We start from the raw sequence: 72,089 nt of genomic DNA, 5'->3' as shown, positions 1-72,089 counted from the left end.
CGTTGTTACTTTTAAGTCAAAAACAATTTTTTTGCTCCTGGGTGGCTTTTTTTCTGACCCCGGCATCACGCATTTTCCTCCTCAGGCAGCAAAAACACTCGATTTTTAAAAACAGCTAATAATAACATTTTTAAGCATGGAATTCCACCCCGAATCACATTCTAGCATCCGTTGTTACATTTAAGTCAAAAAAAAATTTTTTGCTCCTGGGCAGCTTTTTTTCTGACCCCGGCATCACGCGTTTTCTTCCTCTGGGAGCAATAACACTCGATTTTTAAAAACAGCTAATAATAACATTTTTAAGCATGGAATTCCACCCCGAATCACATTCTAGCATCCGTTGTTACTTTTAAGTCAAAAACAATTTTTTTGCTCCTGTGCGGCTTTTTTTCTGACCCCGGCATCACGCGTTTTCTTCCTCGGGCAGCAAAAATACTCGATTTTTAAAAACAGCTAATAATAACATTTTTAAGCATGGAATTCCACCCCGAATCACATTCTAGCATCCGTTGTTACATTTGAGTCCAAAAAATTTTTTTTGCTCCTGGGCAGTTTTTTTTCTGACCCCGGCATCACGCGTTTTCCTCCTCAGGCAGTAAAAACACTCGATTTTAAAAAACAGCTAATAATAACATTTTTAAGCTTGGAATTCCACCCCGAATCACATTCTAGCATCCGTTGTTACATTTGAGTCAAAAAAAATTTTTTTGGTCCTGGGCAGTTTTTTTTCTGACCCCGGCATCACGCGTTTTCTTCCTCTGGGAGCAAAAACACTCGATTTTTAAAAACAGCTAATAATAACATTTTTAAGCATGGAATTCCACCCCGAATCACATTCTACCATCCGTTGTTACATTTGAGTCAAAAAAATTTTTTTTGCTGCTGTGCATTTTTTTTTCTGACCCCGGCATCACGCGTTTTCTTCCTCGGGCAGCAAAAACACTCGATTTTTAAAAACAGTTAATAATAACATTTTTAAGCATGGAATTCCACCCCGAATCACATTCTAGCATCCGTTGTTACCTTTGAGTCAAAAAATTTTTTTTTGCTCCTGGGCAGTTTTTTTTCTGACCCCGGCATCACGCGTTTTCTTCCTCGGGCAGCAAAAACACTCGATTTTTAAAAACAGCTAATAATAACATTTTTAAGCATGGAATTCCACCCCGAATCACATTCTAGCATCCGTTGTTACATTTGAGTCAAAAAAATTTTTTTTGCTCCTGGGCAGTTTTTTTTCTGACCCCGGCATCACGCGTTTTCTTCCTCTTGGAGCAAAAACACTCGATTTTTAAAAACAGCTAATAATAACATTTTTAAGCATGGAATTCCACCCCGAATCACATTCTACAATCCGTTGTTACTTTTAAGTCAAAAATAATTTTTTTGCTCCTGGGTGGCTTTTTTTCTGACCCCGGCATCACGCGTTTTCTTCCTCGGGCAGCAAAAATACTCGATTTTTAAAAACAGCTAATAATAACATTTTTAAGCATGGAATTCCACCCCGAATCACATTCTAGCATCCGTTGTTACATTTGAGTCAAAAAAATTTTTTTGCTCCTGGGCAGTTTTTTTTCTGACACCGGCATCACGCGTTTTCCTCCTCAGGCAGCAAAAACACTCGATTTTTAAAAACAGCTAATAATAACATTTTTAAGCATGGAATTCCACCCCGAATCACATTCTACAATCCGTTGTTACATTTGAGTCAAAAAAAAATTTTTTGCTCCTGGGCAGTTTTTTTTCTGACCCCGGCATCACGCGTTTTCTTCCTCTGGGAGCAAAAACACTCGATTTTTAAAAACAGCTAATAATAACATTTTTAAGCATGGAATTCCACCCCGAATCACATTCTAGCATCCGTTGTTACATCTGAGTCAAAAAAATTTTTTTTGCTCCTGGGCAGTTTTTTTTCTGACCCCGGCATCACGCGTTTTCTTCCTCTGGGAGCAAAAACACTCGATTTTTAAAAACAGCTAATAATAATATTTTTAAGCATGGAATTCCACCCCGAATCACATTCTAGCATCCGTTGTTACATTTGAGCCAAAAAAAATTTTTTTGCTCCTGGGCGGCTTTTTTTCTGACCCCGGCATCACGCGTTTTCTTCCTCTGGGAGCAAAAACACTCGATTTTTAAAAACAGCTAATAATAACATTTTTAAGCATGGAATTCCACCCCGAATCACATTCTACCATCCGTTGTTACATTTGAGTCAAAAAAATTTTTTTTGCTCCTGGGCATTTTTTTTTCTGACCCCGGCATCACGCGTTTTCTTCCTCGGGCAGCAAAAACACTCGATTTTTAAAAACAGCTAATAATAACATTTTTAAGCATGGAATTCCACCCCGAATCACATTCTAGCATCCGTTGTTACCTTTGAGTCAAAAAAATTTTTTTTGCTTCTGGGCAGTTTTTTTTCTGACCCCGGCATCTCGCGTTTTCTTCCTCTTGGAGCAAAAACACTCGATTTTTAAAAACAGCTAATAATAACATTTTTAAGCATGGAATTCCACCCCGAATCACATTCTACAATCCGTTGTTACTTTTAAGTCAAAAGCAATTTTTTTGCTCCTGGGTGGCTTTTTTTCTGACCCCGGCATCACGCGTTTTCTTCCTCGGGCAGCAAAAATACTCGATTTTTAAAAACAGCTAATAATAACATTTTTAAGCATGGAATTCCACCCCGAATCACATTCTAGCATCCGTTGTTACATTTGAGTCAAAAAAAATTTTTTTGGTCCTGGGCAGTTTTTTTTCTGACCCCGGCATCACGCGTTTTCTTCCTCTGGGAGCAAAAACACTCGATTTTTAAAAACAGCTAATAATAACATTTTTAAGCATGGAATTCCACCCCGAATCACATTCTAGCATCCGTTGTTACATTTGAGCCAAAAAAAATTTTTTTGCTCCTGGGCGGCTTTTTTTCTGACCCCGGCATCACGCGTTTTCTTCCTCTGGGAGCAAAAACACTTGATTTTTAAAAACAGCTAATAATAACATTTTTAAGCATGGAATTCCACCCCGAATCACATTCTAGCATCCGTTGTTACTTTTAAGTCAAAAACATTTTTTTTGCTCCTGGGCAGTTTTTTTTCTGACCCCGGCATCACGCGTTTTCTTCCTCTGGGAGCAAAAACACTCGATTTTAAAAAACAGCTAATAATAACATTTTTAAGCTTGGAATTCCACCCCGAATCACATTCTAGCATCCGTTGTTACATTTGAGTCAAAAAAAATTTTTTTGGTCCTGGGCAGTTTTTTTTCTGACCCCGGCATCACGCGTTTTCTTCCTCTGGGAGCAAAAACACTCGATTTTGAAAAACAGCTAATAATAACATTTTTAAGCATGGAATTCCACCCCGAATCACATTCTAGCATCCGTTGTTACATTTGAGCCAAAAAAAATTTTTTTGCTCCTGGGCGGCTTTTTTTCTGACCCCGGCATCACGCGTTTTCTTCCTCTGGGAGCAAAAACACTCGATTTTTAAAAACAGCTAATAATAACATTTTTAAGCATGGAATTCCACCCCGAATCACATTCTAGCATCCGTTGTTACTTTTAAGTCAAAAACACAATTTTTGCTCCTGTGCGGCTTTTTTTCTGACCCCGGCATCACGCGTTTTCTTCCTCGGGCAGCAAAAATACTCGATTTTTAAAAACAGCTAATAATAACATTTTTAAGCATGGAATTCCACCCCGAATCACATTCTAGCATCCGTTGTTACATTTGAGTCCAAAAATTTTTTTTCGCTCCTGGGCAGTTTTTTTTCTGACCCCGGCATCACGCGTTTTCCTCCTCAGGCAGCAAAAACACTCGATTTTTAAAAACAGCTAATAATAAAATTTTTAAGCTTGGAATTCCACCCCGAATCACATTCTAGCATCCGTTGTTACATTTGAGTCAAAAAAATTTTTTTTGCTCCTGGGCGGCTTTTTTTCTGACCCCGGCATCACGCGTTTTCTTCCTCGGGCAGCAAAAATACTCGATTTTTAAAAACAGCTAATAATAACATTTTTAAGCATGGAATTACACCCCGAATCACATTCTAGCATCCGTTGTTACATTTGAGTCAAAAAAAAAATTTTTGCTCCTGGGCAGTTTTTTTTCTGACCCCGGCATCACGCGTTTTCCTCCTCAGACAGCAAAAACACTCGATTTTTAAAAACAGCTAATAATAACATTTTTAAGCATGGAATTCCACCCCGAATCACATTCTAGCATCCGTTGTTACATTTGAGTCAAAAAAAAATTTTTTGCTCCTGGGCAGCTTTTTTTCTGACCCCGGCATTATGCGTTTTCTTCCTCTGGGAGCAAAAACACTCGATTTTTAAAAACAGCTAATAATAACATTTTTAAGCATGGAATTCCACCCCGAATCACATTCTAGCATCCGTTGTTACTTTTAAGTCAAAAAAATTTTTTTTGCTCCTGGGCGGCTTTTTTTCTGACCCCGGCATCACGCGTTTTCTTCCTCGGGCAGCAAAAATACTCGATTTTTAAAAACAGCTAATAATAACATTTTTAAGCATGGAATTCCACCCCGAATCACATTCTAGCATCCGTTGTTACATTTGAGTCAAAAAAAAATTTTTTGCTCCTGGGCAGCTTTTTTTCTGACCCCGGCATTATGCGTTTTCTTCCTCTGGGAGCAAAAACACTCGATTTTTAAAAACAGCTAATAATAACATTTTTAAGCATGGAATTCCACCCCGAATCACATTCTAGCATCCGTTGTTACTTTTAAGTCAAAAAAATTTTTTTTGCTCCTGGGCGGCTTTTTTTCTGACCCCGGCATTATGCGTTTTCTTCCTCTGGGAGCAAAAACACTCGATTTTTAAAAACAGCTAATAATAACATTTTTAAGCATGGAATTCCACCCCGAATCACATTCTAGCATCCGTTGTTACTTTTAAGTCAAAAAAATTTTTTTTGCTCCTGGGCGGCTTTTTTTCTGACCCCGGCATCACGCGTTTTCTTCCTCGGGCAGCAAAAATACTCGATTTTTAAAAACAGCTAATAATAACATTTTTAAGCATGGAATTCCACCCCGAATCACATTCTAGCATCCGTTGTTACATTTGAGTCAAAAAAAATTTTTTTGCTCCTGGGCAGTTTTTTTTCTGACCCCGGCATCACGCGTTTTCTTCCTCTGGGAGCAAAAACACTCGATTTTTAAAAACAGATAATAATAACATTTTTAAGCATGGAATTCCACCCCGAATCACATTCTAGCATCCGTTGTTACATTTGAGTCAAAAAAAAATTTTTTTTGCTCCTGGGCAGTTTTTTTTCTGACCCCGGCATCACGCGTTTTCTTCCTCGGGCAGCAAAAACACTCGATTTTTAAAAACAGCTAATAATAACATTTTTAAGCATGGAATTCCACCCCGAATCACATTCTAGCATCCGTTGTTACTTTTAAGTCAAAAACACAATTTTTGCTCCTGTGCGGCTTTTTTTCTGACCCCGGCATCACGCGTTTTCTTCCTCGGGCAGCAAAAATACTCGATTTTTAAAAACAGCTAATAATAACATTTTTAAGCATGGAATTCCACCCCGAATCACATTCTAGCATCCGTTGTTACATTTGAGTGCAAAAATTTTTTTTCGCTCCTGGGCAGTTTTTTTTCTGACCCCGGCATCACGCGTTTTCCTCCTCAGGCAGCAAAAACACTCGATTTCTAAAAACAGCTAATAATAAAATTTTTAAGCTTGGAATTCCACCCCGAATCACATTCTAGCATCCGTTGTTACATTTGAGTCAAAAAAATTTTTTTTGCTCCTGGGCGGCTTTTTTTCTGACCCCGGCATCACCCGTTTTCTTCCTCGGGCAGCAAAAATACTCGATTTTTAAAAACAGCTAATAATAACATTTTTAAGCATAGAATTCCACCCCGAATCACATTCTAGCATCCGTTGTTACATTTGAGTCAAAAAAAAAATTTTTGCTCCTGGGCAGTTTTTTTTCTGACACCGGCATCACGCGTTTTCCTCCTCAGGCAGCAAAAACACTCGATTTTTAAAAACAGCTAATAATAACATTTTTAAGCATGGAATTCCACCCCGAATCACATTCTACCATCCGTTGTTACATTTGAGTCAAAAAAAATTTTTTTGCTCCTGGGCAGTTTTTTTTCTGACCCCGGCATCACGCGTTTTCTTCCTCTGGGAGCAAAAACACTCGATTTTTAAAAACAGCTAATAATAACATTTTTAAGCATGGAATTCCACCCCGAATCACATTCTAGCATCCGTTGTTACATTTGAGCCAAAAAAATTTTTTTTGCTCCTGGGCGGCTTTTTTTCTGACCCCGGCATCACGCGTTTTCTTCCTCGGGCAGCAAAAATACTTGATTTTTAAAAACAGCTAATAATAACATTTTTAAGCATGGAATTCCACCCCGAATCACATTCTAGCATCCGTTGTTACATTTGAGTCAAAAAAAAATTTTTTTTGCTCCTGGGCAGTTTTTTTTCTGACCCCGGCATCACGCGTTTTCTTCCTCGGGCAGCAAAAACACTCGATTTTTAAAAACAGCTAATAATAACATTTTTAAGCATGGAATTCCACCCCGAATCACATTCTAGCATCCGTTGTTACTTTTAAGTCAAAAACACAATTTTTGCTCCTGTGCGGCTTTTTTTCTGACCCCGGCATCACGCGTTTTCTTCCTCGGGCAGCAAAAATACTCGATTTTTAAAAACAGCTAATAATAACATTTTTAAGCATGGAATTCCACCCCGAATCACATTCTAGCATCCGTTGTTACATTTGAGTCCAAAAATTTTTTTTCGCTCCTGGGCAGTTTTTTTTCTGACCCCGGCATCACGCGTTTTCCTCCTCAGGCAGCAAAAACACTCGATTTTTAAAAACAGCTAATAATAAAATTTTTAAGCTTGGAATTCCACCCCGAATCACATTCTAGCATCCGTTGTTACATTTGAGTCAAAAAAATTTTTTTTGCTCCTGGGCGGCTTTTTTTCTGACCCCGGCATCACGCGTTTTCTTCCTCGGGCAGCAAAAATACTCGATTTTTAAAAACAGCTAATAATAACATTTTTAAGCATGGAATTACACCCCGAATCACATTCTAGCATCCGTTGTTACATTTGAGTCAAAAAAAAAATTTTTGCTCCTGGGCAGTTTTTTTTCTGACCCCGGCATCACGCGTTTTCCTCCTCAGACAGCAAAAACACTCGATTTTTAAAAACAGCTAATAATAACATTTTTAAGCATGGAATTCCACCCCGAATCACATTCTAGCATCCGTTGTTACATTTGAGTCAAAAAAAAATTTTTTGCTCCTGGGCAGCTTTTTTTCTGACCCCGGCATTATGCGTTTTCTTCCTCTGGGAGCAAAAACACTCGATTTTTAAAAACAGCTAATAATAACATTTTTAAGCATGGAATTCCACCCCGAATCACATTCTAGCATCCGTTGTTACTTTTAAGTCAAAAAAATTTTTTTTGCTCCTGGGCGGCTTTTTTTCTGACCCCGGCATCACGCGTTTTCTTCCTCGGGCAGCAAAAATACTCGATTTTTAAAAACAGCTAATAATAACATTTTTAAGCATGGAATTCCACCCCGAATCACATTCTAGCATCCGTTGTTACATTTGAGTCAAAAAAAAATTTTTTGCTCCTGGGCAGCTTTTTTTCTGACCCCGGCATTATGCGTTTTCTTCCTCTGGGAGCAAAAACACTCGATTTTTAAAAACAGCTAATAATAACATTTTTAAGCATGGAATTCCACCCCGAATCACATTCTAGCATCCGTTGTTACTTTTAAGTCAAAAAAATTTTTTTTGCTCCTGGGCGGCTTTTTTTCTGACCCCGGCATTATGCGTTTTCTTCCTCTGGGAGCAAAAACACTCGATTTTTAAAAACAGCTAATAATAACATTTTTAAGCATGGAATTCCACCCCGAATCACATTCTAGCATCCGTTGTTACTTTTAAGTCAAAAAAATTTTTTTTGCTCCTGGGCGGCTTTTTTTCTGACCCCGGCATCACGCGTTTTCTTCCTCGGGCAGCAAAAATACTCGATTTTTAAAAACAGCTAATAATAACATTTTTAAGCATGGAATTCCACCCCGAATCACATTCTAGCATCCGTTGTTACATTTGAGTCAAAAAAAATTTTTTTGCTCCTGGGCAGTTTTTTTTCTGACCCCGGCATCACGCGTTTTCTTCCTCTGGGAGCAAAAACACTCGATTTTTAAAAACAGCTAATAATAACATTTTTAAGCATGGAATTCCACCCCGAATCACATTCTAGCATCCGTTGTTACATTTGAGTCAAAAAAAAATTTTTTTTGCTCCTGGGCAGTTTTTTTTCTGACCCCGGCATCACGCGTTTTCTTCCTCGGGCAGCAAAAACACTCGATTTTTAAAAACAGCTAATAATAACATTTTTAAGCATGGAATTCCACCCCGAATCACATTCTAGCATCCGTTGTTACTTTTAAGTCAAAAACACAATTTTTGCTCCTGTGCGGCTTTTTTTCTGACCCCGGCATCACGCGTTTTCTTCCTCGGGCAGCAAAAATACTCGATTTTTAAAAACAGCTAATAATAACATTTTTAAGCATGGAATTCCACCCCGAATCACATTCTAGCATCCGTTGTTACATTTGAGTGCAAAAATTTTTTTTCGCTCCTGGGCAGTTTTTTTTCTGACCCCGGCATCACGCGTTTTCCTCCTCAGGCAGCAAAAACACTCGATTTCTAAAAACAGCTAATAATAAAATTTTTAAGCTTGGAATTCCACCCCGAATCACATTCTAGCATCCGTTGTTACATTTGAGTCAAAAAAATTTTTTTTGCTCCTCGGCGGCTTTTTTTCTGACCCCGGCATCACCCGTTTTCTTCCTCGGGCAGCAAAAATACTCGATTTTTAAAAACAGCTAATAATAACATTTTTAAGCATGGAATTCCACCCCGAATCACATTCTAGCATCCGTTGTTACATTTGAGTCAAAAAAAAAATTTTTGCTCCTGGGCAGTTTTTTTTCTGACACCGGCATCACGCGTTTTCCTCCTCAGGCAGCAAAAACACTCGATTTTTAAAAACAGCTAATAATAACATTTTTAAGCATGGAATTCCACCCCGAATCACATTCTACCATCCGTTGTTACATTTGAGTCAAAAAAAATTTTTTTGCTCCTGGGCAGTTTTTTTTCTGACCCCGGCATCACGCGTTTTCTTCCTCTGGGAGCAAAAACACTCGATTTTTAAAAACAGCTAATAATAACATTTTTAAGCATGGAATTCCACCCCGAATCACATTCTAGCATCCGTTGTTACATTTGAGCCAAAAAAATTTTTTTTGCTCCTGGGCGGCTTTTTTTCTGACCCCGGCATCACGCGTTTTCTTCCTCGGGCAGCAAAAATACTTGATTTTTAAAAACAGCTAATAATAACATTTTTAAGCATGGAATTCCACCCCGAATCACATTCTAGCATCCGTTGTTACATTTGAGTCAAAAAAAAATTTTTTTTGCTCCTGGGCAGTTTTTTTTCTGACCCCGGCATCACGCGTTTTCTTCCTCGGGCAGCAAAAACACTCGATTTTTAAAAACAGCTAATAATAACATTTTTAAGCATGGAATTCCACCCCGAATCACATTCTAGCATCCGTTGTTACTTTTAAGTCAAAAACACAATTTTTGCTCCTGTGCGGCTTTTTTTCTGACCCCGGCATCACGCGTTTTCTTCCTCGGGCAGCAAAAATACTCGATTTTTAAAAACAGCTAATAATAACATTTTTAAGCATGGAATTCCACCCCGAATCACATTCTAGCATCCGTTGTTACATTTGAGTGCAAAAATTTTTTTTCGCTCCTGGGCAGTTTTTTTTCTGACCCCGGCATCACGCGTTTTCCTCCTCAGGCAGCAAAAACACTCGATTTCTAAAAACAGCTAATAATAAAATTTTTAAGCTTGGAATTCCACCCCGAATCACATTCTAGCATCCGTTGTTACATTTGAGTCAAAAAAATTTTTTTTGCTCCTGGGCGGCTTTTTTTCTGACCCCGGCATCACCCGTTTTCTTCCTCGGGCAGCAAAAATACTCGATTTTTAAAAACAGCTAATAATAACATTTTTAAGCATGGAATTCCACCCCGAATCACATTCTAGCATCCGTTGTTACATTTGAGTCAAAAAAAAATTTTTTGCTCCTGGGCAGTTTTTTTTCTGACCCCGGCATCACGCGTTTTCCTCCTCAGACAGCAAAAACACTCGATTTTTAAAAACAGCTAATAATAACATTTTTAAGCATGGAATTCCACCCCGAATCACATTCTAGCATCCGTTGTTACATTTGAGCCAAAAAAAATTTTTTTGCTCCTGGGCGGCTTTTTTTCTGACCCCGGCATCACGCGTTTTCTTCCTCGGGCAGCAAAAATACTTGATTTTTAAAAACAGCTAATAATAACATTTTTAAGCATGGAATTCCACCCCGAATCACATTCTAGCATCCGTTGTTACATTTGAGTCAAAAAAAAATTTTTTTTGCTCCTGGGCAGTTTTTTTTCTGACCCCGGCATCACGCGTTTTCTTCCTCGGGCAGCAAAAACACTCGATTTTTAAAAACAGCTAATAATAACATTTTTAAGCATGGAATTCCACCCCGAATCACATTCTACAATCCGTTGTTACATTTGAGTCAAAAAAATTTTTTTTGCTCCTGGGCAGTTTTTTTTCTGACCCCGGCATCACGCGTTTTCTTCCTCTGGGAGCAAAAACACTCGGTTTTTAAAAACAGCTAATAATAACATTTTTAAGCATGGAATTCCACCCCGAATCACATTCTAGCATCCGTTGTTACTTTTAAGTCAAAAACAATTTTTTTGCTCCTGTGGGGGTTTTTTTCTGACCCCGGCATCACGCGTTTTCTTCCTCGGGCAGCAAAAATACTCGATTTTTAAAAACAGCTAATAATAACATTTTTAAGCATGGAATTCCACCCCGAATCACATTCTAGCATCCGTTGTTACATTTGAGTCCAAAAATTTTTTTTCGCTCCTGGGCAGTTTTTTTTCTGACCCCGGCATCACGCGTTTTCCTCCTCAGGCAGCAAAAACACTCGATTTTTAAAAACAGCTAATAATAAAATTTTTAAGCTTGGAATTCCACCCCGAATCACATTCTAGCATCCGTTGTTACATTTGAGTCAAAAAAAATTTTTTTGCTCCTGGGCGGCTTTTTTTCTGACCCCGGCATCACGTGTTTTCTTCCTCGGGCAGCAAAAATACTCGATTTTTAAAAACAGCTAATAATAACATTTTTAAGCATGGAATTCCACCCCGAATCACATTCTAGCATCCGTTGTTACATTTGAGTCAAAAAAAAAAATTTTGCTCCTGGGCAGTTTTTTTTCTGACCCCGGCATCACGCGTTTTCCTCCTCAGGCAGCAAAAACACTCGATTTTTAAAAACAGCTAATAATAACATTTTTAAGCATGGAATTCCACCCCGAATCACATTCTAGCATCCGTTGTTACTTTTAAGTCAAAAAAATTTTTTTTGCTCCTGGGCGGCTTTTTTTCTGACCCCGGCATCACGCGTTTTCTTCCTCGGGCAGCAAAAATACTCGATTTTTAAAAACAGCTAATAATAACATTTTTAAGCGTGGAATTCCACCCCGAATCACATTCTAGCATCCGTTGTTACATTTGAGTCAAAAAAAATTTTTTTGCTCCTGGGCAGTTTTTTTTCTGACCCCGGCATCACGCGTTTTCTTCCTCTGGGAGCAAAAACACTCGATTTTTAAAAACAGCTAATAATAACATTTTTAAGCATGGAATTCCACCCCGAATCACATTCTAGCATCCGTTGTTACATTTGAGTCAAAAAAAATTTTTTTGCTCCTGGGCAGTTTTTTTTCTGACCCCGGCATCACGCGTTTTCTTCCTCTGGGAGCAAAAACACTCGATTTTTAAAAACAGCTAATAATAACATTTTTAAGCATGGAATTCCACCCCGAATCACATTCTAGCATCCGTTGTTACATTTGAGCCAAAAAAATTTTTTTTGCTCCTGGGCGGCTTTTTTTCTGACCCCGGCATCACGCGTTTTCTTCCTCGGGCAGCAAAAATACTTGATTTTTAAAAACAGCTAATAATAACATTTTTAAGCATGGAATTCCACCCCGAATCACATTCTAGCATCCGTTGTTACATTTGAGTCAAAAAAAATTTTTTTTGCTCCTGGGCAGTTTTTTTTCTGACCCCGGCATCACGCGTTTTCTTCCTCGGGCAGCAAAAACACTCGATTTTTAAAAACAGCTAATAATAACATTTTTAAGCATGGAATTCCACCCCGAATCACATTCTAGCATCCGCTGTTACTTTTAAGTCAAAAACACAATTTTTGCTCCTGTGCGGCTTTTTTTCTGACCCCGGCATCACGCGTTTTCTTCCTCGGGCAGCAAAAATACTCGATTTTTAAAAACAGCTAATAATAACATTTTTAAGCATGGAATTCCACCCCGAATCACATTCTAGCATCCGTTGTTACATTTGAGTGCAAAAAAATTTTTTCGCTCCTGGGCAGTTTTTTTTCTGACCCCGGCATCACGCGTTTTCCTCCTCAGGCAGCAAAAACACTCGATTTCTAAAAACAGCTAATAATAAAATTTTTAAGCTTGGAATTCCACCCCGAATCACATTCTAGCATCCGTTGTTACATTTGAGTCAAAAAATTTTTTTTTGCTCCTGGGCGGCTTTTTTTCTGACCCCGGCATCACCCGTTTTCTTCCTCGGGCAGCAAAAATACTCGATTTTTAAAAACAGCTAATAATAACATTTTTAAGCATGGAATTCCACCCCGAATCACATTCTAGCATCCGTTGTTACATTTGAGTCAAAAAAAAATTTTTTGCTCCTGGGCAGTTTTTTTTCTGACCCCGGCATCACGCGTTTTCCTCCTCGGGCAGCAAAAATACTCGATTTTTAAAAACAGCTAATAATAACATTTTTAAGCATGGAATTCCACCCCGAATCACATTCTAGCATCCGTTGTTACATTTGAGTCAAAAAAAATTTTTTTGCTCCTGGGCAGTTTTTTTTCTGACCCCGGCATCACGCGTTTTCTTCCTCTGGGAGCAAAAACACTCGATTTTTAAAAACAGCTAATAATAACATTTTTAAGCATGGAATTCCACCCCGAATCACATTCTAGCATCCGTTGTTACATTTGAGTCAAAAAAAAATTTTTTGCTCCTGGGCAGTTTTTTTTCTGACCCCGGCATCACGCGTTTTCTTCCTCTGGGAGCAAAAACACTCGATTTTTAAAAACAGCTAATAATAACATTTTTAAGCATGGAATTCCACCCCGAATCACATTCTAGCATCCGTTGTTACATTTGAGCCAAAAAAAATTTTTTTGCTCCTGGGCGGCTTTTTTTCTGACCCCGGCATCACGCGTTTTCTTCCTCGGGCAGCAAAAATACTTGATTTTTAAAAACAGCTAATAATAACATTTTTAAGCATGGAATTCCACCCCGAATCACATTCTAGCATCCGTTGTTACATTTGAGTCAAAAAAAAATTTTTTTTGCTCCTGGGCAGTTTTTTTTCTGACCCCGGCATCACGCGTTTTCTTCCTCGGGCAGCAAAAACACTCGATTTTTAAAAACAGCTAATAATAACATTTTTAAGCATGGAATTCCACCCCGAATCACATTCTACAATCCGTTGTTACATTTGAGTCAAAAAAATTTTTTTTGCTCCTGGGCAGTTTTTTTTCTGACCCCGGCATCACGCGTTTTCTTCCTCTGGGAGCAAAAACACTCGGTTTTTAAAAACAGCTAATAATAACATTTTTAAGCATGGAATTCCACCCCGAATCACATTCTAGCATCCGTTGTTACTTTTAAGTCAAAAACAATTTTTTTGCTCCTGTGGGGGTTTTTTTCTGACCCCGGCATCACGCGTTTCCTTCCTCGGGCAGCAAAAATACTCGATTTTTAAAAACAGCTAATAATAACATTTTTAAGCATGGAATTCCACCCCGAATCACATTCTAGCATCCGTTGTTACATTTGAGTCCAAAAATTTTTTTTCGCTCCTGGGCAGTTTTTTTTCTGACCCCGGCATCACGCGTTTTCCTCCTCAGGCAGCAAAAACACTCGATTTTTAAAAACAGCTAATAATAAAATTTTTAAGCTTGGAATTCCACCCCGAATCACATTCTAGCATCCGTTGTTACATTTGAGTCAAAAAAATTTTTTTTGCTCCTGGGCGGCTTTTTTTCTGACCCCGGCATCACGTGTTTTCTTCCTCGGGCAGCAAAAATACTCGATTTTTAAAAACAGCTAATAATAACATTTTTAAGCATGGAATTCCACCCCGAATCACATTCTAGCATCCGTTGTTACATTTGAGTCAAAAAAAAAATTTTTGCTCCTGGGCAGTTTTTTTTCTGACCCCGGCATCACGCGTTTTCCTCCTCAGGCAGCAAAAACACTCGATTTTTAAAAACAGCTAATAATAACATTTTTAAGCATGGAATTCCACCCCGAATCACATTCTAGCATCCGTTGTTACATTTGAGTCAAAAAAAAATTTTTTGCTCCTGGGCAGCTTTTTTTCTGACCCCGGCATCATGCGTTTTCTTCCTCTGGGAGCAAAAACACTCGATTTTTAAAAACAGCTAATAATAACATTTTTAAGCATGGAATTCCACCCCGAATCACATTCTAGCATCCGTTGTTACTTTTAAGTCAAAAAAATTTTTTTTGCTCCTGGGCGGCTTTTTTTCTGACCCCGGCATCACGCGTTTTCTTCCTCAGGCAGCAAAAATACTCGATTTTTAAAAACAGCTAATAATAACATTTTTAAGCATGGAATTCCACCCCGAATCACATTCTAGCATCCGTTGTTACATTTGAGTCAAAAAAATTTTTTTTGCTCCTGGGCAGTTTTTTTTCTGACCCCGGCATCACGCGTTTTCTTCCTCTGGGAGCAAAAACACTCGATTTTTAAAAACAGCTAATAATAACATTTTTAAGCATGGAATTCCACCCCGAATCACATTCTAGCATCCGTTGTTACATTTGAGTCAAAAAAAATTTTTTTGCTCCTGGGCAGTTTTTTTTCTGACCCCGGCATCACGCGTTTTCTTCCTCTGGGAGCAAAAACACTCGATTTTTAAAAACAGCTAATAATAACATTTTTAAGCATGGAATTCCACCCCGAATCACATTCTACCATCCGTTGTTACATTTGAGTCAAAAAAAATTTTTTTGCTCCTGGGCATTTTTTTTTCTGACCCCGGCATCACGCGTTTTCCTCCTCAGGCAGCAAAAACACTCGATTTTTAAAAACAGCTAATAATAACATTTTTAAGTATGGAATTCCACCCCGAATCACATTCTAGCATCCGTTGTTACATTTGAGTCAAAAAAAAATTTTTTGCTCCTGGGCAGCTTTTTTTCTGACCCCGGCATCATGCGTTTTCTTCCTCTGGGAGCAAAAACACTCGATTTTTAAAAACAGCTAATAATAACATTTTTAAGCATGGAATTCCACCCCGAATCACATTCTAGCATCCGTTGTTACTTTTAAGTCAAAAAAATTTTTTTTGCTCCTGGGCGGCTTTTTTTCTGACCCCGGCATCATGCGTTTTCTTCCTCTGGGAGCAAAAACACTCGATTTTTAAAAACAGCTAATAATAACATTTTTAAGCATGGAATTCCACCCCGAATCACATTCTAGCATCCGTTGTTACTTTTAAGTCAAAAAAATTTTTTTTGCTCCTGGGCGGCTTTTTTTCTGACCCCGGCATCACGCGTTTTCTTCCTCGGGCAGCAAAAATACTCGATTTTTAAAAACAGCTAATAATAACATTTTTAAGCATGGAATTCCACCCCGAATCACATTCTAGCATCCGTTGTTACATTTGAGTCAAAAAAAATTTTTTTGCTCCTGGGCAGTTTTTTTTCTGACCCCGGCATCACGCGTTTTCTTCCTCTGGGAGCAAAAACACTCGATTTTTAAAAACAGCTAATAATAACATTTTTAAGCATGGAATTCCACCCCGAATCACATTCTACCATCCGTTGTTACATTTGAGTCAAAAAAAATTTTTTTGCTCCTGGGCAGTTTTTTTTCTGACCCCGGCATCACGCGTTTTCTTCCTCTGGGAGCAAAAACACTCGATTTTTAAAAACAGCTAATAATAACATTTTTAAGCATGGAATTCCACCCCGAATCACATTCTAGCATCCGTTGTTACATTTGAGCCAAAAAAAATTTTTTTGCTCCTGAGCGGCTTTTTTTCTGACCCCGGCATCACGCGTTTTCTTCCTCTGGGAGCAAAAACACTCGATTTTTAAAAACAGCTAATAATAACATTTTTAAGCATGGAATTCCACCCCGAATCACATTCTAGCATCCGTTGTTACATTTGAGCCAAAAAAAATTTTTTTGCTCCTGAGCGGCTTTTTTTCTGACCCCGGCATCACGCGTTTTCTTCCTCGGGCAGCAAAAACACTCGATTTTTAAAAACAGCTAATAATAACATTTTTAAGCATGGAATTCCACCCCGAATCACATTCTAGCATCCGTTGTTACCTTTGAGTCAAAAAAAATTTTTTTGCTCCTGGGCAGTTTTTTTTCTGACCCCGGCATCACGCGTTTTCTTCCTCGGGCAGCAAAAACACTCGATTTTTAAAAACAGCTAATAATAACATTTTTAAGCATGGAATTCCACCCCGAATCACATTCTAGCATCCGTTGTTACATTTGAGCCAAAAAAAATTTTTTTGCTCCTGAGCGGCTTTTTTTCTGACCCCGGCATCACACGTTTTCTTCCTCTGGGAGCAAAAACACTCGATTTCTAAAAACAGCTAATAATAACATTTTTAAGCATGGAATTCCACCCCGAATCACATTCTACCATCCGTTGTTACATTTGAGTCAAAAAAAATTTTTTTGCTCCTGGGCATTTTTTTTTCTGACCCCGGCATCACGCGTTTTCTTCCTCGGGCAGCAAAAACACTCGATTTTTAAAAACAGCTAATAATAACATTTTTAAGCATGGAATTCCACCCCGAATCACATTCTAGCATCCGTTGTTACCTTTGAGTCAAAAAAAATTTTTTTGCTCCTGGGCAGTTTTTTTTCTGACCCCGGCATCACGCGTTTTCTTCCTCGGGCAGCAAAAACACTCGATTTTTAAAAACAGCTAATAATAACATTTTTAAGCATGGAATTCCACCCCGAATCACATTCTAGCATCCGTTGTTACATTTGAGTCAAAAAATTTTTTTTTGCTCCTGGGCAGTTTTTTTTCTGACCCCGGCATCACGCGTTTTCTTCCTCTGGGAGCAAAAACACTCGATTTTTAAAAACAGCTAATAATAACATTTTTAAGCATGGAATTCCACCCCGAATCACATTCTACAATCCGTTGTTACTTTTAAGTCAAAAACAATTTTTTTGCTCCTGGGTGGCTTTTTTTCTGACCCCGGCATCACGCATTTTCCTCCTCAGGCAGCAAAAACACTCGATTTTTAAAAACAGCTAATAATAACATTTTTAAGCATGGAATTCCACCCCGAATCACATTCTAGCATCCGTTGTTACATTTAAGTCAAAAAAAAATTTTTTGCTCCTGGGCAGCTTTTTTTCTGACCCCGGCATCACGCGTTTTCTTCCTCTGGGAGCAATAACACTCGATTTTTAAAAACAGCTAATAATAACATTTTTAAGCATGGAATTCCACCCCGAATCACATTCTAGCATCCGTTGTTACTTTTAAGTCAAAAACAATTTTTTTGCTCCTGTGCGGCTTTTTTTCTGACCCCGGCATCACGCGTTTTCTTCCTCGGGCAGCAAAAATACTCGATTTTTAAAAACAGCTAATAATAACATTTTTAAGCATGGAATTCCACCCCGAATCACATTCTAGCATCCGTTGTTACATTTGAGTCCAAAAAATTTTTTTTGCTCCTGGGCAGTTTTTTTTCTGACCCCGGCATCACGCGTTTTCTTCCTCTGGGAGCAAAAACACTCGATTTTTAAAAACAGCTAATAATAACATTTTTAAGCATGGAATTCCACCCCGAATCACATTCTAGCATCCGTTGTTACATTTGAGTCAAAAAAAATTTTTTTGCTCCTGGGCAGTTTTTTTTCTGACCCCGGCATCACGCGTTTTCTTCCTCTGGGAGCAAAAACACTCGATTTTTAAAAACAGCTAATAATAACATTTTTAAGCATGGAATTCCACCCCGAATCACATTCTAGCATCCGTTGTTACATTTGAGCCAAAAAAATTTTTTTTGCTCCTGGGCGGCTTTTTTTCTGACCCCGGCATCACGCGTTTTCTTCCTCGGGCAGCAAAAATACTTGATTTTTAAAAACAGCTAATAATAACATTTTTAAGCATGGAATTCCACCCCGAATCACATTCTAGCATCCGTTGTTACATTTGAGTCAAAAAAAATTTTTTTTGCTCCTGGGCAGTTTTTTTTCTGACCCCGGCATCACGCGTTTTCTTCCTCGGGCAGCAAAAACACTCGATTTTTAAAAACAGCTAATAATAACATTTTTAAGCATGGAATTCCACCCCGAATCACATTCTAGCATCCGTTGTTACATTTGAGCCAAAAAAAATTTTTTTGCTCCTGAGCGGCTTTTTTTCTGACCCCGGCATCACGCGTTTTCTTCCTCTGGGAGCAAAAACACTCGATTTCTAAAAACAGCTAATAATAACATTTTTAAGCATGGAATTCCACCCCGAATCACATTCTACCATCCGTTGTTACATTTGAGTCAAAAAAAATTTTTTTGCTCCTGGGCATTTTTTTTTCTGACCCCGGCATCACGCGTTTTCTTCCTCGGGCAGCAAAAACACTCGATTTTTAAAAACAGCTAATAATAACATTTTTAAGCATGGAATTCCACCCCGAATCACATTCTAGCATCCGTTGTTACCTTTGAGTCAAAAAAAATTTTTTTGCTCCTGGGCAGTTTTTTTTCTGACCCCGGCATCACGCGTTTTCTTCCTCGGGCAGCAAAAACACTCGATTTTTAAAAACAGCTAATAATAACATTTTTAAGCATGGAATTCCACCCCGAATCACATTCTAGCATCCGTTGTTACATTTGAGTCAAAAAATTTTTTTTTGCTCCTGGGCAGTTTTTTTTCTGACCCCGGCATCACGCGTTTTCTTCCTCTGGGAGCAAAAACACTCGATTTTTAAAAACAGCTAATAATAACATTTTTAAGCATGGAATTCCACCCCGAATCACATTCTACAATCCGTTGTTACTTTTAAGTCAAAAACAATTTTTTTGCTCCTGGGTGGCTTTTTTTCTGACCCCGGCATCACGCATTTTCCTCCTCAGGCAGCAAAAACACTCGATTTTTAAAAACAGCTAATAATAACATTTTTAAGCATGGAATTCCACCCCGAATCACATTCTAGCATCCGTTGTTACATTTAAGTCAAAAAAAAATTTTTTGCTCCTGGGCAGCTTTTTTTCTGACCCCGGCATCACGCGTTTTCTTCCTCTGGGAGCAATAACACTCGATTTTTAAAAACAGCTAATAATAACATTTTTAAGCATGGAATTCCACCCCGAATCACATTCTAGCATCCGTTGTTACTTTTAAGTCAAAAACAATTTTTTTGCTCCTGTGCGGCTTTTTTTCTGACCCCGGCATCACGCGTTTTCTTCCTCGGGCAGCAAAAATACTCGATTTTTAAAAACAGCTAATAATAACATTTTTAAGCATGGAATTCCACCCCGAATCACATTCTAGCATCCGTTGTTACATTTGAGTCCAAAAAATTTTTTTTGCTCCTGGGCAGTTTTTTTTCTGACCCCGGCATCACGCGTTTTCTTCCTCTGGGAGCAAAAACACTCGATTTTTAAAAACAGCTAATAATAACATTTTTAAGCATGGAATTCCACCCCGAATCACATTCTAGCATCCGTTGTTACATTTGAGTCAAAAAAAATTTTTTTGCTCCTGGGCAGTTTTTTTTCTGACCCCGGCATCACGCGTTTTCTTCCTCTGGGAGCAAAAACACTCGATTTTTAAAAACAGCTAATAATAACATTTTTAAGCATGGAATTCCACCCCGAATCACATTCTAGCATCCGTTGTTACATTTGAGCCAAAAAAATTTTTTTTGCTCCTGGGCGGCTTTTTTTCTGACCCCGGCATCACGCGTTTTCTTCCTCGGGCAGCAAAAATACTTGATTTTTAAAAACAGCTAATAATAACATTTTTAAGCATGGAATTCCACCCCGAATCACATTCTAGCATCCGTTGTTACATTTGAGTCAAAAAAAATTTTTTTTGCTCCTGGGCAGTTTTTTTTCTGACCCCGGCATCACGCGTTTTCTTCCTCGGGCAGCAAAAACACTCGATTTTTAAAAACAGCTAATAATAACATTTTTAAGCATGGAATTCCACCCCGAATCACATTCTAGCATCCGTTGTTACTTTTAAGTCAAAAACACAATTTTTGCTCCTGTGCGGCTTTTTTTCTGACCCCGGCATCACGCGTTTTCTTCCTCGGGCAGCAAAAATACTCGATTTTTAAAAACAGCTAATAATAACATTTTTAAGCATGGAATTCCACCCCGAATCACATTCTAGCATCCGTTGTTACATTTGAGTGCAAAAAAATTTTTTCGCTCCTGGGCAGTTTTTTTTCTGACCCCGGCATCACGCGTTTTCCTCCTCAGGCAGCAAAAACACTCGATTTCTAAAAACAGCTAATAATAAAATTTTTAAGCTTGGAATTCCACCCCGAATCACATTCTAGCATCCGTTGTTACATTTGAGTCAAAAAATTTTTTTTTGCTCCTGGGCGGCTTTTTTTCTGACCCCGGCATCACCCGTTTTCTTCCTCGGGCAGCAAAAATACTCGATTTTTAAAAACAGCTAATAATAACATTTTTAAGCATGGAATTCCACCCCGAATCACATTCTAGCATCCGTTGTTACATTTGAGTCAAAAAAAAATTTTTTGCTCCTGGGCAGTTTTTTTTCTGACCCCGGCATCACGCGTTTTCCTCCTCGGGCAGCAAAAATACTCGATTTTTAAAAACAGCTAATAATAACATTTTTAAGCATGGAATTCCACCCCGAATCACATTCTAGCATCCGTTGTTACATTTGAGTCAAAAAAAATTTTTTTGCTCCTGGGCAGTTTTTTTTCTGACCCCGGCATCACGCGTTTTCTTCCTCTGGGAGCAAAAACACTCGATTTTTAAAAACAGCTAATAATAACATTTTTAAGCATGGAATTCCACCCCGAATCACATTCTAGCATCCGTTGTTACATTTGAGTCAAAAAAAAATTTTTTGCTCCTGGGCAGTTTTTTTTCTGACCCCGGCATCACGCGTTTTCTTCCTCTGGGAGCAAAAACACTCGATTTTTAAAAACAGCTAATAATAACATTTTTAAGCATGGAATTCCACCCCGAATCACATTCTAGCATCCGTTGTTACATTTGAGCCAAAAAAAATTTTTTTGCTCCTGGGCGGCTTTTTTTCTGACCCCGGCATCACGCGTTTTCTTCCTCGGGCAGCAAAAATACTTGATTTTTAAAAACAGCTAATAATAACATTTTTAAGCATGGAATTCCACCCCGAATCACATTCTAGCATCCGTTGTTACATTTGAGTCAAAAAAAAATTTTTTTTGCTCCTGGGCAGTTTTTTTTCTGACCCCGGCATCACGCGTTTTCTTCCTCGGGCAGCAAAAACACTCGATTTTTAAAAACAGCTAATAATAACATTTTTAAGCATGGAATTCCACCCCGAATCACATTCTACAATCCGTTGTTACATTTGAGTCAAAAAAATTTTTTTTGCTCCTGGGCAGTTTTTTTTCTGACCCCGGCATCACGCGTTTTCTTCCTCTGGGAGCAAAAACACTCGGTTTTTAAAAACAGCTAATAATAACATTTTTAAGCATGGAATTCCACCCCGAATCACATTCTAGCATCCGTTGTTACTTTTAAGTCAAAAACAATTTTTTTGCTCCTGTGGGGGTTTTTTTCTGACCCCGGCATCACGCGTTTCCTTCCTCGGGCAGCAAAAATACTCGATTTTTAAAAACAGCTAATAATAACATTTTTAAGCATGGAATTCCACCCCGAATCACATTCTAGCATCCGTTGTTACATTTGAGTCCAAAAATTTTTTTTCGCTCCTGGGCAGTTTTTTTTCTGACCCCGGCATCACGCGTTTTCCTCCTCAGGCAGCAAAAACACTCGATTTTTAAAAACAGCTAATAATAAAATTTTTAAGCTTGGAATTCCACCCCGAATCACATTCTAGCATCCGTTGTTACATTTGAGTCAAAAAAATTTTTTTTGCTCCTGGGCGGCTTTTTTTCTGACCCCGGCATCACGTGTTTTCTTCCTCGGGCAGCAAAAATACTCGATTTTTAAAAACAGCTAATAATAACATTTTTAAGCATGGAATTCCACCCCGAATCACATTCTAGCATCCGTTGTTACATTTGAGTCAAAAAAAAAATTTTTGCTCCTGGGCAGTTTTTTTTCTGACCCCGGCATCACGCGTTTTCCTCCTCAGGCAGCAAAAACACTCGATTTTTAAAAACAGCTAATAATAACATTTTTAAGCATGGAATTCCACCCCGAATCACATTCTAGCATCCGTTGTTACATTTGAGTCAAAAAAAAATTTTTTGCTCCTGGGCAGCTTTTTTTCTGACCCCGGCATCATGCGTTTTCTTCCTCTGGGAGCAAAAACACTCGATTTTTAAAAACAGCTAATAATAACATTTTTAAGCATGGAATTCCACCCCGAATCACATTCTAGCATCCGTTGTTACTTTTAAGTCAAAAAAATTTTTTTTGCTCCTGGGCGGCTTTTTTTCTGACCCCGGCATCACGCGTTTTCTTCCTCAGGCAGCAAAAATACTCGATTTTTAAAAACAGCTAATAATAACATTTTTAAGCATGGAATTCCACCCCGAATCACATTCTAGCATCCGTTGTTACATTTGAGTCAAAAAAATTTTTTTTGCTCCTGGGCAGTTTTTTTTCTGACCCCGGCATCACGCGTTTTCTTCCTCTGGGAGCAAAAACACTCGATTTTTAAAAACAGCTAATAATAACATTTTTAAGCATGGAATTCCACCCCGAATCACATTCTAGCATCCGTTGTTACATTTGAGTCAAAAAAAATTTTTTTGCTCCTGGGCAGTTTTTTTTCTGACCCCGGCATCACGCGTTTTCTTCCTCTGGGAGCAAAAACACTCGATTTTTAAAAACAGCTAATAATAACATTTTTAAGCATGGAATTCCACCCCGAATCACATTCTACCATCCGTTGTTACATTTGAGTCAAAAAAAATTTTTTTGCTCCTGGGCATTTTTTTTTCTGACCCCGGCATCACGCGTTTTCCTCCTCAGGCAGCAAAAACACTCGATTTTTAAAAACAGCTAATAATAACATTTTTAAGTATGGAATTCCACCCCGAATCACATTCTAGCATCCGTTGTTACATTTGAGTCAAAAAAAAATTTTTTGCTCCTGGGCAGCTTTTTTTCTGACCCCGGCATCATGCGTTTTCTTCCTCTGGGAGCAAAAACACTCGATTTTTAAAAACAGCTAATAATAACATTTTTAAGCATGGAATTCCACCCCGAATCACATTCTAGCATCCGTTGTTACTTTTAAGTCAAAAAAATTTTTTTTGCTCCTGGGCGGCTTTTTTTCTGACCCCGGCATCATGCGTTTTCTTCCTCTGGGAGCAAAAACACTCGATTTTTAAAAACAGCTAATAATAACATTTTTAAGCATGGAATTCCACCCCGAATCACATTCTAGCATCCGTTGTTACTTTTAAGTCAAAAAAATTTTTTTTGCTCCTGGGCGGCTTTTTTTCTGACCCCGGCATCACGCGTTTTCTTCCTCGGGCAGCAAAAATACTCGATTTTTAAAAACAGCTAATAATAACATTTTTAAGCATGGAATTCCACCCCGAATCACATTCTAGCATCCGTTGTTACATTTGAGTCAAAAAAAATTTTTTTGCTCCTGGGCAGTTTTTTTTCTGACCCCGGCATCACGCGTTTTCTTCCTCTGGGAGCAAAAACACTCGATTTTTAAAAACAGCTAATAATAACATTTTTAAGCATGGAATTCCACCCCGAATCACATTCTACCATCCGTTGTTACATTTGAGTCAAAAAAAATTTTTTTGCTCCTGGGCAGTTTTTTTTCTGACCCCGGCATCACGCGTTTTCTTCCTCTGGGAGCAAAAACACTCGATTTTTAAAAACAGCTAATAATAACATTTTTAAGCATGGAATTCCACCCCGAATCACATTCTAGCATCCGTTGTTACATTTGAGCCAAAAAAAATTTTTTTGCTCCTGAGCGGCTTTTTTTCTGACCCCGGCATCACGCGTTTTCTTCCTCTGGGAGCAAAAACACTCGATTTTTAAAAACAGCTAATAATAACATTTTTAAGCATGGAATTCCACCCCGAATCACATTCTAGCATCCGTTGTTACATTTGAGCCAAAAAAAATTTTTTTGCTCCTGAGCGGCTTTTTTTCTGACCCCGGCATCACGCGTTTTCTTCCTCGGGCAGCAAAAACACTCGATTTTTAAAAACAGCTAATAATAACATTTTTAAGCATGGAATTCCACCCCGAATCACATTCTAGCATCCGTTGTTACCTTTGAGTCAAAAAAAATTTTTTTGCTCCTGGGCAGTTTTTTTTCTGACCCCGGCATCACGCGTTTTCTTCCTCGGGCAGCAAAAACACTCGATTTTTAAAAACAGCTAATAATAACATTTTTAAGCATGGAATTCCACCCCGAATCACATTCTAGCATCCGTTGTTACATTTGAGCCAAAAAAAATTTTTTTGCTCCTGAGCGGCTTTTTTTCTGACCCCGGCATCACGCGTTTTCTTCCTCTGGGAGCAAAAACACTCGATTTCTAAAAACAGCTAATAATAACATTTTTAAGCATGGAATTCCACCCCGAATCACATTCTACCATCCGTTGTTACATTTGAGTCAAAAAAAATTTTTTTGCTCCTGGGCATTTTTTTTTCTGACCCCGGCATCACGCGTTTTCTTCCTCGGGCAGCAAAAACACTCGATTTTTAAAAACAGCTAATAATAACATTTTTAAGCATGGAATTCCACCCCGAATCACATTCTAGCATCCGTTGTTACCTTTGAGTCAAAAAAATTTTTTTTGCTCCTGGGCAGTTTTTTTTCTGACCCCGGCATCACGCGTTTTCTTCCTCGGGCAGCAAAAACACTCGATTTTTAAAAACAGCTAATAATAACATTTTTAAGCATGGAATTCCACCCCGAATCACATTCTAGCATCCGTTGTTACATTTGAGTCAAAAAATTTTTTTTTGCTCCTGGGCAGTTTTTTTTCTGACCCCGGCATCACGCGTTTTCTTCCTCTGGGAGCAAAAACACTCGATTTTTAAAAACAGCTAATAATAACATTTTTAAGCATGGAATTCCACCCCGAATCACATTCTACAATCCGTTGTTACTTTTAAGTCAAAAACAATTTTTTTGCTCCTGGGTGGCTTTTTTTCTGACCCCGGCATCACGCATTTTCCTCCTCAGGCAGCAAAAACACTCGATTTTTAAAAACAGCTAATAATAACATTTTTAAGCATGGAATTCCACCCCGAATCACATTCTAGCATCCGTTGTTACATTTAAGTCAAAAAAAAATTTTTTGCTCCTGGGCAGCTTTTTTTCTGACCCCGGCATCACGCGTTTTCTTCCTCTGGGAGCAATAACACTCGATTTTTAAAAACAGCTAATAATAACATTTTTAAGCATGGAATTCCACCCCGAATCACATTCTAGCATCCGTTGTTACTTTTAAGTCAAAAACAATTTTTTTGCTCCTGTGCGGCTTTTTTTCTGACCCCGGCATCACGCGTTTTCTTCCTCGGGCAGCAAAAATACTCGATTTTTAAAAACAGCTAATAATAACATTTTTAAGCATGGAATTCCACCCCGAATCACATTCTAGCATCCGTTGTTACATTTGAGTCCAAAAAATTTTTTTTGCTCCTGGGCAGTTTTTTTTCTGACCCCGGCATCACGCGTTTTCCTCCTCAGGCAGTAAAAACACTCGATTTTAAAAAACAGCTAATAATAACATTTTTAAGCTTGGAATTCCACCCCGAATCACATTCTAGCATCCGTTGTTACATTTGAGTCAAAAAAAATTTTTTTGGTCCTGGGCAGTTTTTTTTCTGACCCCGGCATCACGCGTTTTCTTCCTCTGGGAGCAAAAACACTCGATTTTTAAAAACAGCTAATAATAACATTTTTAAGCATGGAATTCCACCCCGAATCACATTCTACCATCCGTTGTTACATTTGAGTCAAAAAAATTTTTTTTGCTGCTGTGCATTTTTTTTTCTGACCCCGGCATCACGCGTTTTCTTCCTCGGGCAGCAAAAACACTCGATTTTTAAAAACAGTTAATAATAACATTTTTAAGCATGGAATTCCACCCCGAATCACATTCTAGCATCCGTTGTTACCTTTGAGTCAAAAAATTTTTTTTTGCTCCTGGGCAGTTTTTTTTCTGACCCCGGCATCACGCGTTTTCTTCCTCGGGCAGCAAAAACACTCGATTTTTAAAAACAGCTAATAATAACATTTTTAAGCATGGAATTCCACCCCGAATCACATTCTAGCATCCGTTGTTACATTTGAGTCAAAAAAATTTTTTTTGCTCCTGGGCAGTTTTTTTTCTGACCCCGGCATCACGCGTTTTCTTCCTCTTGGAGCAAAAACACTCGATTTTTAAAAACAGCTAATAATAACATTTTTAAGCATGGAATTCCACCCCGAATCACATTCTACAATCCGTTGTTACTTTTAAGTCAAAAATAATTTTTTTGCTCCTGGGTGGCTTTTTTTCTGACCCCGGCATCACGCGTTTTCTTCCTCGGGCAGCAAAAATACTCGATTTTTAAAAACAGCTAATAATAACATTTTTAAGCATGGAATTCCACCCCGAATCACATTCTAGCATCCGTTGTTACATTTGAGTCAAAAAAATTTTTTTGCTCCTGGGCAGTTTTTTTTCTGACACCGGCATCACGCGTTTTCCTCCTCAGGCAGCAAAAACACTCGATTTTTAAAAACAGCTAATAATAACATTTTTAAGCATGGAATTCCACCCCGAATCACATTCTACAATCCGTTGTTACATTTGAGTCAAAAAAAAATTTTTTGCTCCTGGGCAGTTTTTTTTCTGACCCCGGCATCACGCGTTTTCTTCCTCTGGGAGCAAAAACACTCGATTTTTAAAAACAGCTAATAATAACATTTTTAAGCATGGAATTCCACCCCGAATCACATTCTAGCATCCGTTGTTACATCTGAGTCAAAAAAATTTTTTTTGCTCCTGGGCAGTTTTTTTTCTGACCCCGGCATCACGCGTTTTCTTCCTCTGGGAGCAAAAACACTCGATTTTTAAAAACAGCTAATAATAATATTTTTAAGCATGGAATTCCACCCCGAATCACATTCTAGCATCCGTTGTTACATTTGAGCCAAAAAAAATTTTTTTGCTCCTGGGCGGCTTTTTTTCTGACCCCGGCATCACGCGTTTTCTTCCTCTGGGAGCAAAAACACTCGATTTTTAAAAACAGCTAATAATAACATTTTTAAGCATGGAATTCCACCCCGAATCACATTCTACCATCCGTTGTTACATTTGAGTCAAAAAAATTTTTTTTGCTCCTGGGCATTTTTTTTTCTGACCCCGGCATCACGCGTTTTCTTCCTCGGGCAGCAAAAACACTCGATTTTTAAAAACAGCTAATAATAACATTTTTAAGCATGGAATTCCACCCCGAATCACATTCTAGCATCCGTTGTTACCTTTGAGTCAAAAAAATTTTTTTTGCTTCTGGGCAGTTTTTTTTCTGACCCCGGCATCTCGCGTTTTCTTCCTCTTGGAGCAAAAACACTCGATTTTTAAAAACAGCTAATAATAACATTTTTAAGCATGGAATTCCACCCCGAATCACATTCTACAATCCGTTGTTACTTTTAAGTCAAAAGCAATTTTTTTGCTCCTGGGTGGCTTTTTTTCTGACCCCGGCATCACGCGTTTTCTTCCTCGGGCAGCAAAAATACTCGATTTTTAAAAACAGCTAATAATAACATTTTTAAGCATGGAATTCCACCCCGAATCACATTCTAGCATCCGTTGTTACATTTGAGTCCAAAAATTTTTTTTTGCTCCTGGGCAGTTTTTTTTCTGACCCCGGCATCACGCGTTTTCCTCCTCAGGCAGCAAAAACACTCGATTTTTAAAAACAGCTAATAATAAAATTTTTAAGCATGGAATTCAACCCCGAATCACATTCTAGCATCCGTTGTTACATTTAAGTCAAAAAAAATTTTTTTGCTCCTGGGCAGCTTTTTTTCTGACCCCGGCATCACGCGTTTTCTTCCTCTGGGAGCAAAAACACTCGATTTTTAAAAACAGCTAATAATAACATTTTTAAGCATGGAATTCCACCCCGAATCACATTCTACCATCCGTTGTTACATTTGAGTCAAAAAAAATTTTTTTGCTCCTGGGCATTTTTTTTTCTGACCCCGGCATCACGCGTTTTCTTCCTCGGGCAGCAAAAACACTCGATTTTTAAAAACAGCTAATAATAACATTTTTAAGCATTGAATTCCACCCCGAATCACATTCTAGCATCCGTTGTTACCTTTGAGTCAAAAAAATTTTTTTTGCTCCTGGGCAGTTTTTTTTCTGACCCCGGCATCACGCGTTTTCTTCCTCGGGCAGCAAAAACACTCGATTTTTAAAAACAGCTAATAATAACATTTTTAAGCATGGAATTCCACCCCGAATCACATTCTAGCATCCGTTGTTACATTTGAGTCAAAAACAATTTTTTTGCTCCTGGGTGGCTTTTTTTCTGACCCCGGCATCACGCGTTTTCTTCCTCGGGCAGCAAAAATACTCGATTTTTAAAAACAGCTAATAATAACATTTTTAAGCATGGAATTCCACCCCGAATCACATTCTAGCATCCGTTGTTACATTTGAGTCCAAAAAAATTTTTTTGCTCCTGGGCAGTTTTTTTTCTGACCCCGGCATCACGCGTTTTCCTCCTCAGGCAGCAAAAACACTCGATTTTTAAAAACAGCTAATAATAAAATTTTTAAGCATGGAATTCCACCCCGAATCACATTCTAGCATCCGTTGTTACATTTAAGTCAAAAAAAATTTTTTTGCTCCTGGGCAGCTTTTTTTCTGAACCCGGCATCACGCGTTTTCTTCCTCTGGGAGCAATAACACTCGATTTTTAAAAACAGCTAATAATAACATTTTTAAGCATGGAATTCCACCCCGAATCACATTCTAGCATCCGTTGTTACATTTGAGCCAAAAAAATTTTTTTTGCTCCTGAGCGGCTTTTTTTCTGACCCCGGTATCACGCGTTTTCTTCCTCTGGGAGCAAAAACACTCGATTTCTAAAAACAGCTAATAATAACATTTTTAAGCATGGAATTCCACCCCGAATCACATTCTACCATCCGTTGTTACATTTGAGTCAAAAAAAATTTTTTTGCTCCTGGGCATTTTTTTTTCTGACCCCGGCATCACGCGTTTTCTTCCTCGGGCAGCAAAAACACTCGATTTTTAATAACAGCTAATAATAACATTTTTAAGCATGGAATTCCACCCCGAATCACATTCTAGCATCCGTTGTTACCTTTGAGTCAAAAAAAATTTTTTTGCTCCTGGGCAGTTTTTTTTCTGACCCCGGCATCACGCGTTTTCTTCCTCGGGCAGCAAAAACACTCGATTTTTAAAAACAGCTAATAATAACATTTTTAAGCATGGAATTCCACCCCGAATCACATTCTAGCATCCGTTGTTACATTTGAGTCAAAAAATTTTTTTTTGCTCCTGGGCAGTTTTTTTTCTGACCCCGGCATCACGCGTTTTCTTCCTCTTGGAGCAAAAACACTCGATTTTTAAAAACAGCTAATAATAACATTTTTAAGCATGGAATTCCACCCCGAATCACATTCTACAATCCGTTGTTACTTTTAAGTCAAAAACAATTTTTTTGCTCCTGGGTGGCTTTTTTTCTGACCCCGGCATCACGCGTTTTCTTCCTCGGGCAGCAAAAATACTCGATTTTTAAAAACAGCTAATAATAACATTTTTAAGCATGGAATTCCACCCCGAATCACATTCTAGCATCCGTTGTTACATTTGAGTCCAAAAAAATTTTTTTGCTCCTGGGCAGTTTTTTTTCTGACCCCGGCATCACGCGTTTTCCTCCTCAGGCAGCAAAAACACTCGATTTTTAAAAACAGCTAATAATAACATTTTTAAGCATGGAATTCCACCCCGAATCACATTCTAGCATCCGTTGTTACATTTAAGTCAAAAAAAAATTTTTTGCTCCTGGGCGGCTTTTTTTCTGACCCCGGCATCACGCGTTTTCTTCCTCTGGGAGCAATAACACTCGATTTTTAAAAACAGCTAATAATAACATTTTTAAGCATGGAATTCCACCCCGAATCACATTCTAGCATCCGTTGTTACTTTTAAGTCAAAAACAATTTTTTTGCTCCTGTGCGGCTTTTTTTCTGACCCCGGCATCACGCGTTTTCTTCCTCGGGAAGCAAAAATACTCGATTTTTAAAAACAGCTAATAATAACATTTTTAAGCATGGAATTCCACCCCGAATCACATTCTAGCATCCGTTGTTACATTTGAGTCCAAAAAATTTTTTTTGCTCCTGGGCAGTTTTTTTTCTGACCCCGGCATCACGCGTTTTCCTCCTCAGGCAGTAAAAACACTCGATTTTAAAAAACAGCTAATAATAACATTTTTAAGCTTGGAATTCCACCCCGAATCACATTCTAGCATCCGTTGTTACATTTGAGTCAAAAAAAATTTTTTGGGTCCTGGGCAGTTTTTTTTCTGACCCCGGCATCACGCGTTTTCTTCCTCTGGGAGCAAAAACACTCGATTTTTAAAAACAGCTAATAATAACATTTTTAAGCATGGAATTCCACCCCGAATCACATTCTACCATCCGTTGTTACATTTGAGTCAAAAAAAATTTTTTTGCTGCTGGGCATTTTTTTTTCTGACCCCGGCATCACGCGTTTTCTTCCTCGGGCAGCAAAAACACTCGATTTTTAAAAACAGCTAATAATAACATTTTTAAGCATGGAATTCCACCCCAAATCACATTCTAGCATCCGTTGTTACCTTTGAGTCAAAAAAATTTTTTTTGCTCCTGGGCAGTTTTTTTTCTGATCCCGGCATCACGCGTTTTCTTCCTCGGGCAGCAAAAACACTCGATTTTTAAAAACAGCTAATAATAACATTTTTAAGCATGGAATTCCACCCCGAATCACATTCTAGCATCCGTTGTTACATTTGAGTCAAAAAAATTTTTTTTGCTCCTGGGCAGTTTTTTTTCTGACCCCGGCATCACGCGTTTTCTTCCTCTTGGAGCAAAAACACTCGATTTTTAAAAACAGCTAATAATAACATTTTTAAGCATGGAATTCCACCCCGAATCACATTCTAGCATCCGTTGTTACATTTGAGTCAAAAAAAATTTTTTTGCTCCTGGGCGGCTTTTTTTCTGACCCCGGCATCACGCGTTTTCTTCCTCGGGCAGCAAAAATACTCGATTTTTAAAAACAGCTAATAATAACATTTTTAAGCATGGAATTCCACCCCGAATCACATTCTAGCATCCGTTGTTACATTTGAGTCCAAAAATTTTTTTTTGCTCCTGGGCAGTTTTTTTTCTGACCCCGGCATCACGCGTTTTCCTCCTCAGGCAGCAAAAACACTCGATTTTTAAAAACAGCTAATAATAAAATTTTTAAGCTTGGAATTCCACCCCGAATCACATTCTAGCATCCGTTGTTACATTTGAGTCAAAAAAAATTTTTTTGCTCCTGGGCGGCTTTTTTTCTGACCCCGGCATCACGCGTTTTCTTCCTCGGGCAGCAAAAATACTCGATTTTTAAAAACAGCTAATAATAACATTTTTAAGCATGGAATTCCACCCCGAATCACATTCTAGCATCCGTTGTTACATTTGAGTCAAAAAAACAATTTTTGCTCCTGGGCAGCTTTTTTTCTGACCCCGGCATCACGCGTTTTCTTCCTCTGGGAGCAAAAACACTCGATTTTTAAAAACAGCTAATAATAACATTTTTAAGCATGGAATTCCACCCCGAATCACATTCTAGCATCCGTTGTTACATTTGAGTCAAAAAAAAATTTTTTGCTCCTGGGCAGCTTTTTTTCTGACCCCGGCATCACGCGTTTTCTTCCTCTGGGAGCAAAAACACTCGATTTTTAAAAACAGCTAATAATAACATTTTTAAGCATGGAATTCCACCCCGAATCACATTCTAGCATCCGTTGTTACTTTTAAGTCAAAAAAATTTTTTTTGCTCCTGGGCGGCTTTTTTTCTGACCCCGGCATCACGCGTTTTCTTCCTCGGGCAGCAAAAATACTCGATTTTTAAAAACAGCTAATAATAACATTTTTAAGCATGGAATTCCACCCCGAATCACATTCTAGCATCCGTTGTTACATTTGAGTCAAAAAATTTTTTTTGCTCCTGGGCAGTTTTTTTTCTGACACCGGCATCACGCGTTTTCCTCCTCAGGCAGCAAAAACACTCGATTTTTAAAAACAGCTAATAATAACATTTTTAAGCATGGAATTCCACCCCGAATCACATTCTACAATCCGTTGTTACATTTGAGTCAAAAAAAATTTTTTTGCTCCTGGGCAGTTTTTTTTCTGACCCCGGCATCACGCGTTTTCTTCCTCTGGGAGCAAAAACACTCGATTTTTAAAAACAGCTAATAATAACATTTTTAAGCATGGAATTCCACCCCGAATCACATTCTAGCATCCGTTGTTACATTTGAGTCAAAAAAATTTTTTTTGCTCCTGGGCAGTTTTTTTTCTGACCCCGGCATCACGCGTTTTCTTCCTCTGGGAGCAAAAACACTCGATTTTTAAAAACAGCTAATAATAACATTTTTAAGCATGGAATTCCACCCCGAATCACATTCTAGCATCCGTTGTTACATTTGAGCCAAAAAAAATTTTTTTGCTCCTGGGCGGCTTTTTTTCTGACCCCGGCATCACGCGTTTTCTTCCTCTGGGAGCAAAAACACTCGATTTATAAAAACAGCTAATAATAACATTTTTAAGCATGGAATTCCACCCCGAATCACATTCTACCATCCGTTGTTACATTTGAGTCAAAAAAAATTTTTTTGCTCCTGGGCATTTTTTTTTCTGACCCCGGCATCACGCGTTTTCTTCCTCGGGCAGCAAAAACACTCGATTTTTAAAAACAGCTAATAATAACATTTTTAAGCATGGAATTCCACCCCGAATCACATTCTAGCATCCGTTGTTACCTTTGAGTCAAAAAAATTTTTTTTGCTCCTGGGCAGTTTTTTTTCTGACCCCGGCATCTCGCGTTTTCTTCCTCTTGGAGCAAAAACACTCGATTTTTAAAAACAGCTAATAATAACATTTTTAAGCATGGAATTCCACCCCGAATCACATTCTACAATCCGTTGTTACTTTTAAGTCAAAAGCAATTTTTTTGCTCCTGGGTGGCTTTTTGTCTGACCCCGGCATCACGCGTTTTCTTCCTCGGGCAGCAAAAATACTCGATTTTTAAAAACAGCTAATAATAACATTTTTAAGCATGGAATTCCACCCCGAATCACATTCTAGCATCCGTTGTTACATTTGAGTCCAAAAAATTTTTTTTGCTCCTGGGCAGTTTTTTTTCTGACCCCGGCATCACGCGTTTTCCTCCTCAGGCAGCAAAAACACTCGATTTTTAAAAACAGCTAATAATAAAATTTTTAAGCATGGAATTCAACCCCGAATCACATTCTAGCATCCGTTGTTACATTTAAGTCAAAAAAAATTTTTTTGCTCCTGGGCAGCTTTTTTTCTGACCCCGGGATCACGCGTTTTCTTCCTCTGGGAGCAAAAACACTCGATTTTTAAAAACAGCTAATAATAACATTTTTAAGCATGGAATTCCACCCCGAATCACATTCTACCATCCGTTGTTACATTTGAGTCAAAAAAATTTTTTTTGCTCCTGGGCAGTTTTTTTTCTGACCCCGGCATCACGCGTTTTCTTCCTCTGGGAGCAAAAACACTCGATTTTTAAAAACAGCTAATAATAACATTTTTAAGCATGGAATTCCACCCCGAATCACATTCTAGCATCCGTTGTTACATTTGAGCCAAAAAAAATTTTTTTGCTCCTGGGCAGTTTTTTTTCTGACCCCGGCATCACGCGTTTTCTTCCTCTGGGAGCAAAAACACTCGATTTATAAAAACAGCTAATAATAACATTTTTAAGCATGGAATTCCACCCCGAATCACATTCTAGCATCCGTTGTTACATTTGAGTCAAAAACAATTTTTTTGCTCCTGGGTGGCTTTTTTTCTGACCCCGGCATCACGCGTTTTCTTCCTCTGGGAGCAAAAACACTCGATTTCTAAAAACAGCTAATAATAACATTTTTAAGCATGGAATTCCACCCCGAATCACATTCTACCATCCGTTGTTACATTTGAGTCAAAAAAAATTTTTTTGCTCCTGGGCATTTTTTTTTCTGACCCCGGCATCACGCGTTTTCTTCCTCGGGCAGCAAAAACACTCGATTTTTAAAAACAGCTAATAATAACATTTTTAAGCATGGAATTCCACCCCGAATCACATTCTAGCATCCGTTGTTACATTTGAGTCAAAAAATTTTTTTTTGCTCCTGGGCAGTTTTTTTTCTGACCCCGGCATCACGCGTTTTCTTCCTCTTGGAGCAAAAACACTCGATTTTTAAAAACAGCTAATAATAACATTTTTAAGCATGGAATTCCACCCCGAATCACATTCTACAATCCGTTGTTACTTTTAAGTCAAAAACAATTTTTTTGCTCCTGGGTGGCTTTTTTTCTGACCCCGGCATCACGCGTTTTCTTCCTCGGGCAGCAAAAATACTCGATTTTTAAAAACAGCTAATAATAACATTTTTAAGCATGGAATTCCACCCCGAATCACATTCTAGCATCCGTTGTTACATTTGAGTCCAAAAAAATTTTTTTGCTCCTGGGCAGTTTTTTTTCTGACCCCGGCATCACGCGTTTTCCTCCTCAGGCAGCAAAAACACTCGATTTTTAAAAACAGCTAATAATAACATTTTTAAGCATGGAATTCCACCCCGAATCACATTCTAGCATCCGTTGTTACATTTAAGTCAAAAAAAAATTTTTTGCTCCTGGGCGGCTTTTTTTCTGACCCCGGCATCACGCGTTTTCTTCCTCTGGGAGCAATAACACTCGATTTTTAAAAACAGCTAATAATAACATTTTTAAGCATGGAATTCCACCCCGAATCACATTCTAGCATCCGTTGTTACTTTTAAGTCAAAAACAATTTTTTTGCTCCTGTGCGGCTTTTTTTCTGACCCCGGCATCACGCGTTTTCTTCCTCGGGAAGCAAAAATACTCGATTTTTAAAAACAGCTAATAATAACATTTTTAAGCATGGAATTCCACCCCGAATCACATTCTAGCATCCGTTGTTACATTTGAGTCCAAAAAATTTTTTTTGCTCCTGGGCAGTTTTTTTTCTGACCCCGGCATCACGCGTTTTCCTCCTCAGGCAGTAAAAACACTCGATTTTAAAAAACAGCTAATAATAACATTTTTAAGCTTGGAATTCCACCCCGAATCACATTCTAGCATCCGTTGTTACATTTGAGTCAAAAAAAATTTTTTGGGTCCTGGGCAGTTTTTTTTCTGACCCCGGCATCACGCGTTTTCTTCCTCTGGGAGCAAAAACACTCGATTTTTAAAAACAGCTAATAATAACATTTTTAAGCATGGAATTCCACCCCGAATCACATTCTACCATCCGTTGTTACATTTGAGTCAAAAAAAATTTTTTTGCTGCTGGGCATTTTTTTTTCTGACCCCGGCATCACGCGTTTTCTTCCTCGGGCAGCAAAAACACTCGATTTTTAAAAACAGCTAATAATAACATTTTTAAGCATGGAATTCCACCCCAAATCACATTCTAGCATCCGTTGTTACCTTTGAGTCAAAAAAATTTTTTTTGCTCCTGGGCAGTTTTTTTTCTGATCCCGGCATCACGCGTTTTCTTCCTCGGGCAGCAAAAACACTCGATTTTTAAAAACAGCTAATAATAACATTTTTAAGCATGGAATTCCACCCCGAATCACATTCTAGCATCCGTTGTTACATTTGAGTCAAAAAAATTTTTTTTGCTCCTGGGCAGTTTTTTTTCTGACCCCGGCATCACGCGTTTTCTTCCTCTTGGAGCAAAAACACTCGATTTTTAAAAACAGCTAATAATAACATTTTTAAGCATGGAATTCCACCCCGAATCACATTCTACAATCCGTTGTTACTTTTAAGTCAAAAATAATTTTTTTGCTCCTGGGTGGCTTTTTTTCTGACCCCGGCATCACGCGTTTTCTTCCTCGGGCAGCAAAAATACTCGATTTTTAAAAACAGCTAATAATAACATTTTTAAGCATGGAATTCCACCCCGAATCACATTCTAGCATCCGTTGTTACATTTGAGTCCAAAAATTTTTTTTTGCTCCTGGGCAGTTTTTTTTCTGACCCCGGCATCACGCGTTTTCCTCCTCAGGCAGCAAAAACACTCGATTTTTAAAAACAGCTAATAATAAAATTTTTAAGCTTGGAATTCCACCCCGAATCACATTCTAGCATCCGTTGTTACATTTGAGTCAAAAAAAATTTTTTTGCTCCTGGGCGGCTTTTTTTCTGACCCCGGCATCACGCGTTTTCTTCCTCGGGCAGCAAAAATACTCGATTTTTAAAAACAGCTAATAATAACATTTTTAAGCATGGAATTCCACCCCGAATCACATTCTAGCATCCGTTGTTACATTTGAGTCAAAAAAACAATTTTTGCTCCTGGGCAGCTTTTTTTCTGACCCCGGCATCACGCGTTTTCTTCCTCTGGGAGCAAAAACACTCGATTTTTAAAAACAGCTAATAATAACATTTTTAAGCATGGAATTCCACCCCGAATCACATTCTAGCATCCGTTGTTACATTTGAGTCAAAAAAAAATTTTTTGCTCCTGGGCAGCTTTTTTTCTGACCCCGGCATCACGCGTTTTCTTCCTCTGGGAGCAAAAACACTCGATTTTTAAAAACAGCTAATAATAACATTTTTAAGCATGGAATTCCACCCCGAATCACATTCTAGCATCCGTTGTTACTTTTAAGTCAAAAAAATTTTTTTTGCTCCTGGGCGGCTTTTTTTCTGACCCCGGCATCACGCGTTTTCTTCCTCGGGCAGCAAAAATACTCGATTTTTAAAAACAGCTAATAATAACATTTTTAAGCATGGAATTCCACCCCGAATCACATTCTAGCATCCGTTGTTACATTTGAGTCAAAAAAATTTTTTTGCTCCTGGGCAGTTTTTTTTCTGACACCGGCATCACGCGTTTTCCTCCTCAGGCAGCAAAAACACTCGATTTTTAAAAACAGCTAATAATAACATTTTTAAGCATGGAATTCCACCCCGAATCACATTCTACAATCCGTTGTTACATTTGAGTCAAAAAAAATTTTTTTGCTCCTGGGCAGTTTTTTTTCTGACCCCGGCATCACGCGTTTTCTTCCTCTGGGAGCAAAAACACTCGATTTTTAAAAACAGCTAATAATAACATTTTTAAGCATGGAATTCCACCCCGAATCACATTCTAGCATCCGTTGTTACATTTGAGTCAAAAAAATTTTTTTTGCTCCTGGGCAGTTTTTTTTCTGACCCCGGCATCACGCGTTTTCTTCCTCTGGGAGCAAAAACACTCGATTTTTAAAAACAGCTAATAATAACATTTTTAAGCATGGAATTCCACCCCGAATCACATTCTAGCATCCGTTGTTACATTTGAGCCAAAAAAAATTTTTTTGCTCCTGGGCGGCTTTTTTTCTGACCCCGGCATCACGCGTTTTCTTCCTCTGGGAGCAAAAACACTCGATTTATAAAAACAGCTAATAATAACATTTTTAAGCATGGAATTCCACCCCGAATCACATTCTACCATCCGTTGTTACATTTGAGTCAAAAAAAATTTTTTTGCTCCTGGGCATTTTTTTTTCTGACCCCGGCATCACGCGTTTTCTTCCTCGGGCAGCAAAAACACTCGATTTTTAAAAACAGCTAATAATAACATTTTTAAGCATGGAATTCCACCCCGAATCACATTCTAGCATCCGTTGTTACCTTTGAGTCAAAAAAATTTTTTTTGCTCCTGGGCAGTTTTTTTTCTGACCCCGGCATCTCGCGTTTTCTTCCTCTTGGAGCAAAAACACTCGATTTTTAAAAACAGCTAATAATAACATTTTTAAGCATGGAATTCCACCCCGAATCACATTCTACAATCCGTTGTTACTTTTAAGTCAAAAGCAATTTTTTTGCTCCTGGGTGGCTTTTTGTCTGACCCCGGCATCACGCGTTTTCTTCCTCGGGCAGCAAAAATACTCGATTTTTAAAAACAGCTAATAATAACATTTTTAAGCATGGAATTCCACCCCGAATCACATTCTAGCATCCGTTGTTACATTTGAGTCCAAAAAATTTTTTTTGCTCCTGGGCAGTTTTTTTTCTGACCCCGGCATCACGCGTTTTCCTCCTCAGGCAGCAAAAACACTCGATTTTTAAAAACAGCTAATAATAAAATTTTTAAGCATGGAATTCAACCCCGAATCACATTCTAGCATCCGTTGTTACATTTAAGTCAAAAAAAATTTTTTTGCTCCTGGGCAGCTTTTGTTCTGACCCCGGGATCACGCGTTTTCTTCCTCTGGGAGCAAAAACACTCGATTTTTAAAAACAGCTAATAATAACATTTTTAAGCATGGAATTCCACCCCGAATCACATTCTACCATCCGTTGTTACATTTGAGTCAAAAAAAATTTTTTTGCTCCTGGGCATTTTTTTTTCTGACCCCGGCATCACGCGTTTTCTTCCTCGGGCAGCAAAAACACTCGATTTTTAAAAACAGCTAATAATAACATTTTTAAGCATTGAATTCCACCCCGAATCACATTCTAGCATCCGTTGTTACCTTTGAGTCAAAAAAAATTTTTTTGCTCCTGGGCAGTTTTTTTTCTGACCCCGGCATCACGCGTTTTCTTCCTCGGGCAGCAATAACACTCGATTTTTAAAAACAGCTAATAATAACATTTTTAAGCATGGAATTCCACCCCGAATCACATTCTAGCATCCGTTGTTACATTTGAGTCAAAAACAATTTTTTTGCTCCTGGGTGGCTTTTTTTCTGACCCCGGCATCACGCGTTTTCTTCCTCGGGCAGCAAAAATACTCGATTTTTAAAAACAGCTAATAATAACATTTTTAAGCATGGAATTCCACCCCGAATCACATTCTAGCATCCGTTGTTACATTTGAGTCAAAAAATTTTTTTTTGGTCCTGGGCAGTTTTTTTTCTGACCCCGGCATCACGCGTTTTCTTCCTCTGGGAGCAAAAACACTCGATTTTTAAAAACAGCTAATAATAACATTTTTAAGCATGGAATTCCACCCCGAATCACATTCTAGCATCCGTTGTTACATTTGAGCCAAAAAAAATTTTTTTGCTCCTGGGCGGCTTTTTTTCTGACCCCGGCATCACGCGTTTTCTTCCTCTGGGAGCAAAAACACTCGATTTTTAAAAACAGCTAATAATAACATTTTTAAGCATGGAATTCCACCCCGAATCACATTCTACCATCCGTTGTTACATTTGAGTCAAAAAAAATTTTTTTGCTCCTGGGCATTTTTTTTTCTGACCCCGGCATCACGCGTTTTCTTCCTCGGGCAGCAAAAACACTCGATTTTTAAAAACAGCTAATAATAACATTTTTAAGCATGGAATTCCACCCCGAATCATATTCTAGCATCCGTTGTTACATTTGAGTCAAAAAATTTTTTTTTGCTCCTGGGCAGTTTTTTTTCTGACCCCGGCATCACGCGTTTTCTTCCTCTTGGAGCAAAAACACTCGATTTTTAAAAACAGCTAATAATAACATTTTTAAGCATGGAATTCCACCCCGAATCACATTCTACAATCCGTTGTTACTTTTAAGTCAAAAACAATTTTTTTGCTCCTGGGTGGCTTTTTTTCTGACCCCGGCATCACGCGTTTTCTTCCTCGGGCAGCAAAAATACTCGATTTTTAAAAACAGCTAATAATAACATTTTTAAGCATGGAATTCCACCCCGAATCACATTCTAGCATCCGTTGTTACATTTGAGTCCAAAAATTTTTTTTTGCTCCTGGGCAGTTTTTTTTCTGACCCCGGCATCACGCGTTTTCCTCCTCAGGCAGCAAAAACACTCGATTTTTAAAAACAGCTAATAATAAAATTTTTAAGCATGGAATTCAACCCCGAATCACATTCTAGCATCCGTTGTTACATTTAAGTCAAAAAAAATTTTTTTGCTCCTGGGCAGCTTTTTTTCTGACCCCGGCATCACGCGTTTTCTTCCTCTGGGAGCAAAAACACTCGATTTTTAAAAACAGCTAATAATAACATTTTTAAGCATGGAATTCCACCCCGAATCACATTCTAGCATCCGTTGTTACTTTTAAGTCAAAAACAATTTTTTTGCTCCTGGGCGGCTTTTTTTCTGACCCCGGCATCACGCGTTTTCTTCCTCGGGCAGCAAAAATACTCGATTTTTAAAAACAGCTAATAATAACATTTTTAAGCATGGAATTCCACCCCGAATCACATTCTAGCATCCGTTGTTACATTTGAGTCAAAAAAAATTTTTTTGCTCCTGGGCATTTTTTTTTCTGACCCCGGCATCACGCGTTTTCTTCCTCGGGCAGCAAAAATACTCGATTTTTAAAAACAGCTAATAATAACATTTTTAAGCATGGAATTCCACCCCGAATCACATTCTTGCATCCGTTGTTACATTTGAGTCAAAAAAAATTTTTTTGCTCCTGGGCATTTTTTTTTCTGACCCCGGCATCACGCGTTTTCTTCCTCGGGCATCAAAAGCACTCGATTTTTAAAAACAGCTAATAATAACATTTTTAAGCATGGAATTCCACCCTGAATCACATTCTAGCATCCGTTGTTACCTTTGAGTCAAAAAAAATTTTTTTGCTCCTGGGCAGTTTTTTTTCTCATCCTCTGGGAGCAAAAACACTCGATTTTTAAAAACAGCTAATAATAAAATTTTTAAGCATGGAATTCCACCCCGAATCACATTCTAGCATCCGTTGTTACATTTGAGTCAAAAAAAATTTTTTTGCTCCTGGGCATTTTTTTTTCTGACCCCGGCATCACGCGTTTTCTTCCTCGGGCAGCAAAAATACTCGATTTTTAAAAACAGCTAATAATAACATTTTTAAGCATGGAATTCCACCCCGAATCACATTCTACAATCCGTTGTTACTTTTAAGTCAAAAACAATTTTTTTGCTCCTGGGCGGCTTTTTTTCTGACCCCGGCATCACGCGTTTTCTTCCTCGGGCAGCAAAAATACTCGATTTTTAAAAACAGCTAATAATAACATTTTTAAGCATGGAATTCCACCCCGAATCACATTCTTGCATCCGTTGTTACATTTGAGTCAAAAAAATTTTTTTTGCTCCTGGGCAGTTTTTTTTCTGACCCCGGCATCACGCGTTTTCTTCCTCGGGCATCAAAAGCACTCGATTTTTAAAAACAGCTAATAATAACATTTTTAAGCATGGAATTCCACCCTGAATCACATTCTAGCATCCGTTGTTACCTTTGAGTCAAAAACAATTTTTTTGCTCCTGGGCAGTTTTTTTTCTGACCCCGGCATCACGCGTTTTCTTCCTCGGGCAGCAAAAACACTCGATTTTTAAAAACAGCTAATAATAAAATTTTTAAGCATGGAATTCCACCCCGAATCACATTCTAGCATCCGTTGTTACATTTGAGTCAAAAAAATTTTTTTTGCTCCTGGGCAGTTTTTTTTCTCATCCTCTGGGAGCAAAAACACTCGATTTTTAAAAACAGCTAATAATAACATTTTTAAGCATGGAATTCCACCCCGAATCACATTCTAGCATCCGTTGTTACATTTGAGTCAAAAAAATTTTTTTTGCTCCTGGGCATTTTTTTTTCTGACCCCGGCATCACGCGTTTTCTTCCTCGGGCAGCAAAAATACTCGATTTTTAAAAACAGCTAATAATAACATTTTTAAGCATGGAATCCCACCCCGAATCACATTCTAGCATCCGTTGTTACATTTGAGTCCAAAAAAATTTTTTTGCTCCTGGGCAGTTTTTTTTCTGACCCCGGCATCACGCGTTTTCTTCCTCTGGGAGCAAAAACACTCGATTTTTAAAAACAGCTAATAATAAAATTTTTAAGCATGGAATTCCACCCCGAATCACATTCTAGCATCCGTTGTTACTTTTAAGTCAAAAACAATTTTTTTGCTCCTGGGCGGCTTTTTTTCTGACCCCGGCATCACGCGTTTTCTTCCTCTGGGAGCAAAAACACTCGATTTTTAAAAACAGCTAATAATAACATTTTTAAGCATGGAATTCCACCCCGAATCACATTCTACCATCCGTTGTTACATTTGAGTCAAAAAAAATTTTTTTGCTCCTGGGCATTTTTTTTTCTGACCCCGGCATCACGCGTTTTCTTCCTCGGGCAGCAAAAACACTCGATTTTTAAAAACAGCTAATAATAACATTTTTAAGCATGGAATCCCACCCCGAATCACATTCTAGCATCCGTTGTTACATTTGAGTCCAAAAAAATTTTTTTGCTCCTGGGCAGTTTTTTTTCTGACCCCGGCATCACGCGTTTTCTTCCTCTGGGAGCAAAAACACTCGATTTTTAAAAACAGCTAATAATAAAATTTTTAAGCATGGAATTCCACCCCGAATCACATTCTAGCATCCGTTGTTACTTTTAAGTCAAAAACAATGTTTTTGCTCCTGGGCGGCTTTTTTTCTGACCCCGGCATCACGCGTTTTCTTCCTCGGAGAGCAAAAACACTCGATTTTTAAAAACAGCTAATAATAACATTTTTAAGCATGGAATTCCACCCCGAATCACATTCTAGCATCCGTTGTTACTTTTAAGTCAAAAACAATTTTTTTGCTCCTGGGCGGCTTTTTTTCTGACCCCGGCATCACGCGTTTTCTTCCTCGGGCAGCAAAAATACTCGATTTTTAAAAACAGCTAATAATAACATTTTTAAGCATGGAATTCCACCCCGAATCACATTCTAGCATCCGTTGTTACATTTGAGTCCAAAAAATTTTTTTTGCTCCTGGGCAGTTTTTTTTCTGACCCCGGCATCACGCGTTTTCCTCCTCAGGCAGCAAAAACACTCGATTTTTAAAAACAGCTATTAATAAAATTTTTAAGCATGGAATTCCACCCCGAATCACATTCTAGCATCCGTTCTTACATTTAAGTCAAAAAAAATTTTTTTGCTCCTGGGCAGCTTTTTTTCTGACCCCGGCATCACGCGTTTTCTTCCTCTGGGAGCAAAAACACTCGATTTTTAAAAACAGCTAATAATAACATTTTTAAGCATGGAATTCCACCCCGAATCAAATTCTAGCATCCGTTGTTACTTTTAAGTCAAAAATAATTTTTTTGCTCCTGGGCGGCTTTTTTTCTGACCCCGGCATCACGCGTTTTCTTCCTCGGGCAGCAAAAACACTCGATTTTTAAAAACAGCTAATAATAACATTTTTAAGCTTGGAATTCCACCCCGAATCACATTCTAGCATCCGTTGTTACCTTTGAGTCAAAAAATTTTTTTTTGCTCCTGGGCAGTTTTTTTTCTGACCCCGGCATCACGCGTTTTCTTCCTCTTGGAGCAAAAACACTCGATTTTTAAAAACAGCTAATAATAACATTTTTAAGCATGGAATTCCACCCCGAATCACATTCTAGCATCCGTTGTTACATTTGAGTCCAAAAATTTTTTTTTGCTCCTGGGCAGTTTTTTTTCTGACCCCGGCATCACGCGTTTTCCTCCTCAGGCAGCAAAAACACTCGATTTTTAAAAACAGCTAATAATAAAATTTTTAAGCATGGAATTCAACCCCGAATCACATTCTAGCATCCGTTGTTACATTTAAGTCAAAAAAAATTTTTTTGCTCCTGGGCAGCTTTTTTTCTGACCCCGGCATCACGCGTTTTCTTCCTCTGGGAGCAAAAACACTCGATTTTTAAAAACAGCTAATAATAACATTTTTAAGCATGGAATTCCACCCCGAATCACATTCTAGCATCCGTTGTTACTTTTAAGTCAAAAACAATTTTTTTGCTCCTGGGCGGCTTTTTTTCTGACCCCGGCATCACGCGTTTTCTTCCTCGGGCAGCAAAAATACTCGATTTTTAAAAACAGCTAATAATAACATTTTTAAGCATGGAATTCCACCCCGAATCACATTCTAGCATCCGTTGTTACATTTGAGTCAAAAAAATTTTTTTTGCTCCTGGGCATTTTTTTTTCTGACCCCGGCATCACGCGTTTTCTTCCTCGGGCAGCAAAAATACTCGATTTTTAAAAACAGCTAATAATAACATTTTTAAGCATGGAATTCCACCCCGAATCACATTCTTGCATCCGTTGTTACATTTGAGTCAAAAAAAATTTTTTTGCTCCTGGGCATTTTTTTTTCTGACCCCGGCATCACGCGTTTTCTTCCTCGGGCATCAAAAGCACTCGATTTTTAAAAACAGCTAATAATAACATTTTTAAGCATGGAATTCCACCCTGAATCACATTCTAGCATCCGTTGTTACCTTTGAGTCAAAAAAAATTTTTTTGCTCCTGGGCAGTTTTTTTTCTGACCCCGGCATCACGCGTTTTCTTCCTCGGGCAGCAAAAACACTCGATTTTTAAAAACAGCTAATAATAAAATTTTTAAGCATGGAATTCCACCCCGAATCACATTCTAGCATCCGTTGTTACATTTGAGTCAAAAAATTTTTTTTTGCTCCTGGGCAGTTTTTTTTCTCATCCTCTGGGAGCAAAAACACTCGATTTTTAAAAACAGCTAATAATAAAATTTTTAAGCATGGAATTCCACCCCGAATCACATTCTAGCATCCGTTGTTACATTTGAGTCAAAAAAAATTTTTTTGCTCCTGGGCATTTTTTTTTCTGACCCCGGCATCACGCGTTTTCTTCGTCGGGCAGCAAAAATACTCGATTTTTAAAAACAGCTAATAATAACATTTTTAAGCATGGAATTCCACCCCGAATCACATTCTACAATCCGTTGTTACTTTTAAGTCAAAAACAATTTTTTTGCTCCTGGGCGGCTTTTTTTCTGACCCCGGCATCACGCGTTTTCTTCCTCGGGCAGCAAAAATACTCGATTTTTAAAAACAGCTAATAATAACATTTTTAAGCATGGAATTCCACCCCGAATCACATTCTTGCATCCGTTGTTACATTTGAGTCAAAAAAATTTTTTTTGCTCCTGGGCAGTTTTTTTTCTGACCCCGGCATCACGCGTTTTCTTCCTCGGGCATCAAAAGCACTCGATTTTTAAAAACAGCTAATAATAACATTTTTAAGCATGGAATTCCACCCTGAATCACATTCTAGCATCCGTTGTTACCTTTGAGTCAAAAAAAATTTTTTTGCTCCTGGGCAGTTTTTTTTCTGACCCCGGCATCACGCGTTTTCTTCCTCGGGCAGCAAAAACACTCGATTTTTAAAAACAGCTAATAATAAAATTTTTAAGCATGGAATTCCACCCCGAATCACATTCTAGCATCCGTTGTTACATTTGAGTCAAAAAAATTTTTTTTGCTCCTGGGCAGTTTTTTTTCTCATCCTCTGGGAGCAAAAACACTCGATTTTTAAAAACAGCTAATAATAACATTTTTAAGCATGGAATTCCACCCCGAATCACATTCTAGCATCCGTTGTTACATTTGAGTCAAAAAAATTTTTTTTGCTCCTGGGCATTTTTTTTTCTGACCCCGGCATCACGCGTTTTCTTCCTCGGGCAGCAAAAATACTCGATTTTTAAAAACAGCTAATAATAACATTTTTAAGCATGGAATCCCACCCCGAATCACATTCTAGCATCCGTTGTTACATTTGAGTCCAAAAAAATTTTTTTGCTCCTGGGCAGTTTTTTTTCTGACCCCGGCATCACGCGTTTTCTTCCTCTGGGAGCAAAAACACTCGATTTTTAAAAACAGCTAATAATAACATTTTTAAGCATGGAATTCCACCCCGAATCACATTCTAGCATCCGTTGTTACTTTTAAGTCAAAAACAATTTTTTTGCTCCTGGGCGGCTTTTTTTCTGACCCCGGCATCACGCGTTTTCTTCCTCGGGCAGCAAAAATACTCGATTTTTAAAAACAGCTAATAATAACATTTTTAAGCATGGAATTCCACCCCGAATCACATTCTAGCATCCGTTGTTACATTTGAGTCAAAAAAATTTTTTTTGCTCCTGGGCATTTTTTTTTCTGACCCCGGCATCACGCGTTTTCTTCCTCGGGCAGCAAAAATACTCGATTTTTAAAAACAGCTAATAATAACATTTTTAAGCATGGAATTCCACCCCGAATCACATTCTACAATCCGTTGTTACTTTTAAGTCAAAAACAATTTTTTTGCTCCTGGGCGGCTTTTTTTCTGACCCCGGCATCACGCGTTTTCTTCCTCGGGCAGCAAAAATACTCGATTTTTAAAAACAGCTAATAATAACATTTTTAAGCATGGAATTCCACCCCGAATCACATTCTTGCATCCGTTGTTACATTTGAGTCAAAAAAATTTTTTTTGCTCCTGGGCAGTTTTTTTTCTGACCCCGGCATCACGCGTTTTCTTCCTCGGGCATCAAAAGCACTCGATTTTTAAAAACAGCTAATAATAACATTTTTAAGCATGGAATTCCACCCTGAATCACATTCTAGCATCCGTTGTTACCTTTGAGTCAAAAAAAATTTTTTTGCTCCTGGGCAGTTTTTTTTCTGACCCCGGCATCACGCGTTTTCTTCCTCGGGCAGCAAAAACACTCGATTTTTAAAAACAGCTAATAATAAAATTTTTAAGCATGGAATTCCACCCCGAATCACATTCTAGCATCCGTTGTTACATTTGAGTCAAAAAAATTTTTTTTGCTCCTGGGCAGTTTTTTTTCTCATCCTCTGGGAGCAAAAACACTCGATTTTTAAAAACAGCTAATAATAACATTTTTAAGCATGGAATTCCACCCGGAATCACATTCTAGCATCCGTTGTTACATTTGAGTCAAAAAAATTTTTTTTGCTCCTGGGCATTTTTTTTTCTGACCCCGGCATCACGCGTTTTCTTCCTCGGGCAGCAAAAATACTCGATTTTTAAAAACAGCTAATAATAACATTTTTAAGCATGGAATTCCACCCCGAATCACATTCTACAATCCGTTGTTACTTTTAAGTCAAAAACAATTTTTTTGCTCCTGGGCGGCTTTTTTTCTGACCCCGGCATCACGCGTTTTCTTCCTCGGGCAGCAAAAACACTCGATTTTTAAAAACAGCTAATAATAAAATTTTTAAGCATGGAATTCCACCCCGAATCACATTCTAGCATCCGTTGTTACATTTGAGTCAAAAAATTTTTTTTTGCTCCTGGGCAGTTTTTTTTCTCATCCTCTGGGAGCAAAAACACTCGATTTTTAAAAACAGCTAATAATAAAATTTTTAAGCATGGAATTCCACCCCGAATCACATTCTAGCATCCGTTGTTACATTTGAGTCAAAAAAAATTTTTTTGCTCCTGGGCATTTTTTTTTCTGACCCCGGCATCACGCGTTTTCTTCCTCGGGCAGCAAAAATACTCGATTTTTAAAAACAGCTAATAATAACATTTTTAAGCATGGAATTCCACCCCGAATCACATTCTACAATCCGTTGTTACTTTTAAGTCAAAAACAATTTTTTTGCTCCTGGGCGGCTTTTTTTCTGACCCCGGCATCACGCGTTTTCTTCCTCGGGCAGCAAAAATACTCGATTTTTAAAAACAGCTAATAATAAAATTTTTAAGCATGGAATTCCACCCCGAATCACATTCTTGCATCCGTTGTTACATTTGAGTCAAAAAAATTTTTTTTGCTCCTGGGCAGTTTTTTTTCTGACCCCGGCATCACGCGTTTTCTTCCTCGGGCATCAAAAGCACTCGATTTTTAAAAACAGCTAATAATAACATTTTTAAGCATGGAATTCCACCCTGAATCACATTCTAGCATCCGTTGTTACCTTTGAGTCAAAAAAAATTTTTTTGCTCCTGGGCAGTTTTTTTTCTGACCCCGGCATCACGCGTTTTCTTCCTCGGGCAGCAAAAACACTCGATTTTTAAAAACAGCTAATAATAAAATTTTTAAGCATGGAATTCCACCCCGAATCACATTCTAGCATCCGTTGTTACATTTGAGTCAAAAAAATTTTTTTTGCTCCTGGGCAGTTTTTTTTCTCATCCTCTGGGAGCAAAAACACTCGATTTTTAAAAACAGCTAATAATAACATTTTTAAGCATGGAATTCCACCCCGAATCACATTCTAGCATCCGTTGTTACATTTGAGTCAAAAAAATTTTTTTTGCTCCTGGGCATTTTTTTTTCTGACCCCGGCATCACGCGTTTTCTTCCTCGGGCAGCAAAAATACTCGATTTTTAAAAACAGCTAATAATAACATTTTTAAGCATGGAATTCCACCCCGAATCACATTCTACAATCCGTTGTTACTTTTAAGTCAAAAACAATTTTTTTGCTCCTGGGCGGCTTTTTTTCTGACCCCGGCATCACGCGTTTTCTTCCTCGGGCAGCAAAAACACTCGATTTTTAAAAACAGCTAATAATAAAATTTTTAAGCATGGAATTCCACCCCGAATCACATTCTAGCATCCGTTGTTACATTTGAGTCAAAAAATTTTTTTTTGCTCCTGGGCAGTTTTTTTTCTCATCCTCTGGGAGCAAAAACACTCGATTTTTAAAAACAGCTAATAATAAAATTTTTAAGCATGGAATTCCACCCCGAATCACATTCTAGCATCCGTTGTTACATTTGAGTCAAAAAAAATTTTTTTGCTCCTGGGCATTTTTTTTTCTGACCCCGGCATCACGCGTTTTCTTCCTCGGGCAGCAAAAATACTCGATTTTTAAAAACAGCTGCTAATAATAACATTTTTAAGCATGGAATTCCACCCCGAATCACATTCTACAATCCGTTGTTACTTTTAAGTCAAAAACAATTTTTTTGCTCCTGGGCGGCTTTTTTTCTGACCCCGGCATCACGCGTTTTCTTCCTCGGGCAGCAAAAATACTCGATTTTTAAAAACAGCTAATAATAACATTTTTAAGCATGGAATTCCACCCCGAATCACATTCTTGCATCCGTTGTTACATTTGAGTCAAAAAAATTTTTTTTGCTCCTGGGCAGTTTTTTTTCTGACCCCGGCATCACGCGTTTTCTTCCTCGGGCATCAAAAGCACTCGATTTTTAAAAACAGCTAATAATAACATTTTTAAGCATGGAATTCCACCCTGAATCACATTCTAGCATCCGTTGTTACCTTTGAGTCAAAAAAAATTTTTTTGCTCCTGGGCAGTTTTTTTTGTGACCCCGGCATCACGCGTTTTCTTCCTCGGGCAGCAAAAACACTCGATTTTTAAAAACAGCTAATAATAAAATTTTTAAGCATGGAATTCCACCCCGAATCACATTCTAGCATCCGTTGTTACATTTGAGTCAAAAAAATTTTTTTTGCTCCTGGGCAGTTTTTTTTCTCATCCTCTGGGAGCAAAAACACTCGATTTTTAAAAACAGCTAATAATAACATTTTTAAGCATGGAATTCCACCCCGAATCACATTCTAGCATCCGTTGTTACATTTGAGTCAAAAAAAATTTTTTTGCTCCTGGGCATTTTTTTTTCTGACCCCGGCATCACGCGTTTTCTTCCTCGGGCAGCAAAAATACTCGATTTTTAAAAACAGCTAATAATAACATTTTTAAGCATGGAATCCCACCCCGAATCACATTCTAGCATCCGTTGTTACATTTGAGTCCAAAAAAATTTTTTTGCTCCTGGGCAGTTTTTTTTCTGACCCCGGCATCACGCGTTTTCTTCCTCTGGGAGCAAAAACACTCGATTTTTAAAAACAGCTAATAATAAAATTTTTAAGCATGGAATTCCACCCCGAATCACATTCTAGCATCCGTTGTTACTTTTAAGTCAAAAACAATTTTTTTGCTCCTGGGCGGCTTTTTTTCTGACCCCGGCATCACGCGTTTTCTTCCTCTGGGAGCAAAAACACTCGATTTTTAAAAACAGCTAATAATAACATTTTTAAGCATGGAATTCCACCCCGAATCACATTCTACCATCCGTTGTTACATTTGAGTCAAAAAAAATTTTTTTGCTCCTGGGCATTTTTTTTTCTGACCCCGGCATCACGCGTTTTCTTCCTCGGGCAGCAAAAACACTCGATTTTTAAAAACAGCTAATAATAACATTTTTAAGCATGGAATCCCACCCCGAATCACATTCTACCATCCGTTGTTACATTTGAGTCAAAAAAAATTTTTTTGCTCCTGGGCAGTTTTTTTTCTGACCCCGGCATCACGCGTTTTCTTCCTCTGGGAGCAAAAACACTCGATTTTTAAAAACAGCTAATAATAAAATTTTTAAGCATGGAATTCCACCCCGAATCACATTCTAGCATCCGTTGTTACTTTTAAGTCAAAAACAATGTTTTTGCTCCTGGGCGGCTTTTTTTCTGACCCCGGCATCACGCGTTTTCTTCCTCGGAGAGCAAAAACACTCGATTTTTAAAAACAGCTAATAATAACATTTTTAAGCATGGAATTCCACCCCGAATCACATTCTAGCATCCGTTGTTACCTTTGAGTCAAAAAAATTTTTTTTGCTCCTGGGCAGTTATTTTTCTGACCCCGGCATCACGCGTTTTCTTCCTCTTGGAGCAAAAACACTCGATTTTTAAAAACAGCTAATAATAACATTTTTAAGCATGGAATTCCACCCCGAATCACATTCTACAATCCGTTGTTACTTTTAAGTCAAAAACAATTTTTTTGCTCCTGGGCGGCTTTTTTTCTGACCCCGGCATCACGCGTTTTCCTCCTCAGGCAGCAAAAACACTCGATTTTTAAAAACAGCTATTAATAAAATTTTTAAGCATGGAATTCCACCCCGAATCACATTCTAGCATCCGTTCTTACATTTAAGTCAAAAAAAATTTTTTTGCTCCTGGGCAGCTTTTTTTCTGACCCCGGCATCACACGTTTTCTTCCTCTGGGAGCAAAAACACTCGATTTTTAAAAACAGCTAATAATAACATTTTTAAGCATGGAATTCCACCCCGAATCAAATTCTAGCATCCGTTGTTACTTTTAAGTCAAAAACAATTTTTTTGCTCCTGGGCGGCTTTTTTTCTGACCCCGGCATCACGCGTTTTCTTCCTCGGGCAGCAAAAATACTCGATTTTTAAAAACAGCTAATAATAACATTTTTAAGCATGGAATCCCACCCCGAATCACATTCTAGCATCCGTTGTTACATTTGAGTCCAAAAAAATTTTTTTGCTCCTGGGCAGTTTTTTTTCTGACCCCGGCATCACGCGTTTTCTTCCTCTGGGAGCAAAAACACTCGATTTTTAAAAACAGCTAATAATAAAATTTTTAAGCATGGAATTCCACCCCGAATCACATTCTAGCATCCGTTGTTACTTTTAAGTCAAAAACAATTTTTTTGCTCCTGGGCGGCTTTTTTTCTGACCCCGGCATCACGCGTTTTCTTCCTCTGGGAGCAAAAACACTCGATTTTTAAAAACAGCTAATAATAACATTTTTAAGCATGGAATTCCACCCCGAATCACATTCTACCATCCGTTGTTACATTTGAGTCAAAAAAAATTTTTTTGCTCCTGGGCATTTTTTTTTCTGACCCCGGCATCACGCGTTTTCTTCCTCGGGCAGCAAAAACACTCGATTTTTAAAAACAGCTAATAATAACATTTTTAAGCATGGAATCCCACCCCGAATCACATTCTAGCATCCGTTGTTACATTTGAGTCCAAAAAAATTTTTTTGCTCCTGGGCAGTTTTTTTTCTGACCCCGGCATCACGCGTTTTCTTCCTCTGGGAGCAAAAACACTCGATTTTTAAAAACAGCTAATAATAAAATTTTTAAGCATGGAATTCCACCCCGAATCACATTCTAGCATCCGTTGTTACTTTTAAGTCAAAAACAATGTTTTTGCTCCTGGGCGGCTTTTTTTCTGACCCCGGCATCACGCGTTTTCTTCCTCGGAGAGCAAAAACACTCGATTTTTAAAAACAGCTAATAATAACATTTTTAAGCATGGAATTCCACCCCGAATCACATTCTAGCATCCGTTGTTACCTTTGAGTCAAAAAAATTTTTTTTGCTCCTGGGCAGTTATTTTTCTGACCCCGGCATCACGCGTTTTCTTCCTCTTGGAGCAAAAACACTCGATTTTTAAAAACAGCTAATAATAACATTTTTAAGCATGGAATTCCACCCCGAATCACATTCTACAATCCGTTGTTACTTTTAAGTCAAAAACAATTTTTTTGCTCCTGGGCGGCTTTTTTTCTGACCCCGGCATCACGCGTTTTCTTCCTCGGGCAGCAAAAATACTCGATTTTTAAAAACAGCTAATAATAACATTATTAAGCATGGAATTCCACCCCGAATCACATTCTAGCATCCGTTGTTACATTTGAGTCCAAAAAAATTTTTTTGCTCCTGGGCAGTTTTTTTTCTGACCCCGGCATCACGCGTTTTCCTCCTCAGGCAGCAAAAACACTCGATTTTTAAAAACAGCTATTAATAAAATTTTTAAGCATGGAATTCCACCCCGAATCACATTCTAGCATCCGTTCTTACATTTAAGTCAAAAAAAATTTTTTTGCTCCTGGGCAGCTTTTTTTCTGACCCCGGCATCACGCGTTTTCTTCCTCTGGGAGCAAAAACACTCGATTTTTAAAAACAGCTAATAATAACATTTTTAAGCATGGAATTCCACCCCGAATCAAATTCTAGCATCCGTTGTTACTTTTAAGTCAAAAATAATTTTTTTGCTCCTGGGCGGCTTTTTTTCTGACCCCGGCATCACGCGTTTTCTTCCTCGGGCAGCAAAAACACTCGATTTTTAAAAACAGCTAATAATAACATTTTTAAGCTTGGAATTCCACCCCGAATCACATTCTAGCATCCGTTGTTACCTTTGAGTCAAAAAATTTTTTTTTGCTCCTGGGCAGTTTTTTTTCTGACCCCGGCATCACGCGTTTTCTTCCTCGGGCAGCAAAAACACTCGATTTTTAAAAACAGCTAATAATAACATTTTTAAGCATGGAATTCCAACCCGAATCACATTCTAGCATCCGTTGTTACATTTGAGTCAAAAAAAATGTTTTTGCTCCTGGGCGGCTTTTTTTCTGACCCCGGCATCACGTGTTTTCTTCCTCGGGCAGCAAAAATACTCGATTTTTAAAAACAGCTAATAATAACATTTTTAAGCATGGAATTCCACCCCGAATCACATTCTAGCATCCGTTGTTACATTTGAGTCCAAAAAAATTTTTTTGCTCCTGGGCAGTTTTTTTTCTGACCCCGGCATCACGCGTTTTCCTCCTCAGGCAGCAAAAACACTCGATTTTTAAAAACAGCTATTAATAAAATTTTTAAGCATGGAATTCCACCCCGAATCACATTCTAGCATCCGTTCTTACATTTAAGTCAAAAAAAATTTTTTTGCTCCTGGGCAGCTTTTTTTCTGACCCCGGCATCACGCGTTTTCTTCCTCTGGGAGCAAAAACACTCGATTTTTAAAAACAGCTAATAATAACATTTTTAAGCATGGAATTCCACCCCGAATCAAATTCTAGCATCCGTTGTTACTTTTAAGTCAAAAATAATTTTTTTGCTCCTGGGCGGCTTTTTTTCTGACCCCGGCATCACGCGTTTTCTTCCTCGGGCAGCAAAAACACTCGATTTTTAAAAACAGCTAATAATAACATTTTTAAGCATGGAATTCCACCCCGAATCACATTCTAGCATCCGTTGTTACATTTGAGTCAAAAAAATTTTTTTTGCTCCTGGGCAGTTTTTTTTCTGACCCCGGCATCACGCGTTTTCCTCCTCAGGCAGCAAAAACACTCGATTTTTAAAAACAGCTAATAATAACATTTTTAAGCATGGAATTCCACCCCGAATCACATTCTACAATCCGTTGTTACTTTTAAGTCAAAAACAATTTTTTTGCTCCTGGGCGGCTTTTTTTCTGACCCCGGCATCACGCGTTTTCTTCCTCGGGCAGCAAAAATACTCGATTTTTAAAAACAGCTAATAATAACATTTTTAAGCATGGAATTCCACCCCGAATCACATTCTTGCATCCGTTGTTACATTTGAGTCAAAAAAATTTTTTTTGCTCCTGGGCAGTTTTTTTTCTGACCCCGGCATCACGCGTTTTCTTCCTCGGGCATCAAAAGCACTCGATTTTTAAAAACAGCTAATAATAACATTTTTAAGCATGGAATTCCACCCTGAATCACATTCTAGCATCCGTTGTTACCTTTGAGTCAAAAAAAATTTTTTTGCTCCTGGGCAGTTTTTTTTCTGACCCCGGCATCACGCGTTTTCTTCCTCGGGCAGCAAAAACACTCGATTTTTAAAAACAGCTAATAATAAAATTTTTAAGCATGGAATTCCACCCCGAATCACATTCTAGCATCCGTTGTTACATTTGAGTCAAAAAAATTTTTTTTGCTCCTGGGCAGTTTTTTTTCTCATCCTCTGGGAGCAAAAACACTCGATTTTTAAAAACAGCTAATAATAACATTTTTAAGCATGGAATTCCACCCCGAATCACATTCTAGCATCCGTTGTTACATTTGAGTCAAAAAAATTTTTTTTGCTCCTGGGCATTTTTTTTTCTGACCCCGGCATCACGCGTTTTCTTCCTCGGGCAGCAAAAATACTCGATTTTTAAAAACAGCTAATAATAACATTTTTAAGCATGGAATCCCACCCCGAATCACATTCTAGCATCCGTTGTTACATTTGAGTCCAAAAAAATTTTTTTGCTCCTGGGCAGTTTTTTTTCTGACCCCGGCATCACGCGTTTTCTTCCTCTGGGAGCAAAAACACTCGATTTTTAAAAACAGCTAATAATAACATTTTTAAGCATGGAATTCCACCCCGAATCACATTCTAGCATCCGTTGTTACTTTTAAGTCAAAAACAATTTTTTTGCTCCTGGGCGGCTTTTTTTCTGACCCCGGCATCACGCGTTTTCTTCCTCGGGCAGCAAAAATACTCGATTTTTAAAAACAGCTAATAATAACATTTTTAAGCATGGAATTCCACCCCGAATCACATTCTAGCATCCGTTGTTACATTTGAGTCAAAAAAAATTTTTTTGCTCCTGGGCATTTTTTTTTCTGACCCCGGCATCACGCGTTTTCTTCCTCGGGCAGCAAAAATACTCGATTTTTAAAAACAGCTAATAATAACATTTTTAAGCATGGAATTCCACCCCGAATCACATTCTACAATCCGTTGTTACTTTTAAGTCAAAAACAATTTTTTTGCTCCTGGGCGGCTTTTTTTCTGACCCCGGCATCACGCGTTTTCTTCCTCGGGCAGCAAAAATACTCGATTTTTAAAAACAGCTAATAATAACATTTTTAAGCATGGAATTCCACCCCGAATCACATTCTTGCATCCGTTGTTACATTTGAGTCAAAAAAATTTTTTTTGCTCCTGGGCAGTTTTTTTTCTGACCCCGGCATCACGCGTTTTCTTCCTCGGGCATCAAAAGCACTCGATTTTTAAAAACAGCTAATAATAACATTTTTAAGCATGGAATTCCACCCTGAATCACATTCTAGCATCCGTTGTTACCTTTGAGTCAAAAAAAATTTTTTTGCTCCTGGGCAGTTTTTTTTCTGACCCCGGCATCACGCGTTTTCTTCCTCGGGCAGCAAAAACACTCGATTTTTAAAAACAGCTAATAATAAAATTTTTAAGCATGGAATTCCACCCCGAATCACATTCTAGCATCCGTTGTTACATTTGAGTCAAAAAAATTTTTTTTGCTCCTGGGCAGTTTTTTTTCTCATCCTCTGGGAGCAAAAACACTCGATTTTTAAAAACAGCTAATAATAACATTTTTAAGCATGGAATTCCACCCCGAATCACATTCTAGCATCCGTTGTTACATTTGAGTCAAAAAAAATTTTTTGCTCCTGGGCAGTTTTTTTTCTGACCCCGGCATCACGCGTTTTCCTCCTCAGGCAGCAAAAACACTCGATTTTTAAAAACAGCTATTAATAAAATTTTTAAGCATGGAATTCCACCCCGAATCACATTCTAGCATCCGTTCTTACATTTAAGTCAAAAAAAATTTTTTTGCTCCTGGGCAGCTTTTTTTCTGACCCCGGCATCACGCGTTTTCTTCCTCTGGGAGCAAAAACACTCGATTTTTAAAAACAGCTAATAATAACATTTTTAAGCATGGAATTCCACCCCGAATCAAATTCTAGCATCCGTTGTTACTTTTAAGTCAAAAATAATTTTTTTGCTCCTGGGCGGCTTTTTTTCTGACCCCGGCATCACGCGTTTTCTTCCTCGGGCAGCAAAAACACTCGATTTTTAAAAACAGCTAATAATAACATTTTTAAGCTTGGAATTCCACCCCGAATCACATTCTAGCATCCGTTGTTACCTTTGAGTCAAAAAATTTTTTTTTGCTCCTGGGCAGTTTTTTTTCTGACCCCGGCATCACGCGTTTTCTTCCTCGGGCAGCAAAAACACTCGATTTTTAAAAACAGCTAATAATAACATTTTTAAGCATGGAATTCCAACCCGAATCACATTCTAGCATCCGTTGTTACATTTGAGTCAAAAAAAATGTTTTTGCTCCTGGGCGGCTTTTTTTCTGACCCCGGCATCACGTGTTTTCTTCCTCGGGCAGCAAAAATACTCGATTTTTAAAAACAGCTAATAATAACATTTTTAAGCATGGAATTCCACCCCGAATCACATTCTAGCATCCGTTGTTACATTTGAGTCCAAAAAAATTTTTTTGCTCCTGGGCAGTTTTTTTTCTGACCCCGGCATCACGCGTTTTCCTCCTCAGGCAGCAAAAACACTCGATTTTTAAAAACAGCTATTAATAAAATTTTTAAGCATGGAATTCCACCCCGAATCACATTCTAGCATCCGTTCTTACATTTAAGTCAAAAAAAATTTTTTTGCTCCTGGGCAGCTTTTTTTCTGACCCCGGCATCACGCGTTTTCTTCCTCTGGGAGCAAAAACACTCGATTTTTAAAAACAGCTAATAATAACATTTTTAAGCATGGAATTCCACCCCGAATCAAATTCTAGCATCCGTTGTTACTTTTAAGTCAAAAATAATTTTTTTGCTCCTGGGCGGCTTTTTTTCTGACCCCGGCATCACGCGTTTTCTTCCTCGGGCAGCAAAAACACTCGATTTTTAAAAACAGCTAATAATAACATTTTTAAGCATGGAATTCCACCCCGAATCACATTCTAGCATCCGTTGTTACATTTGAGTCAAAAAAATTTTTTTTGCTCCTGGGCAGTTTTTTTTCTGACCCCGGCATCACGCGTTTTCCTCCTCAGGCAGCAAAAACACTCGATTTTTAAAAACAGCTAATAATAACATTTTTAAGCATGGAATTCCACCCCGAATCACATTCTACAATCCGTTGTTACTTTTAAGTCAAAAACAATTTTTTTGCTCCTGGGCGGCTTTTTTTCTGACCCCGGCATCACGCGTTTTCTTCCTCGGGCAGCAAAAATACTCGATTTTTAAAAACAGCTAATAATAACATTTTTAAGCATGGAATTCCACCCCGAATCACATTCTTGCATCCGTTGTTACATTTGAGTCAAAAAAATTTTTTTTGCTCCTGGGCAGTTTTTTTTCTGACCCCGGCATCACGCGTTTTCTTCCTCGGGCATCAAAAGCACTCGATTTTTAAAAACAGCTAATAATAACATTTTTAAGCATGGAATTCCACCCTGAATCACATTCTAGCATCCGTTGTTACCTTTGAGTCAAAAAAAATTTTTTTGCTCCTGGGCAGTTTTTTTTCTGACCCCGGCATCACGCGTTTTCTTCCTCGGGCAGCAAAAACACTCGATTTTTAAAAACAGCTAATAATAAAATTTTTAAGCATGGAATTCCACCCCGAATCACATTCTAGCATCCGTTGTTACATTTGAGTCAAAAAAATTTTTTTTGCTCCTGGGCAGTTTTTTTTCTCATCCTCTGGGAGCAAAAACACTCGATTTTTAAAAACAGCTAATAATAACATTTTTAAGCATGGAATTCCACCCCGAATCACATTCTAGCATCCGTTGTTACATTTGAGTCAAAAAAATTTTTTTTGCTCCTGGGCATTTTTTTTTCTGACCCCGGCATCACGCGTTTTCTTCCTCGGGCAGCAAAAATACTCGATTTTTAAAAACAGCTAATAATAACATTTTTAAGCATGGAATCCCACCCCGAATCACATTCTAGCATCCGTTGTTACATTTGAGTCCAAAAAAATTTTTTTGCTCCTGGGCAGTTTTTTTTCTGACCCCGGCATCACGCGTTTTCTTCCTCTGGGAGCAAAAACACTCGATTTTTAAAAACAGCTAATAATAACATTTTTAAGCATGGAATTCCACCCCGAATCACATTCTAGCATCCGTTGTTACTTTTAAGTCAAAAACAATTTTTTTGCTCCTGGGCGGCTTTTTTTCTGACCCCGGCATCACGCGTTTTCTTCCTCGGGCAGCAAAAATACTCGATTTTTAAAAACAGCTAATAATAACATTTTTAAGCATGGAATTCCACCCCGAATCACATTCTAGCATCCGTTGTTACATTTGAGTCAAAAAAAATTTTTTTGCTCCTGGGCATTTTTTTTTCTGACCCCGGCATCACGCGTTTTCTTCCTCGGGCAGCAAAAATACTCGATTTTTAAAAACAGCTAATAATAACATTTTTAAGCATGGAATTCCACCCCGAATCACATTCTACAATCCGTTGTTACTTTTAAGTCAAAAACAATTTTTTTGCTCCTGGGCGGCTTTTTTTCTGACCCCGGCATCACGCGTTTTCTTCCTCGGGCAGCAAAAATACTCGATTTTTAAAAACAGCTAATAATAACATTTTTAAGCATGGAATTCCACCCCGAATCACATTCTTGCATCCGTTGTTACATTTGAGTCAAAAAAATTTTTTTTGCTCCTGGGCAGTTTTTTTTCTGACCCCGGCATCACGCGTTTTCTTCCTCGGGCATCAAAAGCACTCGATTTTTAAAAACAGCTAATAATAACATTTTTAAGCATGGAATTCCACCCTGAATCACATTCTAGCATCCGTTGTTACCTTTGAGTCAAAAAAAATTTTTTTGCTCCTGGGCAGTTTTTTTTCTGACCCCGGCATCACGCGTTTTCTTCCTCGGGCAGCAAAAACACTCGATTTTTAAAAACAGCTAATAATAAAATTTTTAAGCATGGAATTCCACCCCGAATCACATTCTAGCATCCGTTGTTACATTTGAGTCAAAAAAATTTTTTTTGCTCCTGGGCAGTTTTTTTTCTCATCCTCTGGGAGCAAAAACACTCGATTTTTAAAAACAGCTAATAATAACATTTTTAAGCATGGAATTCCACCCCGAATCACATTCTAGCATCCGTTGTTACATTTGAGTCAAAAAAATTTTTTTTGCTCCTGGGCATTTTTTTTTCTGACCCCGGCATCACGCGTTTTCTTCCTCGGGCAGCAAAAATACTCGATTTTTAAAAACAGCTAATAATAACATTTTTAAGCATGGAATTCCACCCCGAATCACATTCTACAATCCGTTGTTACTTTTAAGTCAAAAACAATTTTTTTGCTCCTGGGCGGCTTTTTTTCTGACCCCGGCATCACGCGTTTTCTTCCTCGGGCAGCAAAAACACTCGATTTTTAAAAACAGCTAATAATAAAATTTTTAAGCATGGAATTCCACCCCGAATCACATTCTAGCATCCGTTGTTACATTTGAGTCAAAAAATTTTTTTTTGCTCCTGGGCAGTTTTTTTTCTCATCCTCTGGGAGCAAAAACACTCGATTTTTAAAAACAGCTAATAATAAAATTTTTAAGCATGGAATTCCACCCCGAATCACATTCTAGCATCCGTTGTTACATTTGAGTCAAAAAAAATTTTTTTGCTCCTGGGCATTTTTTTTTCTGACCCCGGCATCACGCGTTTTCTTCCTCGGGCAGCAAAAATACTCGATTTTTAAAAACAGCTAATAATAACATTTTTAAGCATGGAATTCCACCCCGAATCACATTCTACAATCCGTTGTTACTTTTAAGTCAAAAACAATTTTTTTGCTCCTGGGCGGCTTTTTTTCTGACCCCGGCATCACGCGTTTTCTTCCTCGGGCAGCAAAAATACTCGATTTTTAAAAACAGCTAATAATAACATTTTTAAGCATGGAATTCCACCCCGAATCACATTCTTGCATCCGTTGTTACATTTGAGTCAAAAAAATTTTTTTTGCTCCTGGGCAGTTTTTTTTCTGACCCCGGCATCACGCGTTTTCTTCCTCGGGCATCAAAAGCACTCGATTTTTAAAAACAGCTAATAATAACATTTTTAAGCATGGAATTCCACCCTGAATCACATTCTAGCATCCGTTGTTACCTTTGAGTCAAAAAAAATTTTTTTGCTCCTGGGCAGTTTTTTTTCTGACCCCGGCATCACGCGTTTTCTTCCTCGGGCAGCAAAAACACTCGATTTTTAAAAACAGCTAATAATAAAATTTTTAAGCATGGAATTCCACCCCGAATCACATTCTAGCATCCGTTGTTACATTTGAGTCAAAAAAATTTTTTTTGCTCCTGGGCAGTTTTTTTTCTCATCCTCTGGGAGCAAAAACACTCGATTTTTAAAAACAGCTAATAATAACATTTTTAAGCATGGAATTCCACCCCGAATCACATTCTAGCATCCGTTGTTACATTTGAGTCAAAAAAAATTTTTTTGCTCCTGGGCATTTTTTTTTCTGACCCCGGCATCACGCGTTTTCTTCCTCGGGCAGCAAAAATACTCGATTTTTAAAAACAGCTAATAATAACATTTTTAAGCATGGAATCCCACCCCGAATCACATTCTAGCATCCGTTGTTACATTTGAGTCCAAAAAAATTTTTTTGCTCCTGGGCAGTTTTTTTTCTGACCCCGGCATCACGCGTTTTCTTCCTCTGGGAGCAAAAACACTCGATTTTTAAAAACAGCTAATAATAAAATTTTTAAGCATGGAATTCCACCCCGAATCACATTCTAGCATCCGTTGTTACTTTTAAGTCAAAAACAATTTTTTTGCTCCTGGGCGGCTTTTTTTCTGACCCCGGCATCACGCGTTTTCTTCCTCTGGGAGCAAAAACACTCGATTTTTAAAAACAGCTAATAATAACATTTTTAAGCATGGAATTCCACCCCGAATCACATTCTACCATCCGTTGTTACATTTGAGTCAAAAAAATTTTTTTTGCTCCTGGGCATTTTTTTTTCTGACCCCGGCATCACGCGTTTTCTTCCTCGGGCAGCAAAAACACTCGATTTTTAAAAACAGCTAATAATAACATTTTTAAGCATGGAATCCCACCCCGAATCACATTCTAGCATCCGTTGTTACATTTGAGTCCAAAAAAATTTTTTTGCTCCTGGGCAGTTTTTTTTCTGACCCCGGCATCACGCGTTTTCTTCCTCTGGGAGCAAAAACACTCGATTTTTAAAAACAGCTAATAATAAAATTTTTAAGCATGGAATTCCACCCCGAATCACATTCTAGCATCCGTTGTTACTTTTAAGTCAAAAACAATGTTTTTGCTCCTGGGCGGCTTTTTTTCTGACCCCGGCATCACGCGTTTTCTTCCTCGGAGAGCAAAAACACTCGATTTTTAAAAACAGCTAATAATAACATTTTTAAGCATGGAATTCCACCCCGAATCACATTCTAGCATCCGTTGTTACCTTTGAGTCAAAAAAATTTTTTTTGCTCCTGGGCAGTTATTTTTCTGACCCCGGCATCACGCGTTTTCTTCCTCTTGGAGCAAAAACACTCGATTTTTAAAAACAGCTAATAATAACATTTTTAAGCATGGAATTCCACCCCGAATCACATTCTACAATCCGTTGTTACTTTTAAGTCAAAAACAATTTTTTTGCTCCTGGGCGGCTTTTTTTCTGACCCCGGCATCACGCGTTTTCTTCCTCGGGCAGCAAAAATACTCGATTTTTAAAAACAGCTAATAATAACATTATTAAGCATGGAATTCCACCCCGAATCACATTCTAGCATCCGTTGTTACATTTGAGTCCAAAAAAATTTTTTTGCTCCTGGGCAGTTTTTTTTCTGACCCCGGCATCACGCGTTTTCCTCCTCAGGCAGCAAAAACACTCGATTTTTAAAAACAGCTATTAATAAAATTTTTAAGCATGGAATTCCACCCCGAATCACATTCTAGCATCCGTTCTTACATTTAAGTCAAAAAAAATTTTTTTGCTCCTGGGCAGCTTTTTTTCTGACCCCGGCATCACGCGTTTTCTTCCTCTGGGAGCAAAAACACTCGATTTTTAAAAACAGCTAATAATAACATTTTTAAGCATGGAATTCCACCCCGAATCAAATTCTAGCATCCGTTGTTACTTTTAAGTCAAAAATAATTTTTTTGCTCCTGGGCGGCTTTTTTTCTGACCCCGGCATCACGCGTTTTCTTCCTCGGGCAGCAAAAACACTCGATTTTTAAAAACAGCTAATAATAACATTTTTAAGCTTGGAATTCCACCCCGAATCACATTCTAGCATCCGTTGTTACCTTTGAGTCAAAAAATTTTTTTTTGCTCCTGGGCAGTTTTTTTTCTGACCCCGGCATCACGCGTTTTCTTCCTCGGGCAGCAAAAACACTCGATTTTTAAAAACAGCTAATAATAACATTTTTAAGCATGGAATTCCACCCCGAATCACATTCTAGCATCCGTTGTTACATTTGAGTCAAAAAAAATGTTTTTGCTCCTGGGCGGCTTTTTTTCTGACCCCGGCATCACGTGTTTTCTTCCTCGGGCAGCAAAAATACTCGATTTTTAAAAACAGCTAATAATAACATTTTTAAGCATGGAATTCCACCCCGAATCACATTCTAGCATCCGTTGTTACATTAGAGTCAAAAAAAATTTTTTTGCTCCTGGGCAGTTTTTTTTCTGACCCCGGCATCACGCGTTTTCCTCCTCAGGCAGCAAAAACACTCGATTTTTAAAAACAGCTAATAATAACATTTTTAAGCATGGAATTCCACCCCGAATCAAATTCTAGCATCCGTTGTTACTTTTAAGTCAAAAATAATTTTTTTGCTCCTGGGCGGCTTTTTTTCTGACCCCGGCATCACGCGTTTTCTTCCTCGGGCAGCAAAAACACTCGATTTTTAAAAACAGCTAATAATAACATTTTTAAGCATGGAATTCCACCCCGAATCACATTCTAGCATCCGTTGTAACATTTGAGTCAAAAAAATTTTTTTTGCTCCTGGGCAGTTTTTTTTCTGACCCCGGCATCACGCGTTTTCCTCCTCAGGCAGCAAAAACACTCGATTTTTAAAAACAGCTAATAATAACATTTTTAAGCATGGAATTCCACCCCGAATCACATTCTACAATCCGTTGTTACTTTTAAGTCAAAAACAATTTTTTTGCTCCTGGGCGGCTTTTTTTCTGACACCGGCATCACGCGTTTTCTTCCTCGGGCAGCAAAAATACTCGATTTTTAAAAACAGCTAATAATAACATTTTTAAGCATGGAATTCCACCCCGAATCACATTCTAGCATCCGTTGTTACATTTGAGTCAAAAAATTTTTTTTTGCTCCTGGGCATTTTTTTTTCTGACCCCGGCATCACGCGTTTTCTTCCTCGGGCAGCAAAAATACTCGATTTTTAAAAACAGCTAATAATAACATTTTTAAGCATGGAATTCCACCCCGAATCACATTCTTGCATCCGTTGTTACATTTGAGTCAAAAAAATTTTTTTTGCTCCTGGGCAGTTTTTTTTCTGACCCCGGCATCACGCGTTTTCTTCCTCGGGCATCAAAAGCACTCGATTTTTAAAAACAGCTAATAATAACATTTTTAAGCATGGAATTCCACCCTGAATCACATTCTAGCATCCGTTGTTACCTTTGAGTCAAAAAAAATTTTTTTGCTCCTGGGCAGTTTTTTTTCTGACCCCGGCATCACGCGTTTTCTTCCTCGGGCAGCAAAAACACTCGATTTTTAAAAACAGCTAATAATAAAATTTTTAAGCATGGAATTCCACCCCGAATCACATTCTAGCATCCGTTGTTACATTTGAGTCAAAAAAATTTTTTTTGCTCCTGGGCAGTTTTTTTTCTCATCCTCTGGGAGCAAAAACACTCGATTTTTAAAAACAGCTAATAATAACATTTTTAAGCATGGAATTCCACCCCGAATCACATTCTAGCATCCGTTGTTACATTTGAGTCAAAAAAATTTTTTTTGCTCCTGGGCATTTTTTTTTCTGACCCCGGCATCACGCGTTTTCTTCCTCGGGCAGCAAAAATACTCGATTTTTAAAAACAGCTAATAATAACATTTTTAAGCATGGAATCCCACCCCGAATCACATTCTAGCATCCGTTGTTACATTTGAGTCCAAAAAAATTTTTTTGCTCCTGGGCAGTTTTTTTTCTGACCCCGGCATCACGCGTTTTCTTCCTCTGGGAGCAAAAACACTCGATTTTTAAAAACAGCTAATAATAAAATTTTTAAGCATGGAATTCCACCCCGAATCACATTCTAGCATCCGTTGTTACTTTTAAGTCAAAAACAATTTTTTTGCTCCTGGGCGGCTTTTTTTCTGACCCCGGCATCACGCGTTTTCTTCCTCTGGGAGCAAAAACACTCGATTTTTAAAAACAGCTAATAATAACATTTTTAAGCATGGAATTCCACCCCGAATCACATTCTACCATCCGTTGTTACATTTGAGTCAAAAAAAATTTTTTTGCTCCTGGGCATTTTTTTTTCTGACCCCGGCATCACGCGTTTTCTTCCTCGGGCAGCAAAAACACTCGATTTTTAAAAACAGCTAATAATAACATTTTTAAGCATGGAATCCCACCCCGAATCACATTCTAGCATCCGTTGTTACATTTGAGTCCAAAAAAATTTTTTTGCTCCTGGGCAGTTTTTTTTCTGACCCCGGCATCACGCGTTTTCTTCCTCTGGGAGCAAAAACACTCGATTTTTAAAAACAGCTAATAATAAAATTTTTAAGCATGGAATTCCACCCCGAATCACATTCTAGCATCCGTTGTTACTTTTAAGTCAAAAACAATGTTTTTGCTCCTGGGCGGCTTTTTTTCTGACCCCGGCATCACGCGTTTTCTTCCTCGGGCAGCAAAAACACTCGATTTTTAAAAACAGCTAATAATAACATTTTTAAGCATGGAATTCCACCCCGAATCACATTCTAGCATCCGTTGTTACCTTTGAGTCAAAAAAATTTTTTTTGCTCCTGGGCAGTTATTTTTCTGACCCCGGCATCACGCGTTTTCTTCCTCTTGGAGCAAAAACACTCGATTTTTAAAAACAGCTAATAATAACATTTTTAAGCATGGAATTCCACCCCGAATCACATTCTACAATCCGTTGTTACTTTTAAGTCAAAAACAATTTTTTTGCTCCTGGGCGGCTTTTTTTCTGACCCCGGCATCACGCGTTTTCTTCCTCGGGCAGCAAAAATACTCGATTTTTAAAAACAGCTAATAATAACATTATTAAGCATGGAATTCCACCCCGAATCAAATTCTAGCATCCGTTGTTACTTTTAAGTCAAAAATAATTTTTTTGCTCCTGGGCGGCTTTTTTTCTGACCCCGGCATCACGCGTTTTCTTCCTCGGGCAGCAAAAACACTCGATTTTTAAAAACAGCTAATAATAACATTTTTAAGCTTGGAATTCCACCCCGAATCACATTCTAGCATCCGTTGTTACCTTTGAGTCAAAAAATTTTTTTTTGCTCCTGGGCAGTTTTTTTTCTGACCCCGGCATCACGCGTTTTCTTCCTCGGGCAGCAAAAACACTCGATTTTTAAAAACAGCTAATAATAACATTTTTAAGCATGGAATTCCACCCCGAATCACATTCTAGCATCCGTTGTTACATTTGAGTCAAAAAAAATTTTTTTGCTCCTGGGCGGCTTTTTTTCTGACCCCGGCATCACGTGTTTTCTTCCTCGGGCAGCAAAAATACTCGATTTTTAAAAACAGCTAATAATAACATTTTTAAGCATGGAATTCCACCCCGAATCACATTCTAGCATCCGTTGTTACATTTGAGTCAAAAAAATTTTTTTTGCTCCTGGGCAGTTTTTTTTCTGACCCCGGCATCACGCGTTTTCCTCCTCAGGCAGCAAAAACACTCGATTTTTAAAAACAGCTAATAATAACATTTTTAAGCATGGAATTCCACCCCGAATCACATTCTAGCATCCGTTGTTACTTTTAAGTCAAAAACAATTTTTTTGCTCCTGGGCGGCTTTTTTTCTGACCCCGGCATCACGCGTTTTCTTCCTCGGGCAGCAAAAATACTCGATTTTTAAAAACAGCTAATAATAACATTATTAAGCATGGAATTCCACCCCGAATCACATTCTAGCATCCGTTGTTACATTTGAGTCCAAAAAAATTTTTTTGCTCCTGGGCAGTTTTTTTTCTGACCCCGGCATCACGCGTTTTCCTCCTCAGGCAGCAAAAACACTCGATTTTTAAAAACAGCTATTAATAAAATTTTTAAGCATGGAATTCCACCCCGAATCACATTCTAGCATCCGTTCTTACATTTAAGTCAAAAAAAATTTTTTTGCTCCTGGGCAGCTTTTTTTCTGACCCCGGCATCACGCGTTTTCTTCCTCTGGGAGCAAAAACACTCGATTTTTAAAAACAGCTAATAATAACATTTTTAAGCATGGAATTCCACCCCGAATCAAATTCTAGCATCCGTTGTTACTTTTAAGTCAAAAATAATTTTTTTGCTCCTGGGCGGCTTTTTTTCTGACCCCGGCATCACGCGTTTTCTTCCTCGGGCAGCAAAAACACTCGATTTTTAAAAACAGCTAATAATAACATTTTTAAGCTTGGAATTCCACCCCGAATCACATTCTAGCATCCGTTGTTACCTTTGAGTCAAAAAATTTTTTTTTGCTCCTGGGCAGTTTTTTTTCTGACCCCGGCATCACGCGTTTTCTTCCTCGGGCAGCAAAAACACTCGATTTTTAAAAACAGCTAATAATAACATTTTTAAGCATGGAATTCCACCCCGAATCACATTCTAGCATCCGTTGTTACATTTGAGTCAAAAAAAATGTTTTTGCTCCTGGGCGGCTTTTTTTCTGACCCCGGCATCACGTGTTTTCTTCCTCGGGCAGCAAAAATACTCGATTTTTAAAAACAGCTAATAATAACATTTTTAAGCATGGAATTCCACCCCGAATCACATTCTAGCATCCGTTGTTACATTTGAGTCAAAAAAATTTTTTTTGCTCCTGGGCAGTTTTTTTTCTGACCCCGGCATCACGCGTTTTCCTCCTCAGGCAGCAAAAACACTCGATTTTTAAAAACAGCTAATAATAACATTTTTAAGCATGGAATTCCACCCCGAATCACATTCTAGCATCCGTTGTTACCTTTGAGTCAAAAAAAATTTTTTTGCTCCTGGGCAGTTTTTTTTCTGACCCCGGCATCACGCGTTTTCTTCCTCGGGCAGCAAAAACACTCGATTTTTAAAAACAGCTAATAATAACATTTTTAAGCATGGAATTCCACCCCGAATCACATTCTAGCATCCGTTGTTACTTTTAAGTCAAAAACAATTTTTTTGCTCCTGGGCGGCTTTTTTTCTGACCCCGGCATCACGCGTTTTCCTCCTCAGGCAGCAAAAACACTCGATTTTTAAAAACAGCTAATAATAAAATTTTTAAGCATGGAATTCCACCCGGAATCACATTCTAGCATCCGTTGTTACCTTTGAGTCAAAAAAATTTTTTTTGCTCCTGGGCAGCTTTTTTTCTGACCCCGGCATCACGCGTTTTCTTCCTCTGGGAGCAAAAACACTCGATTTTTAAAAACAGCTAATAATAACATTTTTAAGCATGGAATTCCACCCCGAATCACATTCTAGCATCCGTTGTTACATTTGAGTCAAAAAAATTTTTTTTGCTCCTGGGCATTTTTTTTTCTGACCCCGGCATCACGCGTTTTCTTCCTCGGGCAGCAAAAACACTCGATTTTTAAAAACAGCTAATAATAACATTTTTAAGCATGGAATTCCACCCCGAATCACATTCTAGCATCCGTTGTTACCTTTGAGTCAAAAAAATTTTTTTTGCTCCTGGGCAGTTATTTTTCTGACCCCGGCATCACGCGTTTTCTTCCTCTTGGAGCAAAAACACTCGATTTTTAAAAACAGCTAATAATAACATTTTTAAGCATGGAATTCCACCCCGAATCACATTCTACAATCCGTTGTTACTTTTAAGTCAAAAACAATTTTTTTGCTCCTGGGCGGCTTTTTTTCTGACCCCGGCATCACGCGTTTTCTTCCTCGGGCAGCAAAAATACTCGATTTTTAAAAACAGCTAATAATAACATTATTAAGCATGGAATTCCACCCCGAATCAAATTCTAGCATCCGTTGTTACTTTTAAGTCAAAAATAATTTTTTTGCTCCTGGGCGGCTTTTTTTCTGACCCCGGCATCACGCGTTTTCTTCCTCGGGCAGCAAAAACACTCGATTTTTAAAAACAGCTAATAATAACATTTTTAAGCTTGGAATTCCACCCCGAATCACATTCTAGCATCCGTTGTTACCTTTGAGTCAAAAAATTTTTTTTTGCTCCTGGGCAGTTTTTTTTCTGACCCCGGCATCACGCGTTTTCTTCCTCGGGCAGCAAAAACACTCGATTTTTAAAAACAGCTAATAATAACATTTTTAAGCATGGAATTCCACCCCGAATCACATTCTAGCATCCGTTGTTACATTTGAGTCAAAAAAAATGTTTTTGCTCCTGGGCGGCTTTTTTTCTGACCCCGGCATCACGTGTTTTCTTCCTCGGGCAGCAAAAATACTCGATTTTTAAAAACAGCTAATAATAACATTTTTAAGCATGGAATTCCACCCCGAATCACATTCTAGCATCCGTTGTTACATTTGAGTCAAAAAAATTTTTTTTGCTCCTGGGCAGTTTTTTTTCTGACCCCGGCATCACGCGTTTTCCTCCTCAGGCAGCAAAAACACTCGATTTTTAAAAACAGCTAATAATAACATTTTTAAGCATGGAATTCCACCCCGAATCACATTCTAGCATCCGTTGTTACTTTTAAGTCAAAAACAATTTTTTTGCTCCTGGGCGGCTTTTTTTCTGACCCCGGCATCACGCGTTTTCTTCCTCGGGCAGCAAAAATACTCGATTTTTAAAAACAGCTAATAATAACATTATTAAGCATGGAATTCCACCCCGAATCACATTCTAGCATCCGTTGTTACATTTGAGTCCAAAAAAATTTTTTTGCTCCTGGGCAGTTTTTTTTCTGACCCCGGCATCACGCGTTTTCCTCCTCAGGCAGCAAAAACACTCGATTTTTAAAAACAGCTATTAATAAAATTTTTAAGCATGGAATTCCACCCCGAATCACATTCTAGCATCCGTTCTTACATTTAAGTCAAAAAAAATTTTTTTGCTCCTGGGCAGCTTTTTTTCTGACCCCGGCATCACGCGTTTTCTTCCTCTGGGAGCAAAAACACTCGATTTTTAAAAACAGCTAATAATAAAATTTTTAAGCATGGAATTCCACCCCGAATCACATTCTAGCATCCGTTGTTACTTTTAAGTCAAAAACAATTTTTTTGCTCCTGGGCGGCTTTTTTTCTGACCCCGGCATCACGCGTTTTCTTCCTCGGGCAGCAAAAATACTCGATTTTTAAAAACAGCTAATAATAACATTTTTAAGCATGGAATTCCACCCCGAATCACATTCTAGCATCCGTTGTTACTTTTAAGTCAAAAACAATTTTTTTGCTCCTGGGCGGCTTTTTTTCTGACCCCGGCATCACGCGTTTTCTTCCTCTGGGAGCAAAAACACTCGATTTTTAAAAACAGCTAATAATAACATTTTTAAGCATGGAATTCCACCCCGAATCACATTCTAGCATCCGTTGTTACATTTGAGTCAAAAAAAATTTTTTTGCTCCTGGGCGGCTTTTTTTCTGACCCCGGCATCACGCGTATTCTTCCTCGGGCAGCCAAAATACTCGATTTTTAAAAACAGCTAATAATAACATTTTGAAGCATGGAATTCCACCCCGAATCACATTCTAGCATCCGTTGTTACATTTGAGTCAAAAAAATTTTTTTAGCTCCTGGGCAGTTTTTTTTCTGACCCCGGCATCACGCGTTTTCTTCCTCGGGCAGCAAAAACACTCGATTTTTAAAAACAGCTAATAATAACATTTTTAAGCTTGGAATTCCACCCCGAATCACATTCTAGCATCCGTTGTTAGCTTTGAGTCAAAAAATTTTTTTTTGCTCCTTGGCAGTTTTTTTTCTGACCCCGGCATCACGCGTTTTCTTCCTCGGGCAGCAAAAACACTCGATTTTTAAAAACAGCTAATAATAACATTTTTAAGCATGGAATTCCACACCGAATCACATTCTAGCATCCGTTGTTACATTTGAGTCAAAAAAAAATTTTTTCCTCCTGGGCGGCTTTTTTTCTGACCCCGGCATCACGCGTTTTCTTCCTCGGGCAGCAAAAATACTCGATTTTTAAAAACAGCTAATAATAACATTTTTAAGCATGGAATTCCACCCCGAATCACATTCTAGCATCCGTTGTTACATTTGAGTCAAAAAAAATTTTTTTGCTCCTGGGCAGTTTTTTTTCTGACCCCGGCATCACGCGTTTTCCTCCTCAGGCAGCAAAAACACTCGATTTTTAAAAACAGCTAATAATAACATTTTTAAGCATGGAATTCCACCCCGAATCACATTCTAGCATCCGTTGTTACATTTGAGTCAAAAACAATTTTTTTGCTCCTGGGCGGCTTTTTTTCTGACCCCGGCATCACGCGTATTCTTCCTCGGGCAGCAAAAATACTCGATTTTTAAAAACAGCTAATAATAACATTTTTAAGCATGGAATTCCACCCCGAATCACATTCTAGCATCCGTTGTTACATTTCAGTCAAAAAAAATTTTTTTGCTCCTGGGCAGTTTTTTTTCTGACCCCGGCATCACGCGTTTTCTTCCTCGGGCAGCAAAAACACTCGATTTTTAAAAACAGCTAATAATAACATTTTTAAGCTTGGAATTCCACCCCGAATCACATTCTAGCATCCGTTGTTACCTTTGAGTCAAAAAAATTTTTTTGCTCCTGGGCAGTTTTTTTTCTGACCCCGGCATCACGCGTTTTCTTCCTCTTGGAGCAAAAACACTCGATTTTGAAAAACAGCTAATAATAACATTTTTAAGCATGGAATTCCACCCCGAATCACATTCTACAATCCGTTGTTACTTTTAAGTCAAAAACAATTTTTTTTGCTCCTGGGCGGCTTTTTTTCTGACCCCGGCATCACGCGTATTCTTCCTCGGGCAGCAAAAATACTCGATTTTTAAAAACAGCTAATAATAACATTTTTAAGCATGGAATTCCACCCCGAATCACATTCTAGCATCCGGTGTTACATTTGATTCCAAAAAAATTTTTTTGCTCCTGGGCAGCTTTTTTTCTGACCCCGGCATCACGCGTTTTCC

This window comes from Pantherophis guttatus, chromosome 6, assembly GCF_059756535.1.
Source record: "Pantherophis guttatus breed Tessera chromosome 6, ASM5975653v1, whole genome shotgun sequence".
Taxonomy (NCBI): Eukaryota; Metazoa; Chordata; class Lepidosauria; order Squamata; family Colubridae; genus Pantherophis; species Pantherophis guttatus.
Note: the sequence above shows the minus strand (reverse complement) of the source record.